Source organism: Garra rufa, chromosome 1, assembly GCF_049309525.1.
Source record: "Garra rufa chromosome 1, GarRuf1.0, whole genome shotgun sequence".
In the NCBI taxonomy this organism is placed as follows: Eukaryota; Metazoa; Chordata; class Actinopteri; order Cypriniformes; family Cyprinidae; genus Garra; species Garra rufa.
In genome coordinates, this window is record NC_133361.1 from 38546937 (window position 1) to 38619025 (window position 72089).

General features: G+C 36.8%; 2 protein-coding genes across 2 annotated transcripts; both read right to left on the reverse strand.

Annotated features, from left to right (window-relative positions):
* Nucleotides 1-1027: 1027 nt before the first annotated feature.
* mpp2a (MAGUK p55 scaffold protein 2a) lies at nt 1028-20391 on the reverse strand. Its single transcript, XM_073835474.1, has 13 exons — nt 20318-20391; nt 13667-13709; nt 11490-11590; nt 10708-10860; nt 10461-10616; nt 7554-7781; nt 6367-6498; nt 6066-6168; nt 5379-5447; nt 5117-5278; nt 4341-4543; nt 4100-4225; nt 1028-3170 (listed from the first exon to the last, which is right to left on the reverse strand). The coding sequence occupies exons 1-13, from the start codon at nt 20387-20389 to the stop codon at nt 2994-2996; spliced, it is 1725 nt and encodes a 574-aa protein (XP_073691575.1). The 5' UTR covers nt 20390-20391; the 3' UTR covers nt 1028-2993.
* A 624-nt stretch (nt 20392-21015) lies between these two features.
* pyya (peptide YYa) lies at nt 21016-24191 on the reverse strand. Its single transcript, XM_073835482.1, has 4 exons — nt 24062-24191; nt 23202-23389; nt 21850-21930; nt 21016-21355 (listed from the first exon to the last, which is right to left on the reverse strand). Exons 2-4 carry the CDS (start codon nt 23387-23389, stop codon nt 21331-21333), a joined length of 294 nt encoding a protein of 97 aa, XP_073691583.1. The 5' UTR covers nt 24062-24191; the 3' UTR covers nt 21016-21330.
* Between the last annotated feature and the right edge of the window lie 47898 nt (nt 24192-72089).

Consider the following 72089-nt stretch of genomic DNA (forward strand, 5'->3'; position numbering starts at 1 on the left):
AAAGTATCTTCAATATGGCTGTGCATCTGGGAACTGACCAAACCTTGAGGTAACTCCAAACACTCTATGGCTTAAATCAACTAGAAAATCAAGCAGTTCCATCCAAATAAACAAACATTTAATAAAGATTACTTTAGTCTCAACACAAAACACATTTATTGTGGTGTTGATGAAAATCAATACCGCAACTTGGTTGGTAGACACAATCATGATTTAACAAATACTCATGTACCTTGATGGTAGATGTTGTTGGTCGGATTTCTGATTTAGGTGAAGCGATGAACATCATCGTATTGCTACCACACACTCGATTTGCACACAGCCTCTGAAGTGATGTATTTTGTGGGACAAATTCTGCCCTCTGCTGGTAAAACTGGTTAAATAATCTGCTCAGGAGAAAAGTAGGGCTACGTGACTGTGAACAGTTTGTGATCTGACCTGAATTTAAGATGATAAATCAGTTTATATCTTTAGTATCTTGATTGTCTCGTTTTCAGAAAACACAGTATATCATAGGAAATATGTGACCCTGGACCACAAAACCAGCCATAAGGTTAAATTTTACAAAACTGAGATGTAAACATCACATGAAAGCTCAATAAATAAGCTTTCTATTGAGGTATGGTTTGTTAAGATAGGACGATATTTGGCCGAGATACATCTATTTGAAAATCTGGAATCTGAGGGTGCAAAAAAATCAAAATACTGAGAAAATCACCTTTAAAGTTGTCCAAATTGAGTTCTTAACAATGCATATTACTAATCAAAAATTACATTTTGATATTTTTATAGTAGGAATTTTACAAAAAATCTTCATGGAACATGATCTTTACTTAATTTCCTAATGATTTTTGGCATAAAAGAAAAATCGATAATTTTGACTTAAGACTGGTTTTGTGGTCCAGGGTCACATTTGAGTTAATTCCACATTTCCTTTCAGTATTTGTCAAGATACTTCTGAAACTTCTTTTTAAAAAAAGTTACAAATTTATATGGTTGTGTATGCTGTATTAGTAACATTCATAACTGAATTAGTGATTCGTTTATTGACACATTATTTCCCCAAACATTTTATTTCAGAAATCAGGCAATTTACAGATTGTTCTTCTAATCATACACTGATATTTTGCATGTGAAACATGACTACTTTACAGTATCTGTCTCTAGCTTATATCATTATCTGATATGTAGAAAATGTAATATCAATATCAAAACTTAAATCCTAACACCTTACACAAAAATACAAACAATAAAAAAACTAATAGATAAACAATAGCTGCCAGTATTCAAGCCAAATATCATTTGCATGAACGATAATTGGTGAATATAAATTAGCACTTGAAGAATGTTCATTCGTAATAAAAAAGTAGAGAGGGCTCGTCCGTAAGAAAAAGAGATATTTTCATCCAATAAGCATATACAGCATTAGAATAAATACGTCATGATGTTCAAGAGCAGAAACACAGATACATGCAGTGACGACATTTTACACCGACAGCATCTTCATAGATATTTATATAAAGGTCTTAATGTCATGCTCTAGCATTGTTCTTCTCTTCAGTTCACAAGTGTAAAAATGATGTTTGGTCCTTTTTCAAATAAATAAATAAATAATTATTCCCACATATTAGCAAGTAGGATATGTAAATACAGTTCACAATGCTTGATATGGTGATCTGCGAAAAGAACCATCTGAAATCAATATATGCTGCATTCAGTCACACCTTCTGCACAGTATATTGTGTGCAAAATATTATTTGCCTACTGTTTCTGTTATTCATGCCTCTTTCAGTGTGCTTTCAGTCTAAATATGATCACATTTCCATATAATACTGCGGTAATTTCCAAAAAAATACTGCTGTAATGTGGATGTACTGTATATGAAAAAAAAATATAACTATAAAAAGTCATGTGCCTGACACAACAACAGGAGCTGAGCAAAATAGAGCCTTGTCATAAAAATATAATTCAGAGATGAAACACTGTCCAATCATCTACCACTTATGCAAACAGAAATCATGTAGGCCTATACTAAACTGTGGATTATAAATCGAAACTGTTTTTAAAAGCATAACTTGTTCAATTTACTTGAGAAGCAAATACACAAAAGATCTTTTTTGGAAAATACATAACTATCGTTCAAAAGTTGGGGATCAATACAGATTTTTTAAAGTCTATTATACACATCAAGGCTGCATTTATTTGCTAAACAATACTGTAAAACAGTAACAGTTCTGAAATATTATTACATTTTAAATTGTTTTAAAAAATGTTATATTATAATGTAATTTATTCCTGTGATATTAAACTTGAATGTAACATGATCCTTCAGAAATCATTCAAATATTCTCATTCGCTGCTCAAGAAGCTTTTCTTATTTTTTTATTTTTGTGGATATTTTTTTCAGGATTTAGAAATTTCAAAAGCCCTTTTAAATGTATTTATTGTCACTTTTAATCAATGAATCAAGTGTTAATTTCTTAAAATATTACTGACCCCCAAACTTTTGAACAATCATGTATATATTGACTTTTAAGTTTGTTAAATAGTTTTTTGATTGTTTTTTTTTTTCCATAAATTTTGCACTTAAAAAAGCTTACATTTAAGTAAACAACAAAAATCTATTTACCAATATTAATTATTAATTCATTAGTTCAGATATTTTGCTTTGATATTCAAAAATAATCTCAAATTTCAACAAAGCATCTAAACTGAAACTTGAATGCTTACTATAAACAAAAAGATGAGTCTAGCTAAATTCTGACACAAGACTTAGCTTAAAGCTTATTTCTAAAGCTTGTATCAGGATGTAGCCATGTTTGTAAAGGGTAGATGGTGATTTCACACACTCTCTCTCACACACACACACACACACACACACTCATATAAGCTCTCTGATCAGTGTACACCCTTGGCACGAGGTTGATGATATAAACCAGTTAACACTGGTATAAAGTGTCACATGAAATATCCACTAGTTGCCGTACTGAGTTTTAAAACACCCACCCAACCGGAACCCACTGCTGAACTCCCTTCAACTGCTCTAAGGAGGATTTAAGGTTTCTGTACGCTTGTTCCAAATCGTCATTTACTATGGTGAGGTCGAAGTAGTGTTCGTACACTCTCTCGATCTTGGCGCTCTCATCCACCGTCCTCTTCATCTCTGCGTCCTGTTGAAAAGAGACAGACGCCGATTTTAAGGATGGTAAAAAACAGAGTTTCAAGAGAGCCATGTTTAGCATACAAGTACTGAGTGGGACGTAATGGGATAGTTCACCCAAAAATTCAAATTACCCAATGATTTACTTACCCCCAAGCCACCCTAGGCGTACAGTATATGAGTTTCTTCTCTCAGATGAATACAATCGGAGTTGTATTTAAAAATGTCCAGGCTCTTCCAAGCTTTATAATGGCAGTGAATGGGTGATGAGATTTTGAAGTCTCCAGGGGTTAATAAAGGCCTTCTCAACTGAATCAATGTGTTTGTGTAGGAAAAATATCCATATTTAAAACTGTATAAACCATAATGTCTAACATGTAGGATGTAGGCCTAACATAAGCTCTGGTGAGAATATTCTAGTCTTGTGAGAACCAAGTTTTGTTTACAGCAAAGGAAAACCAGTCTCCAATTGGCTTATATCGAATTCCTTTGACATTTTTCTGTACAAATCCTTGTGTTGTACTTCTGATTTGTGACCGGTGTTTTGTTTTGCTCTCTCCAGTGTGCTTCCGCATTTGTCACAGTGCTGTCTCGTGAACACTTGTACGACAGTTTGCTGAATCTAGAGGTAACAGTTTATAAAGTTTTAAATATGGATATTTTTCTCACAAAAACACATTGATTCACTTTAGAAGGCCTTTATTAACCCTCTGGAGCTGTGTGGAGTACTTTTTATGATGGATGGATGCACTTTCTTGGACTTCAAAATCTTAACAGCCATTCACTGCCATTATAAAGCTTGGAAGAGCCAGGACATTTTTTAATATAACTCTAATTTTATTCATTTGAAAGAAGAAAGTCATATACACCTTGAGGCTTGAGGGTGACTAAATCATGTGGTATTTTTTATTTTTGAGTGAACTATCCCTTTAAACTTACTGTTCGGCATTTGCTCACTCCTGCCTCTATCCCAGATCTGTTCATGGCTTTCAACACTTCTAACTCAGGGGCTTTGATGAACACCACATATGGTAAAAACTCCGATGTCCTGAGGATTTTTAGGGCCTGTGGCAAAAAAAGAGAATCAAAAAGTGGTTTTCATAAAATAATACAAAGCAGCATCTTGTGCTTATGAAATCTCATGGATCTTGAGCTTGTCCTTAGTTTGAGAGTACTTTACCTGTGGGTTGACGTCCAGGATGCAGATGCGTCCAGCCTCCACGACTTCATGGATGGAGTCAATCTTGGTGCCATAAAGGTTACCATCATATTCACCATGTTCAAGATAGCGGCCAGCTTTAATATCAGCGTCCATCTTACTCCGGGATGTAAAGGCATACATCATATTCTCCCTGTCTGCTGATTTCGGCTTCCTAGAGGTGTCTGTAGACAGTTATATAAGAACAGCCATTATTTTGTGTCTATTAACATATTAGCAGCACATCTGTGTCCCTGGACCACAAAACCAGTCTTAAGGAGCACGGGTATATTTGTAGAAATAGCCAACAATACATTGTTTGGGTCAAAATTATTGATTTTTCTTTTATGCCAAAATCATTAAGATATTAATTTATAAATTTTGTAAATTTCCTACCATAAATATAAATATAAAAAATTAAGTTGAACTTAATTTATACAGCTTTAAAGGTGATTTTCTCAGTATTTAGATTTTTTTGCACCCTCAGATTTCAGATTTTCAAATTGTTGTATCTCGGCCAAATATTGTCCTATCCTAACAAGCCATACATCAATGGAACACATATGTATAAATCACAAAAAAATTTAAAAAAAAATTTACCCTTATTTACCCATATTTGTGGTCCAGGGTTACATTTTTACTGTGTCCCAAAAAATTCTTACACTAAAGAAAAGAAACATTTACATCAAGTCATGATCATAAATTAGTCTGAACATCCATCAGAGTGAAAACTGTGCCTGATACACCTAGAGACTCACACGGGATGGTGGTGCCGTAGTGCTGAGGGTCTGACACTAGCAACTTATTCTTCAGACTTCGTCGGCCCACTCCAGGTGCACCAATCAGAACCAGCGTCTTCCTGCGAAAAGGTGGGACTTTTGCCACCTCCTCATAGATCAGTAACTCATGCCTGTCAAAATCTGAGAGAATGAAGACGGAAAAAAGACAAATGAAAAATTGAAAAACAGAAAAGACATACAGTTTCAAAAGACATGGATTTGAGGTAAAAGCAAACCAAACCTGCATTTTTTGTTGTTAGATACATCATTTTCTTCTTCTTCTTTCCAACCATCCCAGTGCAGAGATTGGCTGTAATCAAAGTGATCAAATATTTGAAGCATTACTGAACCTTTAACTAAGTTTACACCTTAACTCTTTGCATTGCTTTATGAACCTTTGATTTGAGGATTAGTAACATTGTAAATGTTCATATTAAATCCACCAGGGGGCAGTGTGCACAAATCAACCATTCAACAGGGTAGGGTTAAAAAAACTATTGAAGGAAATTGTAAATAAATAAATAAATAAATAACAATAAATAATACTTTTATTCAGCAAGGATGAATTAAATTGATCAATCGTGACAGTAAAGACAATTATAATGTTACAAAAAAAAAATATTTCAAATAAATGCTGTTTTTTTAAAACTTTCTATTCAAAGAATCCTGAAAAAAAAAATCAGTCACACCATTTCACAATAATATTAAGCAGCACAGCTGTCTTCATCATTGATAATTTCATTTCTTGAATTTTTTTTTTTTTTTTCTAAATCAGCATATTAGAATGATTTATGAAGGATCATATGACACTGAAGACTGGAGTAATGATGCTAAAAATTCAGCTTTGCCATCACAGGAATAAATTACATTTAGTTAAAAATAGACATTTTAAATTGTATTATTATTATAACTACTATTACTTAAGTACCTGCTGGTGAAAGGTCAACATCTTTCTTCACAAAAGCTTTCCTCTTCTCCTCCAGAAGTTGACTGGGAATCAGGCCAGCACTGCCTCCCTCTACACGACGTGCCTATGGAGACATCATGTACAAACATGTCACTGAGCATATTTTTAGATTCTTTTTTCATAATTTTAGACTGATCAACTTTTATAGAGAGAGCTTACATTTGAATTAAAAACCAGACATGACTTTAAGTCCTCAAAAAGGTAAATGCACATATCATTTTAGCGCAAAGACACTGCTGTGCTTCTAAGTTGACTGACTAACCTGCCACCAGTTCACATCTTCCTGGTTAACAATCTGCAAAATGTCTCCACTCGTGAACTGTAGTCCTGCTTCCTTGCAAGGGATGAGGTTATCATTGGCAGGGTCATAATCAAAATGGCACTTCACAAAAACCTGGAGAGACAAGAATAAGCAATTTATTCTGACTAAAATATGGTTTAAAGTTATTGATGTGAACTATTTCAAGTGCTGAGTAGACTACTTACAAATTGTAGTCTGTTACTGATTACAAATTACATGATAGAAATCGCTGGAGAGTGCAGTTTCATAAAAATAGATGACTTTTCAAATGTATATAAGCTGTACTTTAAATAAAACACAAGGACACAACCACCCGACAATGATAAAAGTTCATTTATTTTGTGTTTATTAACATATTAGCAGCACATTTATGGCCCTGGACCACAAAACCAGTCTTAAGTAGCACAGATATATTTCTAGCAATAGCCAAAAATACAATCTATGGGTCAAAATTATAGATTTTTCTTTAATGCCAAAAAGCATTAGGATATTAAGTAAAGATCATGTTTCATGAAGTTATTTTGTACATTTCCTACCGTAAATATATCCAAACTTAATTTTTGATTGGTAATATGCATTGCTAACAACGTCATTTGGACAATTTTTAAGGTGATTTTCTCACTATTTAGATTTTTCTTGCACCCTCAGATTCCAGATTTTCAAAAAGTTGTATCTCAGCTAAATATTGTCCTATCCTAATAACCTTACATCAGTGGAAAGCTTATTTATATATAAAAAAATATATATATATATATAAATATATAACTGGTTTTGTGGTCAAGATCACAAATGTAGTGTGAAATAGTAAAATGCTAATATTGTCTGCTGAAATTGTTTACATTTAAGCTCACAATCCTGTCTGCTCTCACAGTGAACACATCTGGCTTTAACTGAGAGTGGGACTGCTGCGCTCACTCCTTACTCTGGTCTCCATGACAACCATGAAAGAGCAGCAGAGAAAAACAAGAGGAAAGTAGGTAGCAGTGATGTGCATATGTGGAGCCACCAGCATGTCAAAACCACTGGTTGCCTGAGACATAATTCCAGGTGTAAACGGGGTCACACATAGACCTTGGCAATGAGACACTGAACATGTCCCTTAGCGTGCTTAGGGGTAAAACACACCACGTTGTGTATTTAAATGGTACCTGTCTCGGGGGATGTGGCTCCTGGTAGCTGGGAAGGATTTTGAGCACCACACCGCTGCTGGCCTCCTGCAGCATCTCCTGCAGCACACGAGGGTCGTCACCCACCTCTCGCCCGTTCACCTCTTTGATGATGTCACCCACGTGGAGCAGACCCTGCTGGTCGATCATCCCCCCGTGGAGAATGCGGGCGATTACCAGCTCTCCGTTCTCAATACGAAACGTCACACCCTGATGAAACAATAGGACAACAAGTCAGAAACTAGTAGTCAAAACACTCAAAGCACATTTTGAAACTGATCAATAAGTTTCCACGACTTTTCCATAACCTTTATATATTAATTTACTGATTGATATAAATTAATTCATATTAGTAAATTAATATTACCAATTTAATTGGTGTATACTAATACAAATTTTATATTCAATGTAGAATTTCATATAATGAATATTAATTAAATATTATAGAGCATATTTAATTTTATCCTATCATTTTGCTATGATCTAAAATACAATATTAGTATATTATAATATAATATCATTCAGTATAACATTACTATACACTATAGTAAAACTGTAATTAAGAATCAGATATAATAAGAGGGATCATTCAAAATGCATGTTATTTTTTATAGAAGACATTTACATATAATCCACAAGAGAAAATAATAGTTGAATTTATAAAAAATTACCCCGTTCAAAAGTTTACATACACTTGACTCTTAAAGGTCCCATATTGTACACATTTCTGGAGGTTTATTTTAGTTGTTGATGTCCTTAAGAATATATAGTTGCGGTATAAGTGCCAAAATCCATCTCAATATATTTTTACAGCTCCTTTTTTAGGAGCTCTGTCAAAAACAGGTCTATTTTGAGACATCTAATTAATATTCATGAGCCTCTCTTCTGATTGGCCTGTTGTTTTCTGAGTGATGCACAGCCAGGCCAACCACAGTTAACTACGGTCATGTATGCTATAGCCGAGCCCAGAGCCATAGAGAGAGCCTAGCCTGCTGATACTCAACAGGATATTTCAGAATGATCATTAATGTTTTTTCTTTTTCAAACACCGAATGCAGTAAGCTACATAACTGTTGCTTTAGTAAAGCCCCTTTCACAATGCGCGCTGATTCTGGAAAATTACGGGAACGAGCGCTGTGTGAACAAAAGCCAGAACCATAAAGGCAGTGTTGTAGTGATGATGCACGTTATCATGCGACTCTTCACGATGAAAAAATATGTGCAAAGTGGAATGAAGCGGCGATCGGGCAGAGCCAGCTCCTCACTATCAGCGCTGAAGCACAGTTTGTTCAGGTTAGTTTCAGTTTAGTGAAACGTACGCGTCGCATTACATCTCACATCCAAACGTCACATGTCTTTATGGGTTGTGTGTAAAGCACGCACAGATTCCGGAAAACAACTGTGAATGAACCAAATCAAACAACTCCGGAACAAATCATGGGAAACATTATCCGTGTATTTACCGGAATCGCTGTGTGAAAGAGGCTGAAGTTGACGTGCCACTGGTCTCTTATATTCACGTTGTTCTGAAGCCTGTGCAATGATGTAGTTTCCACATCTATAGACTGAACAGGGTTTTCTCGACTTGTTTTCATGTTGTTGTTGCTTAGCAATGTTATGGACACGATATTGTCTGGGGGTTTGACAAAAGGAGGGTGGGACGTGATTGGTGCTCGGGGTGGTGACTGAGTAGATCGGACGTCACATCTGTACGGAAGTCACAGAGTCTCGTGAAAATGAACAGCTACTTTAAGCAGGCTGTGTGCAGTTTACTGTGGATTAACTGTTTTGAAACTCATATGGTAGTTACATAGCCCCTAGACCTCAGTTATCATGAAAAAAGCCAGGAAATTTCGATTTTGACAATATGGGACCTTTAATACTGTGTTGTTACCTGAATGATCCACAGCTGTGTTTTTTTTGTTTAGTTGTTAATGAGTCCCTTGTTTGTCCTGAACAATTAAACTGCCCAGTGTTCTTCAGAAAAATCCTTCAGGGACCACATATTCTTTGGTTTTTCTGCATTTTTGTGTATTTGAACCCTTTTCAACAATGACTGTATGATTTCATTGAGATCCATCTTTTCACACTGAGGACAACTCATATGCAACTATTACAGAAAATTCAAACGCTCACTGATGCTTCAGAAGGAAAAACGATGCATTAAGAGCCAGGGGTTTAAACATTTGAACAAAATTAAGATGAGCATATTTTTCTTATTTTGCCTAAATTTCATATTTTTTTAAATATCATTTTTTCATTTAGTACTGCCCTTCAGAAGCTACACAAGATACCTACATGTTTCCCAGAAGACAAAATAAGTTAAATGTACCCTGATCTTTAAATTCTAAAATTTTCACCCCACACTTAATGCATAATTTTTCCTTCTGAAGCATCAGTGAGCATTTGAACCTTGTATAACAGTCCCTCAGTTGTCCTCACTGTAAAAAATGGATCTCATAGTCATACAGTCATTGCTGGAAAGGTTTAAAATACACAAAAATTCTGAAAAACCCAAGAAATTGTGGAAGGATTTTTCTGAAGAACAGCGGGCAGTTTAACTGTTCAGGACAAACAAAGTACTCATTAACAACTATCACTAAACAAAAAAATAAAAACAGCTGTGGATCATTCAAGTAACAACACAGTATTAAGAATCAAGCGTATGAAAACTTTTGAACGGGATAATTTTTATAAATTCAACTATTTTCTCTTGTAGACTATATGTAAATGTCTTTTATGTGAAATATTTTATTCAGGTCAGTACTAACTGAAAAAATAATTGTAATCTCATAACCATACTATTATTTAAAGCTATCATTATACTTTGCTCTAAAATATAATATTTCATCTGATCTGAACACAGAAACACTGTGAATGCAATCTTACCAAATGCTCTCCAGCCACTTTTCGGATGCCCACCATGCGGATGGCATCAGCTGGCACCGGTACACTGTTGACGGGTGGCTCCATGAACGCACAGGGGCTCGAGGGCGGAGTCTCACACGTCTGAGAGGCCACAGAGTCATGCGTCTCCAACAGTGACTGATGATCAAAAACAAAGCATGTTAGACACTAAACAGACTGTGTATTATTCCCATTTCATTTGTCAGATTGTTGATCTGCAGCTGAGTACCTGGAAGTGCGGCTGGTTGAGTATGCGGGACAGCTCTGCCGCGGTATTGCTGCGGTGTGTAAAGGGGCTCAGCTCTCTCAGGATGTCCTGCACCAGCTCCACATTATTGTCCCTCACAGCCTCTAGTCGTGTCTCCTCTAGACTCTCTGCACTCTAGAAAATCAGTCAGGTTTTAAACGCCATATTCGTCGTCATTATAATTCATCAGCAGTATTTCACAAAAGTACTGTTTTTACAGCATTAAAACGGCATTACAGTTTGTACTGTTTTACAGTATTATGGTTAAATAAATGCAGCCTTGGTGCAGCATAAGAGCCTCAAAAACATTAAAGGAGAAGTTTACTTCCAGAATAAAAATTTCCTGATAATTTAGATTCAAGATGTTCATGTCAAAAAGGTTACTAAGGAAAACATTCCAGGATTTGTCTCCATATAGTGGACTTCAGTGGGGATTTTTTTTTTTTTTTTTAGAATATGACAGATCGTTTTGCTAAATAACACCCTTATTCCTTGACTGGGATTGTGTAGAGACCTTTGAAGCATGGAAACTGCATTTTGGACTTTAAACCCATTGATCACACTGAAGTCCACTATATGGAGAAAAATCCTGGAATGTTTTACTCAAAAACTCTAATTGCTTTTCGACTGAAGAAAGAAAGACATGAATATCTTGGATGACGTGGGGGTGAGTAAACTATCAGGAAATGTTTATTCTGAACATGAACTAATCCTTTCATTTTTTGGCAATAATGGCTGAGGTACGTTTGGGGCTGTAAACTGACCACTGGGCTCTCCATGATGCCCTTGAGGAAGATGAGGTCCAGGTCATTGGCAGTGGTGGAGCTGGTGCTGTCACTCAGTGTATCCAGCACCTGCGGCACTGCTGGAAGAAAAAAGACAGAGACTTGATAATGCATCTGCTTATGTGATACTCTTGATGCTCTTGGATCAAACACACACGCACACACACGCACACAATCTGTTTTATACTTACATCCCAGCATATGGATGATATTAGGTCTTGTGCAGCTCAAATGTATATGAAATATAAACCTGAAATATGGCTAGGAGTGTATATGATAAGACTATAGGACTATAGGAAAACTAGGGTAGATCACAGCATCTTAAACTATGAGTTTAATCAGAATCACACAATATTTAATAGCAAACAGTGCAGGGCACTAAAATGTCAAGTGGATCTCCAAGGAATGATTTCATTGAAGCTGGGTATTCCTGTGTCTGTGCCAGCCATCTGTGGCACAAGGGTGTCCATGTTTTATAAGTACAGCGCCAGGAAAATCCTCACAGCAAACAGTCAAATTACCTTCAGTGACCTTCATTTCTCTGATTCATCTGTTGTGATCTGTACTGTTTTGGCTCGACTTCAAATTCTTAGAACGATTGAAACAACTATGTTGTGGCTGCTGTTTACGCCACAGGCACAAAGCAACGCTAGTTTGCTGAAATGATGCCAAGCCATTTGCATTAGGGTCCAAAGAGGTGCAAAGCAAAAAATATATATGGCGTAAATAAATGCTGTTATATTAGATGGAAGATCTATGTTAAAGGGTTAGTTCACCAAACAATTAAAATTCTGTCATTAATTATTCACCCTTATGTCGTTTCAAACCCCTAAGACCTTCAGCTTCAGAACACAAATTTTATAGATCTTTGATCCAATCCGAGAGCTTTCTGATCTTACATAGACAGCTATGTAACTACCACATTCAAGGCCTAGAAAGGTAGTAAGGACATTGCTAAAATAATCCATGTCAATCAGTGGTTCAACCTTAATTTTGAGAAACTGTGAGTATAGTTTGTGTGCACAAAGAAAATAAAAATAACAACTTTATTTAGAAATTATTTCTCCTCCCTGTCGGTCTTTAACTGTCTGTGTAGGGTAAGAAACATGTGTTGGGGGTAGTGTTGCAAAAGTAACGTAACACAATTTCCATAAAATGTAACTAAGTAATGTAATTATTTACTTTTTTAGGGAGTAACGCAATTATGTTATGAATTACTTTTAAAAGTAACTTTTCTCAACACTGGTCAGAAAGCTCTGGGATTAAATAAAAAAAAAATCTTAATTTGCGTTCCGATGATGTACAAAGGTCTTTGGAGGTTTGGAACAACATGAGGGTCAGTAATTTCATTTTCAGGTGAACAAACCCTTTTAAAAAAAAAACTGATTTAAACTTTTGTTGTTTGGCTAAACATCACAGTAAAGCACTCTTGGAAACATTTCACCATGCATTCATCCTTTATTTGTCCAACATCAAAAAGTGCAAAAAAATATTTAAATGAAGGGTATTTAGGATGGACTAACTATGACATTGAAATGAGCAGGACAAATGAGCTTTGTCATTAGATTGTTTAAAGCATCATTTTCACCACAGTTATTTCCATCACAGAAATACAACAATACATGATTTGAAATGTTATGAAAATGACACTGGTGGAAACATGCACAAAAGGTTCAGGAAAAAGTGAGAAAAGTAAAAGAAATCTCCTGTATGTTCACTGTTGGACTAGAGATGGGCGATATCTTATTGTTTGCGATATACTGGTAAAAATTCTCCCTACGATGAGAATTAGTCTTCCCAAGATTACCCAAGATTGCTTGAGGAACACAGACAAACCATATATTGTAGCAACTGTATGTTTATTGTCTTCAAGTTTCCTCAGTTAGAATGTCTCTATCTGCGTTTTATTCAGCTATAGAAAGACAATACTTTTCTCTAAAGAAACAGGATTCCCTGAATTATTGTCATTAATATTGTTATCGCAATAAATACCAAAAAGTATTGCGATAAATTTTTAAGCCCATATCGCCCATCCCTATGTTGGACACTGTTATTGGACACATTAAATAAACATTCAACAGTGAGAGTATAAAAAGTGTGTTTATTTGATAAAAGTCCACAGGGCCAAAAACACTCTTATATATGAAGATACTTACCATGCTCTGTGCCGGTGGCTGCCACAGGCATGATGTTTGAAATCTGCAACCAAAGCATCAGAGAGAGATATTTAACATTAATATTTAAGATCATCATTAGACTAGAGGATTGAGCAAAGTATACGCAAACAAAAGATGGAGAATAAAAATAAATGTAAAAGAGTGGGGGCATTAACTAAGCTGTCGTTGCTATGACAATACATACAATAAAGTGAGATATGCAGTCTTTGTGTGTGTGTGTGTGTGTGTGTGTGTGTGTGTGTGTGTGTGTGTGTGTGTGTGTGTGTGTGTGTGTGTGTGTGTGTGTGTGTGTGTGTGTGTTAAGGGGTGGGAGGGAGAGAATGAACGGTTTTAAGGGGGTTGCTTATATTCAGCCCTGTCCTCAAAATGAAACCATGACAGGGAGCAGGTGCACCAGAGACACGAGTCGCAGGAGGAGGAGAAAGAGGAGAGATGGAGGGTGGGAGTGACAGAAGTGCTGAAGACTGAAAGGTTTTTATTGTGTATTTATTATACAGAAGACTTTCTGGACTACTTGATACAGACTGGTCAATGGTTGCATTCGACTGTCAAATAATTCTGTATAAATGACCACGCAATAGATTTACCCATCACTCCACGGTCTCTTTCTTTCAGAATAATAAAATCATTTTTTGCAACTAAATCAGTTATTCATATTACTGAGTAATTAGCATGGTAATGTTCGGTCTGCTGGTCATTATGATGAAACAGAGCTGTTATAGTGTCCTGGTTGCTATGCTGGCCAATGACTGTACATACAGTGCCTTGCAAAAAAAATTCATACTCCTTCATTTTTTTTTTTCATGTTTTGTTATGTTGCTGCCTTATGTTTAACTGATTTAAATGACTTTTTTTCCACATCAGTCTACACTCCATACACCATAGTGGTAAAACAAAAACAGAATTGTCACAACTTCGTAAATTAATTAAAATAAAAAAATAAAGAAGTACATTGTATAAGTATTCATACACCTCTTAAGCTCTGTCAGCTTGGATGGGGGCAAACGCACATTTTCAGGTTTCTCCAGAAATGTTTGGCTGAGTTCAAAGCCCAGGCTGGGCCACTCAAGGGCATTCACAAAGTTGGCCACTCTGTGTGCTTAGGATCAATGTCATGTTGGAAGGTGAACCTTCTGCCCAGTCTGAGGGTCTGAATGCTCTGGATTGGGTTTTCTTTAAGGCTATCTCAATATTTTGGTGCATTAAGCTTTTGTTCTACTCTGACAAGTCCCTCAGTCCCTGCCATGGGTGGCTGCTACCAGCACACATTACTTTTGGCATGGCATTCTGCAGGTAATGAGCAGTGCCTGGTTTCCTTCAAACAAGATGTTTGGAATTGAGATTGATCAGACCAGAGAATCTTGTTTCTCACAGTCTAAGAGGCCTTTAGGCGCTTTTTTGAAAATTCCAAGTGTGTTTTTATGTGTCTTCACTGAGAAGAAGATTAAGTTTGGCCACACCGTCATAAAGGATTGGTGGAGTGTTACAGTGATATTTGTCTTTCTGTAGATTTCTCCTATCTCCACATATGATCATAGAGCTCAACTAGAGTGATCATCAGGTTCTTGGTCACCAAGCTAACCAAAGCCCTTCTCAAAAAATTGCTTAGTTTGGCCAGGAAGCCAGCTCTAGGAAGAGTCTTGGTTGTTTCAAACCTCTTTTATTATGGGTAATGGAGACGACATGCTACTGTGAACCTTCAATGCAGTAAAATTGTTTCTTGACTCTTCCTCAGATGCATGACTTGATGAAATCTTGTCTCTGAACCCTATAGGCAGTTTTTTTGACCTCATGGCTTGGTTTTTTCTTTGCTATGCATTTTAAGCTGTTAGACCTTTTATTAAGATGTGTGTGCTTTTACAAATCATACCCATTAATTTGCCACATGTTAACTCCACTCGAAGTGTAGTAACATCTAAAAGCAATATGACTGCTCCTGAGCTAAATTTCAACTGTCCCAGATAAGGGTATGAATACTTATGCAAAGGAATCATTCAAGTTTTTTATTTTTAATAAATTTGCAAAGATGTTAAAAACCTGTTTTTTGCTTTGCTATTATGGTGTATGGAGTGTAGATTGATGTGGGTAAAAGAGTAAATTAAAGCAGTTTAACATAAGGCAGCAACATAACAAAACATGAAAAAAAATAAGGGGTATGAATACTTTCACAAGGCACTGTATAACAGACTGGTGGATGAACTGACAGACATATTGTTGAATAATGTTGTTATTTTTGTTTTCTTTGTGCACAAAAAGTATTCTCGTAGCTTCATAACATTACGGTTGAACCACATATAGCACATGGATTATTTTAACGATGTCTTTACCACCTTTCTGGGCTTTGAACGTGTTAGTTGCATTGCTGTCTATGCAGTGTCAGAACGCTCTCGAATTTCATAAAAAAATTTCTTAATTTGTGTTCTGATTCTGAAGATGAACCAAGCTCTTACGGGTTTGGAACAACATGAGGCGTAATTAATGACAGAATTTAAATTTTTGGGTGAACTATCCCTTTAAGGTTTTCATTCCCATAAGTTCCTGCTCTGAACCTGTATAAACAGTGTCCCAGAAAGCAGTAATCCCTCAAAGACTTGAAGGATCAGAGGAGGTTAAGACCTGACACACCTTTTCTCTCTCTCATTTGTCACACACAAATGGCCAATCCAACTAGCAGGCAAACAATTATTTTCTCGTTCTGGACATCTGTTGTGTGTTTGCGACACCTTCTCACAAACAGGAGCTGCACTGTCAGTCATATTACAAAACAGGATGTATTACGTAACGTATACACTGATACAGCCCACGGTGGACAGTAAATTAGCAGTGTTAATGCTAGAGATGATTACACTGCCTTCATTACTTAAGCTCAAAGAGAGATCTCCCCATGGGAGCATTAACAACACTGCATTCAACTCAAATAGTGGGAAGTATTCTGAAAAATCCAATGCAACCATGAACCATTTTCACATACACTGTATGACGGAGGTGGTTACTATAGTGATTCTTTTTCTCCCACGTTACGTAGGTTATGAGCTGAGTGACTAGTAGCCTACTTCCCAAATAGGGGTAAGGAGCTGCCTTACATTCCAGCTTCCTAAATTCAAGGAAGCTGGAATGTCTTACTTAAGAATCTTGATTGCTTTTATACAGTTATAAAACAGAAAAATTCTATCAAAATGTAAAATTATGTCATCATTTACTCACCCTCATATCATTCCAAACCTGTATGACTTGCTTTCCTTTTTTCGAAAATATATTTTGAAAAATGTCCTCAGTGTTTTTTTTACTTATCCATACAATGGAAGTCAACGGACATCAAATCTGTTCCCAGCATTCTTCAAAATATCTTCTTTTGTGGTTTGTAATGACATGAGGGAACTTTGATGATGTGGTTTTGTGATGCTAGTGTGAATCTGTTGTTTTTGTAGCTGAGGTCAGTCCCAGTGGGATGGAGAGGTCTGACTTCACACACACCTCAGTTTCACACACTCTGGTTTATTCACAAGCATGACAGGGTTCAGAGTGATGCTGCTATACTGGGATGAAGTGTCGGTTCAGTTGAGGCAAACGCAGACACTCATTTAAATGGAGTCAAATGTCTCACCGAGCTCATTTCCTGCAGGTCTTTATTAATGGGTGTTGGCCGTGCTTTCTTTTAATATATATGTGTTGTGAACGCCTCGAGCACCTCTGATTTTTTTGTTGGTCCACTAGTTATTCCACCATCTTTAATCACAGACCCCCTCAGGGCTCTATCTTCTGTGCTTTTATTAACCCACACAAAACAAACAGGTTTATTGTTAACCTACAGGCACAGTAACCGGACATAAATTGCTTCTTTGGTCAAGGTGTTTGATTAAACCTTTAAATATCAAGCATCTCAGTTAGCACAATATTAGCATATTAATATTACCAATGTTGCAGAATAAACATTGTAAATGTAAAGCAAATTATAGTTTTATGCCAAATAAACAGTGGCACCAAAAAAGTATTTGAACCCATAAATCACGATTAAAATGTCCAATATAATCGGCAAACAAATAATGGTAGTTATTTTAAAGTGTCTAGGTCAGAGTTACTTTGGTATCACTTTTTTTGTCATTTTTATTAGTTTTGATATACACTACCAGTCAAAAGTTTTTGAACAGTAAGATTTTTTATGTTTTTTTTTTTAAGAAGTCTCTTCTGCTCACCAAGCCTGCATTTATTTGATGCAAAGTGCAGCAAAAACAGTCAAATCTTGAATTATTTTTACTATTTTAAAAAACTGCTATACTCTATTTGAATATATTTAAAAACGTAATTGATTCCTGTGATTTCAAAGCTGAATTTTTAGCATCATTATTCTTGACTCATTACTCAGTCACATGATCCTTCCGAAATCATTGTTATATTCTGATTTGCTGCTAAAAAAAACATTTATTATTATTATTATGTAGAAAACAGCTGAGTAGATTTTTATCAGATTTCTTTGATGACCAGAAAGTTCTGAAAAACAGCATTTATCTGAAATAGAAATCTTTTGTAACATTATAAATGTCTTTATCATCAGTTTTGATCAATTTAAAGCATCCTTGCTAAATAAAAGTATTATTTTCTATCATTTCTTTCCAAAAAAAATATACTGACTCCAAGCTTTTGAATAACATAGTGTATAGTGTTAAAAAAAAATTTATTTCAGATAAATGCTGATCTTTGGATCTTTCTATTTCTATATCTTTCATTCTATTTATCTGAAAAATGTACTCAACTGTTGTAAATATTATTGTAATAATAATAATACTATTAATAATAAATGTTTATTAAGCAGCAAATCAGCATATTACAATGATTTCTGAAGGATCATGAAAATGTAGCTTTTAAATTACATTTTTAAATATATTCAAATAGAAAAGAGTTATTTTAAATAGTAAAAATATTTTTAAAAAATTACTGTTTTGCTGTACTTTGGATCAAATAAATGCAGGCTTGGTGAGCAGAAGAGTCTTCTTTAAAAAACATTAAAAATCTTACTGTTCAAAAACCTTTGACTGGTAGTGCAAATTTATCAATTTATTACAATTTATATATTTAATATAAATGGTGTAATTTACAATTTAAAGTATATATTTAACACATATTATTAAATCATTTGTCAATATATCATTATTTTATTATACTGGTGGCAATAATATAAATGATCAAAAATTATTTCGTATTGCATCATATTCATCCCATTCTCACTAATATCAGTATCAAGTTCATTCAACCACTCAAAACTTTCTCAGACTAGCTCTCTACCTAAAGGGTTTCCTAATGCTTGATCTCAATTGACTTAGAAAGCTGTCAGCCAAACATGAGAGATGCTCAAACTCACAATCCAATCTCATTACCGACAGACTTGCTCCAGTGCTTTTTGGCCAGGTATGAATGCAAACTCAGCATCTGAGTGAGATCCCCTAAGGGAAAGTGTGAGGGGGTCTTCCTCCAGCCCTTTACAAAAGGGAGGGATGGCAAATTTATCATGGTTTGCTTGGCAACTCCTGAGCCCCCCACCTCCTTCCATTCCTATTCTTCCTGCAGACCCCGCTGAGCCCCCTGCGCTAATGACACCCTGGTCTGGCCCAGCCCACATCACAAGCAGCCATGCTCTCCATCTGCTCCCTCGAGCCAGAAAAAGGCATGGCCCATCTGTCTCCAACACACACAAATAGGTCCACGTCCCCTTTAAAGAAGCATAACGAGAAACTGAGACTATGCCAGATTATTCTTTGCTTTTAATCACCTGGTTTTGACAGCACATAAATATTCATATGTAGCCTATTAATGCTTAAATCTGCTACTGTAATTGTATCATGAATGTGTTTTAGTGCACTACACAAATCAACTGCCAGTTAATGTATTATTATTATTATTATTATTATTATTATTTCTTTGTGCTTTTTGTTGCTATGATTTTAAACACCATTACAAAATGCCCAACACCTGAAATAAGTAGATAGAGGTGATTTCAGCCAAAACTATTAAAGTGTCCCGTCCCAGAGCTGTTATAACAAATATCAGACCTCTTGCAACTGACCAATCAGATTAGAGGACCAGAACTAACTGCTGAATAACAATGTCTTATAATCTTCATATTCATATTTCAGCTAGTTTTGTACCTTTGTTGCATCCCAAATATAGAATAGCTCAATTATATAATAATATATAAAAAAAGTACTTATTTCTAAATTGTGATAACTGACTCTAACAATTAGAGATGAATAATTGTAAGCTTTATGAATATTACAATGATTCGATGATATCAGGACTAACCACTAACAATATGGACGAAAGCGATACCAAATATCTAACGCAGCAATAATTTAATCCAAAATTAGCCTTCACGTCTAAATATAAATATGATGAATGAAAGAAAACCATGCTGATGAAGAACAGCAATAACCTCCAAACGCGTTAAACAACGGATGAATTCATAATTACTTAATTCCTAACCGCATAACAACAAGACGACAACACTGTACTATATCACAGCAGATGAAACGATTATAATGGTTCGCATTCCTGAATAGAAAACACACGTTTAGCGGGATGGGTCAACACAAAATACATAACACTGAAAATATATGAGTAGTAAAAAGAAATACTAACCTTTCCTGTATCGAAGACGCTTCGTAGCGTTGTTTTGATTATGTGAGAGGTGTCTGAACCGCTACAAAGCATCAAATCAGAGTCTAGCCATTGCGTAGACTTAAAGGGGCAACGCTCAAACAGTCCAGTAGGTGGGGCCCACCAGCTTATGTTTGGCTATAGGGCCGTGTTAACGATAGAATGTTCTCGACAGACCGCTTTAAATGCCCTCCGCTCATTTACATAACAGTGCCAATCAGTTCAGTAACATGCAGGAGCAGGTTCAACTGCGTAGGTTAGTTTTGCTAACGTGTTTAACTTGCCATATAAATATATAGCGACCTTCACAGTATTAAATAATATAGGCTAGTTAATAATACAGCGACCTTAAGTGTTTATGTGTTAACTGTGTCAATATTCGCTGTTAAAAAATTAATGAGGACTTACTTGAATTGTTTTATTGTAGAATGAGACGTTAGCTCTGACTTGTTGTTAAAGAAATGAATCAAATTAAAGTATTAAGTACATGCTATTAACGTTTGGGACCTAACAGAGAGCTCTGTTTTGTATTACAGGGGAGACATCTGCTGGTCATTAAGAAAAACTATGAAGTATTATAAGTAAGTGTAGCCTACTACGAATGATCAAACTATATTGTTATATTGACATTTTTTTTTTCGTCATGGCATGTTCAAAAACCACCAGAGCCAAATAAATAGCCAGGTTCATCCAATAAACTTTTAATCACATAGAATAATTTACATGATACAAACACATCTCATCATTTCTGTATGACGCAATGAAGTATACACATATACATTTCCATTGATAGTTCCTATTATTATATATTATGTACAATCGTTAATGAGATCTGTTCTGTGCACATGAACGAAAAAGAGAGGATGTATTTAACAAAGAGGTGGATGAGGTTGTCTGATGGTTGAATGACTGGTTCTCATTAAGTTGTCTGGAGGTTTTCTGTGGGAGGCACAGGTAGGCTTAGCTCAGGACAGGCGATGCAGGATCTCTGAACCTCACCACATAAAAGAGTCATCATATCTGAAAGAGATAATTGTGGTTAATAAACAATCAACATTGCTATTTTTTCCCTGTTCAGTTTGATACTATTTACCTTTCAGTATTTTCATTGGGGCTACAATTTCTGTCAGGGATTTACAGTTTTCAATTAGTAAGCACAGTGCGATTTCTTCCTTTTTAAGGCCTAATGAGGGCTGTTAAATGTCAAGGCCTTTCAAATATTCAGTGTGCGTCATGTTCCCTAACTCACTCCCTTCCTGACGGACAGAGAGAAAAGAAGCCAGGGATCCCATCTGTCCCCTGATTCCTCAACAGGTGTGAAAAATTCATGAGTTGTTCCTCCTTCCTATTAACACACAACCCATCGCCCTTTGTGAGTGTGTTCCTCGAGGATTTAGAAAGCTGCATGAACCCTTTATATACCTTCAGAATACCTTTAAAATCAGGAAACTACTTTTGTCCATCTTATTTAACATAAGCATTTAATCAGCTAAAGTTAAAAGACAGAGTCCTACCTTGATCTCTGTTTGTGCTCTGTGTCATCTCCGAACAGCAACTCGGCCATCACATCCTCCGAAGTGGATCTTTTTCCATACCTAAACACAAGAAATATGACAATTTACTCCCTCATTACTTTATTTCAGCCATGTAGCTTGGCTGAGAACATTTTGGTACTGAAATAATGATCTCAAATTGCTCACACAGTGAGCTCATTGTGGTGTGCGAAAGTGTCGGGAAGTGAAAAGAACTAGTCAGCCCACTTTATCTGTCAGACACCAATCACTGATACAAATACAAACTGTCTTTTCACCCCAGACGTTATGAATCTAATTTAGCAGTTAAATGTTTTTTGGACCGCTTGACAGCTGAATGTGCTTGAGACACGTCGCCGAGAAGACTCTGACATTGATCACACAGATGAAAGGTACAAAGCCTCTATATCTTCAGACAAAACATGACTGTCAGTTCCAGAGAACATTTAGTGGAAATGAAAAAAAAAAGTTTTATTATTTAGCTGAGACAATAACACTTGACTAGTTCTTTTCTCTCAGAATGGCATCTTCAAGATGAATAGGCCTACAGTGAAAACAAGCTAAAGGGCAGCTCTTTGGCACTCGAATAAACAAAGCAATTTCATGCTCAGATTCCCCCTCAATAGATGCCTTCGAGCAACATCAATGAGTCTGGGACCAAACTAACATTATAGCTTTTTCTGAAACAGGAGCTCTATGGAATCTCACCTGCTCCCCATTATGGACGTCAGCAATATTTTGAGAAGAGGCCAACATTCATTTAATCCAGTCACGACTGTGACGTACACATGATTTAGCTGCTTGAACCATCATGTCTGTTGGTTTTATCTCAGAAATTCTTCATAGGTTTTCATTCTGACCCCAAACAGGCAAGGTTCTCTCTTGGAATAAGCTGGAATTAAAATATAGTGTGGGGAGAAATATAATTTACTCAAATTTTTTTATTGGAAAGTGTCGCTCATTGTCTGAGTCCTAAATGTCAAAGGCCTGTTAGAAGACCATAAATATGTAAATAAATGTAAAGCAGGGCTGAGAGAAACATCAATCTATGACAAATGAGTAGCCTAGTCAATCTCAGAGGCTTCTCTGAGGTGCATCTGTGGGTTTTATCACTCAGATTTGTTATACGAAGAGCCTTTGGCCACTGAAAAGTGGACCATAATGCAATTTCACAATCCTGCTGCAGAACTTGGTCATTTTTCCTGACATATTAATGGGAGATGGTGCAACCACACCAACGGGAAATATTTTTTTTTATCATGGTCACCTGGTCGATGTCGGAACGGGGGGGGGGGGGGGGGGGCATAATAACATTTTAAGCAAGTCGTTCTCACCGTTGTCTCGTGATGAGGTTGATGTAGTGTCTCAGCGCCGTGTAATATTTGGCGAGTTCCTCCGGAGCAGCGTCATCTCCGGGATTCTCTGGTTTAGGTGGATAGGCGTCCACAAATGTCCCGAGACACAGGAGCACGCAGAAGAGGAGAGTAGCGAACACGGTCCAGGGTTTCAACATGACAGCCATCTGAAAAATAAAACACGCGTTTTTTCTTTCCATATACGAATGCTGTAGTGGTTACTTTCAAAGAAACTGCGTTTAAGACGTCTGAATAGAACAGGAAAGTGGGAGAGCAAACAACAGGTGGAAAAGTAGCTTATAGCAGATGCGTAAAATAGAGTTTTAGTAGTTTTGCAAGTTAGTAGCTGTGCTCACTGCAGTCAACACAACGGCAAAAATAGGTCTGTGAAATTCGGAATGATTTGTCAGATTATTCAAATTAATCGAAAATCAAAACAAAAACAGAGGTCAAGCATTTCTACATTAAGAAACGAATAACTTAAATTGTGCATGTTTTAAATCAAATAATGAAAACATATTTCATGAAATGGAATAATTATGAATACATTTTCGTGTTAATCTAGACTATCGAACATTTTTAGCAGCTAATTCAAAGTAGTGTGAACTTGCTGAGCGTCAGTTCAAATGATTGCTGTCCATGGTGCTGAATGTGCTCGTACTAATAAAAAAGACACACAGAAAAAATCTTTTTCATCTGACATAAAAACTCAGTAATGAAAGCAATAATGCCTAGTTTTTCTACTTAAACCACATTTACCACACCATCTGTCAAATGTTAAACGCAAGTTTTGATTCGTCACCTCCACATGCAGAATGATAAACCCAATAGAAACTTACTTTTAGCAGCCAAAGAGTTCAGGTGCAGTTATTTCTCTAGAATGAAACTTTGAGGTTTCTTGTTCCAGTGCTATTTTCTTGCGTCTCCGGAGTCTTTGCGAGGTCTTTCAGAAATAAGAAGTTGTCCACTCACGGATCTGTTCTATCCTGCCTGCACCTCAAGCGCTTTATATACGGTGCTGCGCCTTGCGTAAACACGAGACGGGCGGTGGAAATGACAGGAGCTCTGCCCCCAGCACCACATCCAACGTCAATCACAAACACATTCGTAATACAGCTCACGAGACATTTTCATTAAGATCCATTGCTGATGTTCAGCTGCAGATCAATTATCTATAATAATAATACCTATGACATTCTTAAAGCGTATGTACATTAGTTTGTAATTAAAGTTGATTCCTATTAATAACCCATTCTTTATGAACAGATTGCAATTTTCATGAAGTTCAGAGTGTCTTGCGTTAGTACGAAGTTTTTGATGAAAGGAATCAAGTTCGAGTGGCCTTCAGTATACAACAAAAAACAGTAGATGACGCTCCTTTACCTTGATTGCAGCGTCTAATCAAAACTCAGACGCGACTAATCGAGCAATCAAATGTAATTCTTGCATCTCAAAGCTACTTGACCCTTTATCGGGATAACAACTCAGATTATCTTCTAGAATGGACTCTCTCTCTCTTTCTCTGAAGTTTCCAACTGTTAAACCTGTTCCAATGGTTGCACTCTGTGAGCTACTGGCGCTACCTGTTACTCTTTTTATGGTAACACAATTCAGAATACACAACTCTGAAAACAAAATACTGATATGATGACCACAGCTACTGAAAGAGCTTAAAGGTGGCAATGGATGTAAAGTGTAGACTTATACCAAATGTTGAACCATTGATTTACCCCAAAAGGAGTCTAAACACCCCCAGATATCGAGTGAAATCCACACCAAGAAACTCCTTTAGTGGCTGCAGTGTCATGACAAGCGTTGATATGTTTACATCCTTTCAGGATTGAATCTAGCATTTCCTGTCACTGCAGTTTGTAAGCTCTTTTAGTAGCTGTGGTCTACTAAAAGCCTCAAAGGCGTCAGGGCTAAAGTGGAGAGAACAAAGACACGGGTCTTTAGGAAGTTTTATTCATCCACAAGCATCTTCCTATTCTTTTTTCCTCATCGCTAGTAAAAGCAGTGAAGACTTACATTACTTCTCTTGTTGCCCTTTGACTGAAATTTATATCCAAAAGGCATACAATGTGGTATTGTATCTGTATTTGATCTTTCCACTTGTGTTGCTGTAAAAATAGCAACAGGCAGTGTTAGTAGCTCACAGAGTGCAACAATTTCACGTGATTGAAATAATGGTGCTCCTGGCATGTCAGAAATTAAACCCGTACTGACAGGAGATTAAAAGGAATCTGGAAGCTGTTTTTGAAATAGAGATCAATTTTACCTGTGAATCCTTATATTTTGGTAATATCACATTAGATGGGGTAAGGATAAAGATAAGGATAGAAAACTGTTGTTAATTCTTCTGGCAGCTAGTAAAAAAGTAATTACTAGAAAGTGGTTAAAACCAGAATCACCCACAATAGATGAGTGGATCGATACAGTGTATAATATATATGTGATGGAAAAATTATCATTTTTACTAAAAATTCAAATGGAAGATTTTTTTCAAATTTGGTGTAAATGGACAAACTACATTAAACCAATACGCCCAGATTTTTCCTGAATTTTAACAGTTTAATTGTAATTGCAATATTTCTGTGTGAGCGGTTATATGTTGCAAGAGCTCCCCTTGTTCGGTTGTATATAGTTGTTAAAAGGAAGAAAATACATCTGTTTTTGTTTTTGGTATATAGGTATGGGGGCATACATTACTCTGTATCTGTATTCATAATTGAAGAAATTATGTGTGTCCCAGTCTTTGAATGTATGCTCTTTCGAAAAAAAAAAAGAAAAAAAAAATGTTAAAAAAAGAAATAATGGTGCTCCACATAATTCAAAAATATATATAAAACATGTTTTTTTTTTTTTAAATAACATAAGTCTTTCATGGGTTTTCTGCTATATATTCAGTAAGAGACATTTACATTATATTAAGCCATACAAGTCTTAATAACCAGGGGTTAAATGTAAGTAAAGGCAATACTCAAGGCACAATCTAGAGGCTTGTCTCAATGCTATTTGCCATTTGGCCGTACAGTAGCTAAACATCAAATATTATGACTTGTAAAACAAAACATTAACGTTTTATATCCACCTTTTTCTTCCCTTTAAGCTTCCCTTAAGCCAATTGTACATTTTATGGGGCATGCTTCCGGTCTCATCTGCATCCAGTTATTTTTAGCTGTACTAACAGCTCGTTTTGTTGCTTGATATTGCAAATTGGCATCTTACCATGTTATTTTAATGTATTATCTTAATAAACACACTGGTTTGTAATGCAAACAGTTTTACCATTTACTGCTCGTTGTTATTCTTCTCGTTTTATTCCTTTTTTTTTTTTTTTGGCCATTGGCTTACCTCCGCAGGGAAGAAAAAAGGTGGATACAAACAGTGACACATAATGACTGTATTTATGATAGACTATCTATTATCATATCGACATAAACTGATCGCGATGGAAAGCCCTGGAGCGTCACACTGCTGCTACGGTATCCACCTCTGAGGAAGGCGACTTCTGGATGTTTGCGTCTATTTGACGGCAAGTGGAAATACGCGCTCTGACTAACTTCTAATCTTTTATCATTACGCAAACGTTTGAAAATCCAGTTGAAACATAAAGTTATTTGTATGAAAGTTATTGGGTGAGTTCAAGCCTGTTGTGTAACTGTCTCACTCCAAAACTCACTTAGTCATCCAGTTCAAAAAGATAGAAGATTCTTTGTAGTGTCTGGAAGCCTGGATAAATGAAAACTGACTTGTAAATGAAATGTGATCTTGCAGAATAGCATGCTCATTTCGCATAGGTGTCACTTTACGTCATATTTGGGTCTAGCTGTGTCTTAAATTCCTCTCAGACAAACGTAGTATGTATCCGTGTCGATATAGTTTGGAACAGGAAATGAAGAATCTGTTATTTTAGAGTTTCTGTGGCTCCTGGGTCTGTAATAATGCATCTGATTTCTATGCATTTGCAGGATCCCTTGAGGCATAAGTAATAAAACTTGTTCCCAACAGACTGATTATGTTGCATGTATAGTTAATACTCCCACGGAGATCTTTGTGATAATTCAGTTATGTCTTTACTTGATGCTTCAAACATTCTGTCTGAGTGGTTTAGTCACAAAAGAAAAACAAAAGAATGATTCATAAAAAGGAGACTTAAATGACTTTAAGAAATGCAGAACAACAGCCATTAATGACTTCAATCATATGGTTGTGGATATTACTGTGGTATACTGATTATAAATTGCACATGAAATTGTAATCAGCAACATAATTTTAGGTATTATACTTTTTAGCCAATTTAATGTAATTATTTCTGATTAACTGATAGAGCCTGTATCTTGTATAAAATAATTTATGTAATTATAAAACTAATAGGGCATTAAGTGCCAATAAAGTCTTGCTTTAAACAGAAATAGTTAAACTAATAAAATAGTAAAAGTTAATAGTTGGCGATGGTGAATATATCTTATAGTGCTCCATACAACATAGCTAATTCAACAAAATAACATAAAAAAAAAAAATTTGAAATGTGCTGAAACAGCCTGTACAAAGTCTGTAATAAAACAAACTCGTTTTATTGCATATTGATATGCAATAAAACTAATATCATCATCCAAATAGTTCAGCCCTGCTTGTGTCATCATCTTTATTGTTTATAAGTATTAAAAGGTCAGCTAATATTTGACTCATTGTCACAACAGGCACTGATGACTTCTTCCAGTCCTTTCAAGTTGTCGTTGGCTCATGTGCGCTACGTCACGATACTGGATTTAGTCTTGGGGCGGCTGACGTGGGCAGCTCTCTTGTACACGAGCCCTCACAGGAAGGCCCCCACCCCTAAGCATCTGAGTCGTCCTATCACAGCGCAGGAGACGTCAATGGGTCTTGCTCATGCTAACTGGTCTTCCTCAGCTAGGTGATGCTGTTCATAAGCTTCACATCAATCGCCGTTTGAAGGCTTGTTCAACCCCCTCGAGGTGCGATCTAGTCACTCGAACTGATGCACCAACTCCGAGACCCCCCCAAAACTCACACTGACTCAAGAGGTGTCACCCACACAAAAGCCTGAGTCTATGCTGAAAAGCAAAGGTTGTGTGTCATGAGGACAAGTTCTTGTAGATTCTTCGTAAACTTTTGACCTTAACTATATATATATATATATACTGTACACACACACACACACACACACACACAATAAATAACTATAAAGTTTTCAGAGATAGTATAATTAACAAGTGTGGTCATATTTCCCTCCATTACCTTTAAAATTCAGAATTAGTATCTTAACAGTCTAACATTTAAAAATGTCACACACATTTTAATGAATGTAAGCGACATTATTACATTTGCAAGTGACAAACGAATTGCTAACCTATTTCTTGCCTTGTGAGGAGAAAAATGTCATCCTTCAACATTTTAAACCTTGTAGTTGTTAATCAAAAGATACTGCCAAACCTGCAATATCAAACAATCTGACTGAAACATCCAAGTACAAATTGTATTTAATAGCATTCGTATGTTGTGATGCCAGGATGTCACGTATTCCATCTGGCTCTGAATTAGTTATATAGTAAATACTGTATTTCAAAGCTGGATGACATATTTATTATTGTCTGAAAGTAATTAAAAATGATATGAAGGTTTGAGTTTTTTATTTATCCAAATATCTTATTTACATTTAAAAAATAATTTGATAGGCTGATAGGGCAATACAATTCAATTCACTTTATTATTAAATGTATTATTCTTTATTTGTGTTTCCAGAAGAAGATTTTTCTAAACATGACTAAAGATGCATGAATGAAAAATCGCAGACCAGTGTTTCTCCTGGTTAAGGTTAATGCCACTCTCATGAAGTAGAAAATCTTCTATGGCAGCTCTTCTACCATAAAAACTGTCCTTAATTTAGTAACATGTCATTTAATTTATTTCATTTAAATAAGTCATGTTAACATCACTGAATCAAACCAAATACATTAGGTTATAAATGTACATTTGCATTCCTTACAATTAAGAGCTCCACTTTTTAAAGTGTAAGTGGCTTTGAAAATGAATAACATTTTGGAAAATTCTTGGAAAAGCCTATTTGGAAAGATACACACAAGCACGTCATAAATTTCTTTGACATGATAATATAAGGTTAAGCTAACCGGCATGAGAGACAGACTTAGATAAACCCACGGCTCATCCGTCAAAAAGAAAAATCACTCTACACATGATGTATGATGTATTTTCCATTGCATGACACTGGAAAAATCTTAACATCATTAAAGGAGGAGGAAATATAACAGCATTAGTAATATACCTCATTATAGATTTGCATGATTCGCACATGATTTGCACAATAGCACATGACTCATATGACAGATATGACTATGTATTGTTAAATAAATCCTGTCTTGCCAAATACAACAAAACAGGGCACCGTGACATCCCATGTATTACTGTATCATCTGCCTTTATTATCAAGCTGTGGCTTATACAACTTCCTGGACATTAACACAAGTCATTACAACTTGAAAAAGCGTGATTTCCCTCCTTGAGGAGACTCATCAGTTTATGATCCAAAAGCAATCAGCGCTCAGACTAAATGCCACATGCAAATATAATTGTATGTTAAACTGTCAAAAGTGTTACAGAAAGGGCTTCGGTGACTCAGTCTGTGCCTGTTGGAATATTGGCTGTTTATTTCACTGGCCGCCTCTCAGGTTTGTGTCATGTAATCGACTAGCCTTTTATTAGCACAACAAAAACCATGACAAACTGCCTACTTGCCATCTACACAAATCCCAAATGTCTTTTTGATTTATTGAGGAATTGTCAGTAGGATTCAAACACCTAAACTGCAGGTAAAAAATCCTCTCAGACAGGTTACACTCTTAAAAAGGTTCTTTATTGACATCGATGTTTCCATAAAGAACCATCAACATTCATGCACTCTTAAAAATAAACATTCTTTATAGCATCAATGGTTCCATGAAGAACCTTTAACATCTATGGAACCTTGTAGTTGCACAAAAGGTTCTTTATAGTGGAAGATGGTTCTCTAGATCAGTGTTTCTCAACTCCAGTCCTCGGGACCCACTGCTCTGCACATTTTGTATGTTTCTGAGTCTGACACACTCAGTTCAGTTCATGAATCTTTCTACTAATGAGCTGATGATCAAAATCAGGTGCCTTAAATGAGGAAGACATACAAAATGTGCAGAGCAGTGGGTCCCGAGGACTGGAGTTGAGAAACACTGCTCTAGATCATTAAAAAGTTCTTTGCACTGGAAAAAAACGGCTCTTTTTAAGGATTAGTTCACTCCAGAATAAAGATTTCCTGATAATTAACTTACCCCTATGTCATCCAAGCTGTTCATGTCTTTTTTTTCAAGTGAAAAGAAATTAAGGTTTGCAGTGGGGATCAACAGGTTGAAGGTCCAAAATGCAGTTTCAGTGCAGCTTCAAAGGGCTCGACACAATCCCAGCGAAACTTATCTAGCGAAATGATCTTGGAATGGTCATTTTCATCAAGATCTCATGATGAAAGAAACTCAAACACCCTTTACAAAAAAGTTTTTTTGAAGATTTTGAAGTTGGAGGAGAAAATGAGATTTTTCGATCTACCTTTATGAACCAGAGCAAACATACAAAGAACTAACCACACCTAACTTTCCAAGACGATTACGTAATGGGTAAAGTCGTAGATGCGCATCGCAAAGCTTTTGTGGTTGGAAAGTATATTTCTCGGCTGGGATCGTGTAGAGCCCTTTGAATCTGCATTGAAACTGCAATTTGGACCGTCAATCCATTGATCCCCATTGAAGTCCACTATATGGAGAAAAATCCTGGAATGTTTTCTTCAAAAACTTTAATTTCTTTCCATCACTATGAAAGCATCCCTTTGAATAGGTATGATGGGTGAATTTGTTCTCTTATTTCTCAACAGCGTTTATCACAGTAAAGGCCATAAATATTGCTTAAGATTTATTCTGGTTCACGTGAATTGACAAATAAAATCATTACTACTTGCTTATTATATTAACGTGCTAAAGAATCTTTCAAAATCCAGCAGCTGCACACAGTGAAAATGGATAGCATTTTGTTACACAAAACAATAAAAGATTCATACGCAGCAGTCGAGCCTCTTTGAAGAAGAAAAGGAGAAGAACTTGGAAAAGGCTCCTTTTCTGTGCTGGATCGAGCCGTCACACCTGCGGTTGAGGGAGTAGGAGAACATGTGTAGGGGGTTAGCAGGCTCTGCGTCATAACACACCCTGCAGACGCACACTGTCAGTCACGCAGCCTTCTGTCTTGGCAACTGTGGCTTTCCTGCAAAGATCTCAGGTGAACAAAAATGCATAAACATCTGGTTTGAAGAAAAGAATAATCAATTCTAATCTAATCCGTCGAAATGGCAAAAATGCAAATACTGAGGCCTTCGGTGTCTGGAAATAGCCTGTGAACTCACTTTTACAGGAAATGAAAGTGTTTGTTTTTCCTGCATTACTTTCTGTTCCAGTTCTTGTTCAACTCTTTGACTCATATTAGTCATAATAGGAGCCAGTTTGAATCTGTGAAGTCTCTTATTCTCATTCTTCATGAAATCTTCTGATAAAATTTGTCATGTGGCAGCAAGTGGTGGGAAGAGTGAAGACAGTGAAATACCACTGTGCCCCAGTTCAAATATTTCTGAGAAATCCTTATGTGTCAATGGAATTGACGTATACAGACCTGAAAATACTTTTCTCTGATAATATTTCAGCAATGTAGACGTGTGTTTTCTATCAGCTGTTTGCATATGGATCACTTTCACTCTTTTAAACTAATTGGTCAAACAGGTTTGCAAAATGGTCTGAAATTGTTTGCGATTCAGACTGATTCATTCAGACAGTTCATTCACACACAGAATCATTTACAGTGGTTTCTTACAGTGCAATAGTAACGGGATATTCCATAAGACAGAAAAATTAAAGTCAAGTCAAGTCACCTTTATTTATATAGCGCTTTTAACAATACAGATTGTGTCAAAGCAACTGCACAGTATTTAAACAGCACCATAGTGTGTAAGTAACGCATTATTGTAAATAATCAGTTTTCAGTTAAAGGCAGTTCATCAATGAATTCAGTGATATCATCATCCAGTTCAGTTCAAATAGTATACGATATCGCTGGAAAGTGTCCCCAACTAAGCAAGCCAGAGGCGACAGCGGCAAGGAACCAAAACTCCACAGGTGACAGAAACCTTGGGAGAAACCAGGCTCAGTCGGGCAGTGGTGTCAAAAGTATTCACATTCATTACTCAAGTTGAAGTATCAACTCAAGCTTTTTACTCAAGTAAAAGTATAAAAGTACTGGTTTCAAAACTACTTAAAGTAAAAAAGTAAAAGTAATGTAAGGAAAAAAATGCCATTAAGGACAAAAGCTTAGGCCGCGCCACAGGGGCATATTGTGCACTACCCCACCTCCCCAAAAAACATTTCTAAAGGCCTTAGTGACTATGTTATATTAAAATGTTAATGTTGAAAAATTTGGAATGCACTAGGCTACCTGTTTTAGCTGCATATTTGCCCATTGAAAATAAACGCATTTTATTACAATGCAAATGCATTAAAGAACCATAAATGTGTACTACTGAGCATTAACGTGTTTCTTGGAGCGGAAGATATGATGATTAGTTGCTGCCTATAAGTATTGTTATCGCAACATTGTCAATCGCGTTGTCAATCGCAAACGTTTATTTATTCAAACGTCTTTCTATCAAACTACCTACTAGCTTAATTTGCAGAGGATGAAGAGAAAGCACCCGTTTGATAAATAAGCAAGTAGTAGAGAAATAATAACTTGTAAGAAATAATCTTTTTTGAGTATTGACCCGAACACTGGCTATATCCTTGCTGGAGTGCAGGGCTGGACTGGGGTTAAAATTTGGCCATGGACAAATTCAGCCCATCCAGCCCACAAGTTCCCCCATGAGTTTTAGGGCTTTGGATTATAGGGCCTTTAATTAAAGTAAATAAATTAATTAATAAAACAGGACAGAATCAAATAATATTAGATACTGAATTCAAATGCAACTTTTATTAATAATTTATAAAATTAATAATGCATTTTTGTCACATAGAAATGCATGCAGTAAAGCATTGATTTTGAGCTAGAATGCGGGACTTTTATTGCTAATAAATTCTGTAAAAATTACTTACTTTTGTAGAACACAAAAGATATTTTGTAGAATGTAAACAAACATATTTGTTTACCCTTGATTTCTACTCTATAGACACAATTTTTGAATTTCTCAAAGTATCTTCCTTTATGTTCCACAGAAGAAAGAAGTTCATACAGGATTGAAATTAGATGATGTTGACTAAATAATGACAATTTTTATTTTTGGGTGAACTGTCCCTTTAAGAACTTTAATATGTGTAGTAAACACCTCATTTATATAAGGCACTGACATTTATCTTTAATCAGGCTCTTACTAAATTAACATTTTACTGAATTAACATTATACTGTAAATGAATTACAACAACTGTCGTAACAAGAATAAAATTACAATGGTTATGTTTTTTTTAATAATTCATAATAATAAACTATGAAATTTTTAATAAAAAAAATGACAGTAATTATGTATTGACGTTTATCACTTTACCTCCTCATGCAGCTGTTTTCAGCAGTCCAGCAGATACAGAACTTTTAATGTTCTCATATCACACAACTGCCTAACACAATTCTGTGTTAAATCTGAATGCATCAAGCAACTTCAACTTGCGCCATTTATCACTTTGCATCGCGCTGTGCAGGTGACTGATTCCGCCACTTCACACTTTTGGGCTTTTTGCAGATTCAAATGTCATTTAAAATAGCGCATAATATGCGGGAGATCTGCCTCTCTTCGGCGATCGGCCCACTACTCCACCGGCCCTCCGGGTATGTCCCGGTTCTCCCCGATGGCAGGAGTGTGACGTGATTTGTGTCACGTGCAGGTGTGATGGATCGCGTACAAAACCAATAGGGTGTCGGAATGGTATATGTTTATACTTCTCATCCAACCACAACCAAATTCACTCTGTGTGGATGGCGCGATTTATTTGGATAGGTTTTTTTTGAACGATGACATGAACGAAAACTAGCCGAAAAGAAATAGGAGTAACGAGTTTATTTTTAAAATGTAAGGAGTAGAAAGTACAGATAATTGCGTGAAAATGTAAGGAGTAGAAGTAAAAAGTCGTCTGAAAAATAATTACTCCAGTAAAGTATAGATACCCAAAATTTCTACTTAAGTAAGGTAACGAAGTATTTGTACTTCGTTACTTGACACCTCTGCAGTCGGGGGACCAGTTCTCCTCTGGCCAGACGAAACCAGCAGTTTGTAACAATGTCTGATTGTAGAGAACTCGTCAGGATGAGGTGAATATTTACCTACAAAACCATTAGAGGAAACAAAACTTCCTCAAAAAATGCCTTCTATCCTTTGTCAAAGATGAAGCAGCTTTTTATTGCACGTGCAGTTTGTAAATGACTCTGTGCTGCAGGTTAATATCCATTTATATCTAAAACAGTAGCCTATTAAAAAGTGTTTTTAATAGGGGATCTTGTTTCCTGATACTGATGAAAGACTAGAAATACCCCTGGTCAACGACAGTAGCTGCATTTCCATTACCATTTAAATTGTGCTAATTTAAAGTACACCTAATGGAAATGCGTCAATTGCGCAAAAACTCCCATATATCGCAAACAAGTTTTTACGCTTGCAGGTGGTTTTTCAGGTAATTCGAAAAAGGAGTATTTCACAAAACAGCAATGGAAACGTTTTTGTTCACATTTACAGGTCACATTCGATTGAATATAGCCGAAAACCCACAAAAATACGTAGCCATGACTTGTCGCGAGAGGAAAAAATTAAGTTTCAGTCGCATAACGTCAGCTAATGCAAACGTCATAATTTCGCAATACTTTTTAATCGACATGTATAAAACACAAACGCAAATCTGTAATGGAAACACAACTAGGTTTTGTTGTTAAATGCCTATGGTTTACTCCAAAGGCAACGGGTAGTGTGTTTCTATGAGAACAATTATCTGGCAGCAGACCACCGGTGAAATCTAAGCAATGGCAGGATGAGTGAACAGTCACTACGAACGCCGATGGCAGAACATGTTATAAAGAGGAAGTGAGACCTCAATAACACTGACTGACCCCATATGAACAGCAATTCGTCATCATTCACCTGCAGCCTATGTGACTCAAACTGTATGATAATATAGAAATGCTCTGTAGATACAAAGCAGGAAATGTCCATATGATGTGTTTTGATTTGTGGCACCGTTTTCCTCAGGCTTGCTTTATTGTGTTAGATTGTATTGGTATTGTTGCACTTGCGGTCACTTGAAAAAATGCTAGCAACACTGACCGACGAGTCATAGGAATCAATATAGCTGTGGTATAATGGGTCTGTGAAGCAAATGCAGATCAGTGAACTGAAGGATGTAAGGACACCGATGGCTTCTGAACTCTCTGTTGAGGTGACCACAACTGAGGTAACTTCAGTTTTTATTTCAGCCCCCTGGTGTGGCGGTTGTAGCATTACATCTCGATAAGAGAACTTGATTGGAACTGACAGCTCCAACTGAAGCCCTGAAGGCCTCATGCAACCTTAACACCTGTGGCCTGTTCAATAGCACACTCATGAGTTCATAAGCATCCCAAGCCTCAAAGAACCCGCCCTGCAAACGGTGCACTGAACCGTGAACTCAAGTTCAGCACTTCACTCACTGGCCATTACAACACTACTGAGATTTTAAGTGTGTCAGTGAGTTCCAGAGTATCTAAATGTAGCTTTAGGAAAAAAAAACATCACGAATAAAACAAATACTGTGACACACTGGAGAGATATATGGTGACCCTTAACAATATTTGGACAACTAAAAGGATAGTTTACACAAAAAATTTAAATTCTGTCTTTAATTACTCACCCTCATGTTGTTTCAAACCCATAACACCTTTGTTAATCTTTGGAACACAAATTAAGATATTTTTATACTATGGGCCGTTAATTACTTGAATCTGATTGGCTGATGAACGTTACAGGCAGCACTTGACCGCATTACATGTCTATATCACTTCGTCACACGATTTCAGTTATTTCAAAGGTCCTTACAGCCTAAAACAACAAAATAACCAAAACCCACAATGACACTGGCCAAACTAATAAATGCAACAACAATAGGATAAAAACCACAGATTATTTCCATGTTTTGTCGCAAAAAAACACATACTCAATTTCTCCCACTCTCTCTCCCTTACAGACGCACATACAGTTTGCACACACGTTAGCAGACGCGTTAAGGTTGTTAGTGCTGTTGTGGCGATTAACAACTTAAAAACTACATGAGATTTCAACAACAGCGTGGACTTGAAGAAAATGAATTTAAAATTGCACTATTAGTAGAGACTATGCTGCCAATCACTTCTGAGAGATGCACAGACTCAGGTAATTCACAAGCTTTATATATCTCTCCCTGTGTCTTGCTGTCTTTCTGCTTGTCTGTTGGTCTGTCTAAACTTCATTAATCATTATTAACTGCATTACAGATCTGGCCATTAAAAATGCGTCTATTTTCACGCGGCAGCCTGCAATTCGGCACGCGTGGGCACGCGTCCTGCCGCAGCGGCTTTTTTAGATTTTTTTACAACGTTGTTGCACTTCATATAATATCCACCAGGTGGCGCAAGGAACAACATTCTGTAACCAAACACCAAGGCCAGCTCTAGGGGGCGTTGGTCACAAATACCAGTACAATAGTTCAATGATTCCTCTTTCCTGAAATTATGGTTCAAACCAATAGCAAAAAGATAGCCTATTCATAAGCAGGTGCAGTTGTATTGTTATTTTGTTTTCTTTCTTTGTTTTCCTGACGAACATTTATTAGACTGCATCGGAAACAGAAATGTTAATTTCGGTTATTTTATTTCTCCAACCGACAACTGACGTAAACCGCTAAATTCGTTTTCAGGGATTAATTATACACAAGCAAGAAGCAGCATAAACATCAGAACCTCACGTGCAGAGCTTATGCACAGAGAAAAACCCAATAAACCTATATATAATAATAAATAAAATAGGCCCATAAGAAATATATGTTTTTCTTTTCTGAATGAATAATAATTTAACAAATTAATAAGTAGCAAGCCTATATGCAGAATTTTAGGCAATTTCTGTGATGCGCCCTTAAACCAGCATCTTGTTTCCATTTTTTTTTTTTTTTTTACAAATAGCCTACGCGTTTTTTTTTCGTTTATTTTTATTTTTATTGTGATTGTACACAAATAACAGAAATATGTAAAATATCATAGTTTTAAGCAATGCCGTACTCTTGAACGAGTATTGTAAGCTGTATCCACTTTATTAAGGGGAAAAAAATCAAGTGATCCTGACGGCGCCGCGGGCAGTTAAATTACTCGACCTCTTTCACCTTCAGAATAAAATACATTATATATTTCAGCGTTTTAAAGCAACATCAAATTAAGATATGCATGTTTAAGAGGTAGTTCGTCTTTTTCTTTTTCTAAGATACACAATTTTAGATACACTGACAATTAATTTGAGTAGAGACAGATAGAACTGGGAAGGATAAATATAAACTACAGTATTTTTGCGATTTTGGTGCTTAGAAATTTATTCTAAGCGGGCCGCGGGCGAATAATATAGTTAATATAGCGCGGAGCGGGTGGATGCGGAATAAAACCTCGTGGAAGCGGGACTGGAAAAGCACTTTGTTATATCCTATAGACTATTTAGATACTTCATCATCAAGCAAAAATTTATTCATAAGCAGGAGCAGTTTTATTATTATTTTCTTTTATTTTTTTCCTGTTGAACTTTTATTAGACTGCATTGAAAATAGAAATGTTAATTTCTGTTTTTTTTTTCCAAACGACAACCGACGCGTTTAGTTATTATTTACGACAAGATTGTGTTAAATTACATTTAAATTGAAACGTGGCTGTGACACATTAATAACAGTTAAATTCGTTTTGAGGGGTTAATTGTACACAAGCAAAACGCAGCATAAACATCAGAACATCACACGCAGATCTTATGCACAGAGAAAACCCAAAAAAGCTGTATGTAAAATAAATAAAAATGCCCATATGCGAAATATAAATTTCTTAATGCATAATAATTTAACAAAACGAAATAAAATAAAATTAATAAGTAGCAAGCCTATATGCAGAATTGTAGGCAATTTCTGTGACGCGCCCTTGAACCAGCATCTTGTTTACATTTTTTTTTTTTTTACAAATAGCATACACATCTGTTTTTTCGTTGTGATTGTACACAAATAACAGAAATATGTAAAATAGCATAGTTTTGAGCAATCCCTTACTCTTGAACGAGTATTGTAAGCTGTATCCACTTAATTAAAAGGGGAAAAAAACGTGATCCTGACGGCGCCGCATGCAGTTAAATAACTGGACCACTTTCACCTTCAGAATAAAATACATTATATATTTCAGCGTTTTAAAGCAACATCAAATTAAGATATGCATGTTTAAGAGGTAGTTCCTCTTTTTCTTTTTAGATACACAATTTTAGATACACTGACAATTAATTTGAGTAGAGAGGAATAGAAATGGAGAGGATAAATATAAACTACAGTTTTTATAGAGTTAAAAATTAATTTATTTATTTATTAGTATTATTACTATTATTTTGATTTGTTTTTGCGATTTTGGTGCTTAGAAATTTATTCTAAGCGGGCAGCGGGCGAATAATATAGTTAATATAGCGGGAGCGGGTGGATGCGGAATAAAACCTTGTGGAATCGGGACTGGAAAAGCACTTCATTGTTATATCCTGTAGACTATACTTCATCATCAAGCATGGGCGTCGGAAGCAAAATAAATGTGGGTGGGTCCTCCCCCAGAAAAATAAATTCTTTAGTATATGCCATTTTCTGTAGTCTGGTGCCTTTTATTTAATGTTTTTACATAATGCAAATACTCCATATTTACAAATATTACAAAAGACGGCTACACTGCAACGTTTTCAGTGGCGTAAGTGATAATACGAGTAACATATCGTTTTTGACGCGGGAGATGCGAGTTCGCATCCGCCTTTTGGTGAAATCATTTTCGAAATCGTCTCCCTCTTCATATCATATCGGAAAGGCATTTGTTTATTAGTTAATTAATGAAATAATTGAAAAGTTGAAACAAAGTATCAACTAGGGTTAGGTCACCTACCGTAAGTGTATCTGAGCACTATACTGTACTTTTAGGAGTGTTAATAATTAATTTTATTATTATTATTATTATTATTATTATTATTATTATTATTATTATTATTGTCTTTAGATTTGTTCTTACATTTTGATGCCGTACATTATTATGACGCACTGCCCATGCAGTTTTTTTTTCTTTTTTCTTAAAAACTAATTGAAGTGAAAGGGAAGAAACCCATGTAGATTTGGCCTAATGTCCATAAATACTATAGCCTAGTATTATATCCTAATATAGACAATAATTTAGACAAATAAACAGAAGGCTCACTTTTCAAAACAATAAAGCTTAGCCTATATGACTGACAACGAATACAACAATTGTTAAGTATCAAATCGACCAGACACCGAAACAGCTTCTTTCCTCAGGCAATCCATCTCATGAACACTTGATCGTGCAACATACAACACTATACATTCTTTATTCATTTTTCCGTTATTTATTTAAAGCACATACTTACTTCTATTCAAATGTCTTTGCTATTTTTGCACATTGTCTGTCTTGTATACCTCTATATTGTTATTTTTATAATATGTATCGTCTTGTCACTGTCATTCTGTAGCACTGTGGAGCTCTGTCACAAAAACAAATTCCTAGTATGTGCAAACATACCTGGCAATAAAGCTCATTCTGATTCTGATTGTGATTCTGATTCTGAAAAGTGCTCCAGTGAGTTATGCAATTTTTTTCCACCTTTTTTTCTTTTTCTTTTTTTTTAAGTGGAAAAGTAGTTCTTCTATTTCGGAGAAGTTCATTAAGTCTGTCTCTTAACAGCTTCCAGTCACGAACTGCGGGTTGAATCTCCGACCAACGATCAGTAAAAGTTTTTTTCGATTTACATCATTTTAGCCTGGAACTAGGCTTAAGTCTGTTCTGGGAAACCAAAGGGAAGTGTATTTTTTTTTTTTTTTTTTTTTTTTTTTTCAGTTTTCTGAAAAGTAGCCGTTAATGAGGCATCAGAGTTAAGTGGCATGCAGTATAAAGAGCGAAATGTTTATGAATGGCAGAGTGGGGGTGGGGTGGGGTGTTGAATGCTGTCTGTTGCCTTGTTGTAATCAACATTTGGAGACTTGGGGGTGCTGGGGGCGGATTCCGACTGCATTCAGTTGCATTTCGAATTCAGCATTCAAATGCATGCCAGGGAGCTTTCCTCACACGCTCCACTTTTTTCAAAACATTAGTGTCCAACCTGACACGCGGGTCAGTGGATAAACAACCCGAACCCGACCGTTTTCAAATAACCCACCCGCAACTCGGACCGCAGAATAAAAAAAAAAAATATTGTACCCGACCCGCCTCCTGACCCGTATGTTTAATACTAAAGTGATTAAGCTGTGGAGATGCAGTCTGAAATATCCCGACATCAGAAATCCATTGGTGTACAAGCTAAAAAATAAAATTAAAATAAAACAATGTGTCCTGTTGTAAAGTCGTTGCCGTATTGTTGTGTATGAAGTTCAGATGTTATTATTTTAAGAAATATATATGTTTTAGGATTCTCCTTATTTTTGTTTTAGACATCCATCAATTACGGTGAATAAAAATAATTCCGCGCTGGTGGAAACAAGACTTTCGCTTCTACTTTTGAGACCTGTGTTCTGACGTTTTCCTAAAAAAAAAAAAAATAAGAATTCAAAATTCAAAATTTATTGTCATAAAAACAGGTGAATATAATTCAAAAATGTTAAGTATTTGCTGATTAAAGAAAACATGAAGGATGCCGCTTAATATTTGGCTTTTACGTGAACTTTAAAGCATATCCCTCATTCCATTTGTTTTCTTTGTTTTGTAATCTTTATATTATTTTCGTGAAATGTATTTTTGCTCAACATGCATTTCTCGTGGCCACGAGTTTAATGAATAAACCAACCTGCGTGACATTAGTAACACATAATTATTTGAGTTATTTCGTTTTGAGTTAAGAAATTGTTTGCCTATATTAATTGTTATAGAAATTAATACAATATTAAATAATTATACCGGCGATGCTGTATATGCTAATGCTGTCTGTGCGCAATGTAGACAGCTTTCACAAGTGTTTACATGTATTACATGTTGGCCTACTTCAAATTAAATAGCCCTGCAAGAAACATTTCATGCATCTCACAATCTTGTCCATTGACTGACCTTCTTTTTTTCCCATTATATTTGTATTATTCGTTTGTATTCGTTATTTTTTCCTTCATTTTGATCTCGTTACATAACATTCTGAATGTAAATGATACTGTAAAGGTGCTATGACTGGGGTTTTTACTGGAATGCAGTTTAAAGGTTAAATTTAACATATATTGTATTTTATTAAGTCTAACTAATAGACAAATAACTGAAGAGTGAATCATTCACGTAGTTTCATTTGGAAATAATTTATCGTCACACAGTAAAATAGGCCTACATTCCTTCTCTTAACTAAAGAATTGAACATATAAAATATGAATTGAACATATTTTATTTTGTTTAGTCTAATTAACAGACTAGACTATATAAATATTAAACTGTTTTACTGAGAAATGAATCATTCACGTAGTTTCATTTGTAAATGAAAACATCATGTATCGTCACACACGGGGATAAATACAATCAAAAAGTCAAAACGAAATTGGCATAATTGTCAGGCGTTAAAAATAAATAGCCCTAACCAGGTATTGAAATAATAATAACCTATAATAAGAATAAATAATAAGTGATTTAGAGCTATCTACTTTTTTCTTTATTGTGAATCGCTTAACCTAAATAACTTTATATATGCTATTTGGCATATATTTAGCAAATATTGTGAACTACAATTATGCCAATAAAGTTTTGACTTTATGATTGTATTAATGCCCGTGTGTGACCATACGATTTACAAATGGAACGTGAATGATTCACTCGACAATGAAACACTATATAGGTTATAATTAGACTAAAAATGAATATATGCCATATAGTATAATCAAAGCTTTCATGGCATGTCAGCATTTATCATTTAGATTCGGAATGTTAAGAGATCGAAATTAAGGGGGACATACTGAATATAAACGAATAATACATTTATTACAGAAAAAAAGGATCAATTAATGGATAAGACTTAAGGATGCATAAAATGTTTCTTGCAGGGCTATTTAATTTGAAGTACTTATATGTAATAAATTCTTGATAAACTTTTGAATGCTGTCTACATCGCGCACAGACATTCGCATATACAGCATTGCGTATTGTTAATAAATAACTTAATATTGCATTAATTTCTATAACAATTAATAAAAACATTTCTTAACTCAAAATAAAAAATATTAATAAACCTATCTCTGATAATCCTGGGTTATGGTTACGCAGGTTTGTTTATGCATTAAACATAAGGATGTCGTTACCTCGACAAAATAATCTTGTGGCCATGACATAATATGACATTCCCAGGAATTAATATCTCGTGGCAATGACAAAAAGTAATATGACGTTCCTAGGAATTCATTTGTGTGGCCACGACAAACATAAGTGAACCGAAGGTGTCCCCTCCAGGTTACCGTACCTTTTAGTTTGCAGCAATGTTTTCAGCCTGCTCCAGTCCAGTGCGTTACATGACTGCCCCCTACTGATCATGTCTTTCCTATGTCATTGTATTTTCCGTGTTCCTTTGGAATACACCGGCGTCACGCGAGACCACTTTACTTCCCGCGCGCATTTTAAATGGCCAGATCTGTAGTTTGCCATCAACGGCTCAAGTGTCATTACTAGATCTAAAATGGCATTTTAGAATTAGCAAAGAAGCTGTTGGATGAGCTGCTATGGAGCTATGGAGAAATCCTCCATAGACAGCGAAGGGACTTCCACGTTCAAGGTCCAGGAAGGTACCAAGAACATTGACAAAATAGTCCATATGACATTAGTGGTTCAACCGTAATTTTATGAAGCTACGAGAATACCTTTTGTTGTGCAAAAAAATGGTAACACATTATTTTAAGGTGTCCTTGTTATACATTCACTACTATAATAATTATTAAATGCATAATTACATGCAAGTAACCCAAAGCCAAACCCTAACCATACAGTAAGTACGTGTAGTTAATTAATATTACTCAGTACTTAAATGTATAATTACACAGTAACAATAACACCTTAAAATAAAGCGTAACCCCAAAAAAACTAAAATATGTCTCCTTACTTTTCTGGACCTTGAACGTGGTAAGACCCTTGCTCTCCATAAAGGGTCAGAGGATTTCATTAAGAATATCTTAATTTGTATTCCGAAGACGAACGAAGGTCTTACAGGTTTGGAACGACATAAGGGTGAGTACTGACAGAATTGTCATTTTTGGGCGAACTATTCATTTAAGCCACACATATGAAAGAAAGTCTTGAAATTTTATAATAAAATATAAAACTACAGGATAATTCTTAGAAAGAAACCACACTTTAAAGACATTTGACAAAAAGATACTTCAAATTATAAAACATATATTGTTTGAATATTAGTGGTATTATATACCAAGGCAGCTCAATATGTTTTTAAAAGTTCAAACAAACAGCATTTGTTTGAAACTTAAATATTTGGTAACATTAAAATGTTTTACTGTCAATTTGATTCATCTTTGTTTAATAAGTGTATTAATATAAATAAATAAATAAATAAATAAACAAACAAACAAACTACAGATCCCAAACTGGTGGTAGTTCATATATTTAAAAAAATATATATATCGAATCGGTAAGTATGCTTAGCTGAATAGTCCTTTGTTTCGTTGTGTTGCAGATTCCAGGAGAATAGGCAGAGGCGCAGTGGTCCAGGGAACAAAGCATTGGTCTGAGAGAACACAGGGATGTGAACTGTAGATCAGACAAGGTGAGAAAGGTGAGTCCAGGTATAGAGGGCTGGTGATTGGGATCATGTGAGTGTAATCACAACTCCGGTGAGGCTGAACGAGTGGGTTTCAGAGGGAATGGTTTGAGTAGGTCGCTGAGGTGAATGCCTGACATATCATTGGTGTGCAGAAGGCATTTGACATTTTTAAGTGTGATTTAATGGTTCAAAAGTGTCCAAATATTTTAGTAAATTAACTTTTCTGAGTACATAAATTGATAAATAATGAAAAAAAAAAAAAAAAATTGGCTCTAAACGTTCATGTTCAAAATTATTCAACCCCCAAAAGTAAAATTTGGTGCAGAATCTTTTATTATTTAAAACCACCTATAAACGCTGTTTGAAAGTTTTTAGAAGCGTTGATCACCTCTCTACCGCAATCTTGGACCATTCCTCGGCTGAAAAAGCTTTTAGATCATGGATAATCTTTGGTTTTCACTTTGCCACTGCTTTCTTCAAATTCGACCAAATATTTTCAATGAGAATTAAATCTGGAGACTGAACAGGCCACTCAAGAACATTCTGTGACTGATCCCTGAACAAAGCATAAATAGATTTGGATGTTTACTTTGGGATGATTGTCCTGCAGGAAAGTCCATTGATCATCATCTTCGGTCTTTGCACCAAAGGCATCACAATTCTTGGCAAAATGGCCTGATACTTCAAAGAATCCATGGTTTCCTTCATACGCTCATGTTTTCCACTTCATGCTACAGTAAAACAACCCCATAATTGGATCAGCCCACCTCCATGTTTGACCATGGAGATTTGTTTTTCTGCTTATTAGTTTTCCTTTTCTTGCACCAGACATACCGCTAATACGTTCAAAAAGTTCTAGTTTGGCCACATCACTCCATTAAACATTCTTCCAGAACTTCACAGGTCTATCCAAATTAATTTTAGCATATTCAAGCTGACCTTTTTGTTCTTCTTGATCAAGAATGGTATTCGCCAAGATGCCCCAACATGAAGGCCATGCTTGTCTTATGTTCATCTTCTACTCTGGAATTAAATATTTTTCCTCCTTTCGTCTGGTCATCTTGCAAGTCTTTGGCTGTACATTGCAGGTTTTTCTCAGTTGCTCTGATAGAACATTTTATGAAATTGTGCATTTTTGGTTCAACACTCTCAAAGGTTTTCTGGTACAACACACTTTAAACTAAGGAATAAGGCTTTTAATGTCTTAGAAATCTTCACATAGTCTTAGACTTTCTAATACAATAAAACCTTTTCTTCTCTATAGCTTTTGTGAAAGCTCTGTTGACTTTACCATATTTGCTACTCAACTTCAGCGCATGCATAGGATAAATGTACAGATGTGTAACATCTCAAGCTGATTCAGTTTTTTTAATAGTTTATAAAGCCTTTGTGTTGTGTTTTAGGATAATTTTGTTCCCTACCACAAAAATAAATGACTTAAAATGGCAATGTTGAATAGGGGTTGAATAATTCTGACATAGCTGTGTTATTAGAAAATCCTATAACTCAAACACCTTACATTATATATTGACATTGTCACTTTTAATATGCCAGTAAACTGTTGTAGATGCATTTTTTTATAAAGTCCTGAAACTTCCGACAAGCTTTTATTTGTAAAGTACTGCAGTCTCTGGGGGGTTGAATAATTTTGATTCCAACTGTATATATATATTTATTTATTTTTGCTGTTATTACAATAGGACGTGTGTAGACCTGGCAGAAAGCAAAGTGGGAGAGAGAGGGGGGGCGGAATCAAAAAAGGTTCGGGACACCTGTAGCAAAACAGTAGCACTTCGCACAAGGCTATTGTCACCGACAAATTAAGTAAATCAACTTAAAAATTAAACTATCTTTTTTATTATTCCCAGTTTCCCACTTCAAACTTGAACTCTGTTTAGTATAAACATTATCCATCTGAACACAACAGCAGATCAAAATAAGAGCATGATAAGCTTTACATAAAGGCAACATGTCTTTAGGTAATGTGAAACTAGTGATGCTTAAGGAGCAGTGTTGAGAAGGTTACTTTGGAAATGTAATGGGTTACATATTGCAAGTTACCCTATTTAAAATGCAGTGTAACTATTTCAATTACACTAGCAATGTAACTGATTACATTTTATTACATTTTGATTATTTTTCTAAATTTAAATTTCTTTTTTTTTTTCTTCTAAATTTTCCTAAACTGTTAATCATTTTGAAACATTTAAAGCAGGCAGGGTTAACCAGTAGTACTCAACATTGATTATAGCAAGACTTTGAAAATCCTTCATCACTTGCATTAAAATGATAATAATTACATTTTAAAGCCACCAGAAAATCAGACTTTAGCACCTCTTTTTACTCTGAGATTGTTCTTAGGTTAACTACAGATTTAAAATCATAAGATACAGTTTGATAGCTATGATACTGTTTTTGAAATCAAATCTTTGCATAGTTATGACAGGAAACACCGCATCTAACAATGCCTTAGAAAAACAAAACTGATCATTTAAAAAATAAAGCAGATATATAAACCCAAATATGAAATAAAACAGTTATCGAATAAGAATGTGTCCTATTTTGTGTCTTAAACTCCTGAAACATTGGTGTGTCATATTTAAGAGCAGTCAATCCAATTGTGGAAAGAAATCAATCAAATCTATATGTGTGTGAAATATTCAGATGTAACCCCCCTTTGTAATCGCTAACATTTTCTTAAGTAACTGTAATTTTATTTAAAGCATTTTCTTCTCAGTAGCTGCACAGTGTATAAGAAACAACCACTCAAAAGAAAAATCAGCAAAGGATCAGCAGTGAAGCCGGCATCATCTGTTAGATCGTTGCTAAAGAGGTATTATAGTTAAGGTCACTGCAGAAGCAGGAATTATTGGGAATATAATGAGAGGATGACATGAAAAAAGGGCAGAAAAGCTGAACCCATTTCATACAGCCGGGTTTGATTAAATAACCTTAATCCAAATGCTTTTATAACGTAATCATCTTTTCTGCATCTCTGCTTGCCCTCACAGCAGCAGCAAATCTTACATCAACAGCAAATCATAACAGAGAAAATTCTGACTCATTTTTCATTGTTGTAGTGTGCCGTTGATACATGCAAGGGAAAAAGGTTAACACAGAAGATTGACAGTGATCTTTCCCGCATATGCGAATAAAATAAATATCTGTCATGTCTTAATTTTCCAATCTGTTATCTCTGATGAGGAGGAGAAGATAAGCATATGGAAATGTTTGTCAAGCCATGTGTTCCGAAGATTCAAATGTGATCAAAAAAATATAAATCAAGATTAAATCTGAATATAAAGCTGGATGAGAGTACGAACAAAATAGAGGAGTCTTAATTTCATGCATAATTAAGAAACATCTGTCGAGCACAAGTAATCACAAAAGTACATCAAGAAATTAAACAACATTTTAATTGTTAACTTTGTACTTTGGTTAATGCCTGGTGTGAAGAAAAAGATTCCCATATGTCACCTGAATAGGTAAGAAGGCACATGCCAACAAAAAAATTGTCCGATATTATATTGTAAAATATATAAAGTTATAATTATGAGAGATAATAATCACAAAATTTTATAACTATTTGAAATCAACAAGTCTTTGTGTCTTGTGTCTTTGAGTCTATGGAGACTGCACTGAAATTAGGTTCTTGTCACAATAAATTGGCAAAACACAGGAGAAGACTCAAACCATCTCTAGATTTGATGGATGATGAGCTTGCAGGCCTACCACACAGCTGCCGTGTCTGTCCATGGAAGAAAACATATGGCTTGAGTCTACTGCCAAGATATGAAGGCTTGGTCCTATACCCAACAGAAAAAAAAAACACATGTAACAACATTCAGACACTCATTTTCACACAAATGCAAGTGCTCAGTTTCGTGCTTTTATAAGATCTAATAAGCACAATAAGCAACATGAGTCCCTTTGTGTCTTTGAAATGTCTTAGTGTGACTGATTGTACAGCGTTACAGCAAATGTAGAAGACAGATGCAGCATCCAAGCCTCAACTTGACAGATCAAACTGCATAACTTTCATAGTCAAACAGTTTTTCTCAAAGACAAAAGATAAGTTCTGTGAGACTTGTTCGTACATGGGGCTTCATCGCCATTACAGAGATACAGAATTGAGGCATTTGCCACAGCCAGACTAAACACTAAACTCTCTTGATACTAGACTGTCAATTTTTATTGCCTTGTTTGTTGTTCAGGTGAGAGGGAATTAGACGGTTTCCATATTAGGGGCCATTTTGAAAGGATTCCTGCCTGGTCTGCCAATAAATCGCTAAGTGTTGACCTCAGACAAGCATATTATGACTACTAAAAACAGTGGATGCAGGACGAGGGTAAGCTGTTGTTCAAGAACTGGTAGTGCAAATATGGTTTATGGTAGATTTCCTAAATTAAGGGGACTTTTGATGCCTTGGTTGTATGTTTCAACTATGTTAAAATAAAAGATCTAGGCCTGTATATATAAAACTTCTCATAAATTCTCTTAATAACATTTCTTAAAGGGGTGCTATTATGCTCTTTTACAAAGTCTTTATTTTGTTTTGGGGGTACACTAGAACATGCTCTCATGCTTGGTGGTTCGAAAAATGCCTTATTTTTCACAAAATTTATATTATTACAATAGATTTCTCCCCAGGCTGGCACAAATGGCTCAATTAGTACCGGGTTTGAAAAACAAAATGTGATGTGATTGGTTAGCAGTCCCACTGCGTTGCAATTAGCGAACAGCTTAGACATGTAAGACACTTTTTCTTATGGATCGACTTGTTTTGGACTGATGGAGAGAAACACTTGTCTATGCTGTTCTAAAGCTTGGGAGTGCCAGGATTATTTTTTATATAACTCTGATTGCATTCGTCTGAAAGAAGGAAGTCATATACACCTAGGATGCATAGAGGGTGAGTAAATAATACGCTACAGTAGTGTTGGTCCTATCATCAGCCTGCGAGATCACCGATACATGATACTATCATTATTGTGCTAATTTATTGAATTATTTACATGCATGAAACCAGCTCCAGCATAAGACTAGTGAAGCTGTCTATACTGTATGATGAATAAATCTCTTACCATACTGCACACGTCTACAGCGCGGCTCCGACACGGCAACCGATGATTGTCACTCTAGTCAAGGCTTATGTTTCGACCCTCCACGTGTGTTTCGGACACGTCTACGGTGCGGCTCCAGCACGGCTACCGGAGCAGTTTGTGGACACTTTAGACAATGCTAAAGCATGCTATAGCATCCCAGAATCCCCCACCTCGTCCCTCCCCACCCGCCAACGATTTTAATTTCCGTAGGCGGGATTTACGTTGTGACCTCATAGCATGCAGAAAACAAACGCTGTAGTCCAAACAAGCCTTTTGTTGTAGTTCTTGAAAAGGGATTTTTTAAAAACTAAATATCTCCCTTTGGAGTGGACTTTGAGATTTGTAACTCTGTAGTTATTTTTTATGCCCATACACACCACACACTGACTAAAATTCAAAAAGTGAAAAAGCACCCTTTAAGAACAAGTCTTAAGCTTTGACTTAAGCGTCAAAAAAGTCTTAGTAAAAAGTAGGGCTTTTCTAAGAGTAAATGAGACTTTAAAGAAGCTAAAAGCAACTTTCAATCTAAGACTGATTCTTAAGAGTTGACTAAGTTTATTTTTTTTATAAATGTTTTACATTGTGCAAATGTATCACAAATTATTACGGATGCTTTGAAATCCTATTATATTGGTATGTCTCTGTTATGAAGCAGACGGGACAACAAGGTAAGTATAATACAGGTGATGTTTTATTTATTCAAAGCAGCAGTGCCGGAGGTGAATGGGGTTCTCGTGATGGTGAGTATGACTTGTACTGATGAATTCGGAGCCGGGTGGACACGTGGAGTGAATAACAGGTCCTTCCTTTTGCAGGTGGCGAGACTGGAGGATTCCAAGAACGATAGACGGAGGGATACTGAGAGTTCGTGAATCCGCCACCCTCCGCTGACGCGGAAGTCAGCTTACGGCCACACACCACTGACGACTGGAAACTGAGAAGACACAGAAGACTGGAACTGGGAAGACTGGAACGAGACAGAGATCAGGTAAGTACAATAAGGTAAGTATTTCAGATAGTGAGACTCGTAGAGAGACACTAGCAGTCCGCTTTCGCTAGAACGAGCCCGGACCATGAGTGGTGTGTGGAGAGTGGCTTTTGTAGTGAGGAGGATGATTGAGGACAGGTGCGCGGGTAATTGGATCCAGGTGACGGTGATCTGTGATGAGCTGAGTGAGGACCGACTGATACGTGACATATGGCCCCCCTGCCGGAACGGCGCGTCTTCGCGCCGAAATGGATACACCAGCGGAGGGAGGGTGGGGGTTCAGGAGGCGGGTGTGGAGCAGGTGACGAACGGGAGCTGGACATGTGATCTGGAACGTGAGACCAGGGTGGAGTGGAGGGAGGAAGGAGCCAGAGTGCAGTCAGGAGTAGGAGGAGCCGGATGGTGGTCCAGAGCCCAGCCAGGATGACACCCCAGGGCGGAGTCGAGGGAGGGAGGAGCCATGGTGGAGAACTGGTCCACGACACCCTGGGGACGAGCGACGGAGACGAAGCCTCTGGGGAAGATGAGCCAGGAGCAGCCGAGCAGACGGAGAGCCAGGGTGACACCGCAGGTCTGGAGGGCCAAGGTGACGCAGCAGGCTCAGGGGACCGAGGCAGAGCTGGGGCTCCGGAAGACCGCAGTGACACCGGAGCGACAGCGGACATAGGCGGAGCTGGAGGGAAGGAGGAGCCTGACGGAGCCGGAGGGACGGAATGACGAGGTGAAGCCGGAGGAGTGGAGTCCTGAGGCGACGGATGGTCAACGACTGACCAAGGCGGAGCCGGAGAGACGAGGGAGCCCGGTGGAGCTGGTGGGATGACGGGCCACGGTGGAGATGAGGGAGCCAGGAGCCAAGGCGGAGCCGAAGGGTCAGAGGACCGAGGTGGAGTCCAGGACTCGGAGGATGTAGGCAGGGACTGGGGAATGATCCGCCTTGGCGCAGCTGGAGCCTGGATGTCCCACGATGGAACCACACTCCTAGGTGGCGCTGCCTGAGGGTGAGCTGTGGGACAGACGGGCGGCAGCGGAGACAGGGCTGGAGGACTGGCTGGCTTGCGTGGAGGCGGGAGAGGGAGGCTGGGTGGGAACTTCGGAGATCTTGGAGCATTTGACGGAACCAGCGGAGATTCTGGAGAACTGGACGTAACCAGTGAAGGTTCTGGACAGCTGGACGGGACCAGCGAAGGCTCTGGAAGGCTGGACGGGACCAGCTGAGACTCTGGAGGACTGGACGTAACCAGTGAAGGTTCTGGACAGCTGGACGGGACCAGCGAAGGTTCTGGAAGGCTGGATTGCACCAGCGGAGACTCTGGACGGCGCTCTTGAGGAGCGGGCTCTGGGCGGCGCTCTTGAGGAGCGGGCTCTGGGCGGCGCTCTTGAGGAGCGGGCTCTGGACGGCGCTCTTGAGGAGCGGGCTCTGGACGGCTGGACGACCCCAGCGGAGATTCAGGAGTGCTGGGCGTCTCCAGCGGAGACACTGAAGGAGCTAGCTCTGGGCGAGTGGTCACTGGAGGACGCTCTGGCGGCGCAGTCACTGGAGGGCGCTCTGGCGGCGCAGTCACTGGAGGGTGCTCTGGCGGCGCAGTCACTGGGGGGCGCTCTGGCGGCGCAGTCACTGGAGGGCTGGGCGGAACCAGCTGAGACTCTGGAGGACTGGATGAGACTGGCGGAGATTCTGGACGGCTGGGCGGAACCAGCGGGGATTCAGGACGGCTGGGCGGAACCAGCGGGGACTCAGGACGGCTGGGCGGAACCAGCGGGGAATCAGGACGGCTGGGCGGAACCAGCGGGGAATCAGGACGGTAGGAAATTATTTCTCCAAACCAATCAATCAAATCTGCTTCAAATATCTCCAGTAATTCCTCAAAGTAACCTCCACAGCACAGTTTCAGCTCACCCTCAGGGTTAGGAGTGTGGGCGGGGCTTTCCTCCAAGCCCTCGATCTCCACGAGTATCCCCACGGTGACGCTAGCCGGCTCACACACCTGGTCAGTCGCGACGTCCTCTGTCCCTTTAAATGCGATGGATCTTGGCGCTGCGGCTGCGGCGGGCTCTGGCCGGCGCTCCGTGCTGAAGGTTGATAGCTGCTGACTGGGCTCTGGATCGTGGTTGCACATGCTGCTGACTGTACTTAGGTCCGGGCTTCTGTTATGAAGCAGACGGGACAACAAGGTAAGTATAATACAGGTGATGTTTTATTTATTCAAAGCAGCAGTGCCGGAGGTGAATGGGGTTCTCGTGATGGTGAGTATGACTTGTACTGATGAATTCGGAGCCGGGTGGACACGTGGAGTGAATAACAGGTCCTTCCTTTTGCAGGTGGCGAGACTGGAGGATTCCAAGAACGATAGACGGAGGGATACTGAGAGTTTGTGAATCCGCCACCCTCCGCTGACGCGGAAGTCAGCTTACGGCCACACACCACTGACGACTGGAAACTGAGAAGACACAGAAGACTGGAACTGGGAAGACTGGAACGAGACAGAGATCAGGTAAGTACAATAAGGTAAGTATTTCAGATAGTGAGACTCGTAGAGAGACACTAGCAGTCCGCTTTCGCTAGAACAAGCCCGGACCATGAGTGGTGTGTGGAGAGTGGCTTTTGTAGTGAGGAGGATGATTGAGGACAGGTGCGCGGGTAATTGGATCCAGGTGACGGTGATCTGTGATGAGCTGAGTGAGGACCGACTGATACGTGACAGTCTCCTTGTTTACAGTTGGAGCAATTATGTGAACATGAATATCATCAGCAGCTCCAATAACTCCAAGAAAGCTCACAATCCTCATATGAACAGTCAGTTGGGAAATCAATGAACTGCAATATATTAGTGGCCAAAGAAAAAAGAATGTGTTAATTATTTTGTAAGCATATTGCATTGTTGCTTAGAGTCTATTTTTTTATTTATGATAATAATCCAATGAAACATGCCAAATTGTGCGGCCATCATTTTTGGCCATGCTGTCATGCAAAGAAATTATGAACACATGCAAAAAACAAGAGAGGACCAACAAAATATTAATAACTGATTATGTTGTTGTCAATGTTGCCAATTTAGTGATTATATCACTCGATTTAGTGACTTCCTCACCCCTTTTGAGATTTTTTTCAAAGGCCAAGCAACAAAATCAATTTAGCTCCATACATCACTTTTGGCCACAGTTGTATTGGGTGGGGTAAGTGACACAATATTTAAGACCCTGCTTACTGTGTCATTACTGGTGCATTGCTGCATTTTTCCAACCGTCCAACCTTTTCAACCTCCACCTTCTTAAATAATTTAGAAGCTGAGACAAAGTCGTTACACTTAGGATCCTTTATAAATTACTCTTATTCTTAAGTCTAGGAATAATAGTAAAATTTGAATTTTGACACACTTAAGACAATTTTTGGTAATAAAAATGTCCTCAAAATAGATGGATGGATGGATGGATGGATGGATGGATGGATGGATGGATGGATAGATAGATAGATAGATAGATAGATAGATAGATAGATAGATAGATAGATAGATAGATAGATAGATAGATAGATAGATAGATAGATAGATAGATAGATAGATAGATAGATAGATAGATAGATAGATATCACATAGATATCTTGTAATATGAAAAATAGAGATATTTATCAAAGAAGACACAAGATACAAGAAATATTGCACAAAGGACAATGACGCCTCAGTCCCCTTCAAATGTGATTTTAGTTTTGGGAAAAGCCAGTAGTCGCAGGGTGCCAAATCTGGGCTGCAGGGGGGCTGAGTCACCTGGATGATTTGATGTTTTGCCAAAAAATCTCTGCAAGAGACGTGATGCATGGGCAGGCGCTTTGTCGTGATAAAGCTGCCAATCACCAGTTGCCCATAGTCGTGTCATATTGCTATTGTTCATCATTTTGCATCTCTCATGTATTTTATATACTACATTTCATATTACATGGCTGTATGTTTTCTGGACAGCCCTTGTATATATAGTACAGTGCAAAAGTCTTATGCCATTAGTACTTTCGCCAACAAAAAGTCAGTTATTTCTATCTTTTGCTGTAGCGTGTCAGTAAAAAATATTAGTTTATATTTCCAAACATTCCTTTTGCCATGAATTGTAATAATCCAGTGAGATTTTTGTTTGCACAAGGAGTCTGACAACAGCCAGTGCTCCACACAGAGATCTGATCTCATCATCATCTATTCTGTCTGGAATGACACGAAGAAACTATAGAAACTGAGACAGAATAAACCCAGAAGAACTGTGGCAGCGTCTCCAAGATGCTTGAAGAAACTTATCTGCAAAGCAACCTGAAAAACTATGCCCAAGTTAGTCTCAGACATCACACCCACAGACCATTGGCTAAATGTGTGATGCATATGTCACACAAAATAGGAAACACTTTGGGAGTTTCAAAGTTATCTTCGGATTGGTTAAAATATACTGGATTTTTGGAAGACTTACAGTACGTGTCACATTCTTTAACATCCTATTTGAAAACATAGATGTCGTGATGCCAAACCCTCTTATGGAAGAAGAAAGCTGTCCTGTTTACAACTGACAATGAGCTCTTATCAGGATGAACTAAAACGTTGGATTTTCAAAAGTATGTGAAACGTGTAGTTTGCGGCAAAGACTCTTTAAAATACGTCCAAGAGTTTTAAATAATGGTCTGTTATTGTGAGGACATTTCCATGCCCTAAACATCACGCAACACAAAACAAAACATTATTGGTCACTTATATGGATTCTTGGGCGGTCATTGGTCATTCAAAGTGGCCAAGTTTCCAAGGTTGCCATCAATCTGATGGTCTGTCTACGCGAGACTATGCCCATGTGTACCTAAGACAAAAGCTGTTATAAATGCAAAGGGAGGTCATACCAAATATTGATTTGATTTAGTTAATAGAAGTTAAATAATAAATAAATCTATTCATGACATTATTTTGAAAGCTTCCTCACTTCACAGCATTTTTACACAACTGCCCAAAACTTCTCACAGTACTGTACAGCAGACAGGTTTCTTCAAGCATCTTGGATACGTTGCCGCAGTTTTTCTGGATTTAGTCTGTCTCAGTTTGTTCTGTTTCTTCATGTCATTCCAGACAGACTGGATAAGCCTAAGTTGATTTGCTCCATTGGTTTCAATGCTTACAATGTTTTTGGGAAACACAGCCCAGATCTCTGTGTGGAGCACTAGCTGTTGTCAGACTTCTTTTGCATACAAAAATCTAACTGGATTAATAAAATTAATGGCAAAAGGAATGTTTTGTTTGTTTGTTGCTGAAAATACTATTGCACAGTATATGAAAACCCCATACATTTTTTAGTTTTTGATACCAGCTGTGTTCAAGTCCTTTCCAAAATTTTATTTTGTCCTTGTCCAACCTAACAAAATGTATGGCTATTGTAAGTCGGCTAATAGCTATGATTTTCAGGAATGGAATTTTGAGAAAAACGGGTTTAAAGTGAGACGCGCTTTACTTTCACTTCAAGGGTTTAACAAGAAATGTCTGTCAAGTCAGGAGCGTTATACTGCATCATTACACAAACAGACTAATGTCTGTTTACCATTTTTTATCATGGGCATATAGTCTCTGAACTTTTATCACATATAGTCCCACCCACCACCACCAAAGGAATAACAACCATTCAGAATTTCTTATAGGTTCTTTTTGGTTACCTACGGATGACGTCACGGACACTACATCCATATTTTTTACAGTCTATGACTTTAACTCACTAAAATAAAATAATAATTGAAGAGCGCGGTTCAAACGGCTTTGCCTTACTTTTCAAAATATAAAATCGCCTGGATTTTGTAAAAAACGATAGAGTTTGGAGAGGAAAAGGTAAAAAGCAATACAAAACAAACAATTTACAGGTTATGTTGTCATTCCTTTGCTCTCAAACTGAATGCAACGTAATAAGAGGCCTTATTTTGTAATAACATTAACAGTGAAGCATGCATCTAACTCTGGGTGAAAAGATTTTAATAAAATCGCCAAAAGTCGTCTACGTGTTAACAATGAATAGTATAACACATTTACAAGCTGTAAAAGGTTATTTAAAAATAAAGCATTCATTATAAACAGTTTACTGTCTTAAGTGCACCAATTTATTTAGTCTACAAATTAAAATAATAATTATAATAATTACAATTAGCATTGCTGTCACACACATAAGAGCTCTGCACTATTGGTTCAGCTATTAAAATAGTCCAGTTTTGTATGTAACGCAATGTGATTATATTTCGTTTCGTTTTTATTAAGTTAATTTAGAAAAAACGTTTGGAGCATTTTTTTGTTCGTTAAATATAAGTTTTTGATTATTAAAGTAACGACCAAGCGGCCAACAGCAGAGAATGAGTTGATCATATTGTGTTTGATCAATTTTGCCTTCTCAGATAATCACGACTTGCCTAAAATAAATATAGATCTAGGCCTAAAAGTATAAAACAATGTTCATTTCAACGTTAAAATAATATAAATGTGCGGTATTAGGCACAAATGCAATTGTTTGTACAGGGAGCCGCTTTGCAGGACATGGAGGCACCAGCGCAATGCATTTTTGCAGTGGAAACAATTTAAAATATTCCGTCATTTTTGCTCATAAAGGTACAAGTAATACATTATTCGGAACTGTAAAGGGTCTACTTTTATTTGTGTGCACTCATAATATCAACAAAACGTTGCAAATGGTGCTTGAAATGTTGAAAACAAACATGATCCCCTCATGTCATCTCAACAGGAGTTCTTCTCAGCAAAACTCAGAAAATACATAACTCACAGACAAGATACATGTATTTATAGAAAGCTTTAAATTATTACTTAACGAAATAGAACAAATCAGAAACAAAAACTATTTCATTATGTAGTATGTAAAGATTCATTTCCCTCTAAAGGCGCGTCCAAAGAGGAAATGGTGATCGGCAACTTCATCCTTGCTATACACTGACTCATAATTACCAATAGGATAAAACACAGGCGGTGAATATAAACACTTTTATATTAGTTTAATGTTGAAATTAACATTGTTTTATACCTGAACTTGCTTTTGTATATCAACATGCTTTAGACATATTTTATATATATAGACATACTTTATTTATACTAGTAGCCTGTTGTGCTGATTTTTCAGGACCCAGATTTTTTGGTGCCCCCCCAGGCACTTGATGCCCTACGCTCAGTGCGTGGTGTGCGTGTGCGGAGCGCCGGCGCCGTTTACATTTAACAGATCGGACTCTTCTTCAGTAACTTCATTATCCGATCCTTCATCTCTGGATGTGAAATCATCCATTATAACATAGTTTAGGCAGGGCTTGACATTAAGCTTTGACATGTGCTTGCCCTTCGGACAAGTAAATCAGACATTCACTTGTCCGAGTAAAAAATTTACTTGTCTGGGCCAAAAAAAAAAATGCCTTTTTTTGCTGTAAATTAAGTCTCATCACTACTTTATAAAGTCTTACTTTAATCAGGATATTTGTGATATTTGCCTTAATTTAATTTCTAGGACACTTTTTAAATTTATTTTCCTAACCTTACTAAATGTATGTCATCATTTACGTCAAATTCTTAAATTTTATCAATACGTTCAATTAGAATAATTTGACTCGTTATCGCTACCATTCAAATTAAATCAGTCTCAACAAACTCCATCTTTCCACAAGTTTTAAGATCTGGGGAGTTTCCAGGCCATGGACCCAAAATGTCAACGTTTTGGTCCCCGAGCCACTTAGTTATCACTTTTGCCTTATGGCACGGTGCTCCATCGTGCTGGAAAATGCATTGTTCTTCACCAAACTGTTGTTGGATTGTTGGAAGAAGTTGCTGTCGGAGGGTGTTTTGGTGCCATTCTTTATTCACGGCTGTGATTTTGGGCAAAATTGTGAGTGAGCCCACTCCCTTGGATGAGAAGCAACCCCACACATGAATGGTCTCAGGATGCTTTACTGTTGGCATGACACAGGACTGATGGTAGCGCTCACCTTTTCTTCTCCGGACAAGCCTTTTTCCAGATGCCCCAAACAATCGGAAAGAGGCTTCATCGGCGAATATGACTTTGCCCCAGTCCTCAGCAGTCCATTCGCCATACTTTTTGCAGAAGATCAATCTGTCTCTGATGTTTTTTTTGGAGAGAAGTGGCTTCTTTGCTGCCCTTCTTGACACCAGGCCATCTTCCAAAAGTCTTGGCCTCACTGTGCGTGCAGATGCGCTCACACCTGCCTGCTGCCATTCCTGAGCAAGCTCTGCACTGGTGGCACTCCGATCCCGCAGCTGAATCCTCTTTAGGAGACCATCCTGGCGCTTGCTGGACTTTCTTGGACGCCCTGAAGCCTTCTTAACAGTGCAGTGGAAAGTTTTTTTTCATGGCAAAGAAGGACTATGCAATTCATCTGATCACTCTTCATAACATTCTGGAGTATATGCAAATTGCTATTATAAAAACTTAAGCAGCAACTTATCCAATTTCCAATATTTATGTAATTCTCAAAACTTTTGGCCACAACTTGGCGTTATAAACGTGATCGATCGTCCTGAACTTCCGGGTGGGGTCGTCACATGAAGGGTCATCATGAGGGTCATTCTATTTAAAACATTATTAATTAATTTTACTAATAGCTCGATTGGGCAGGCTGTCGCGAATTCGTTATTTTTTATTTTTTATTATTACAAAACTTTGATCACTAGGGGCCAAAAGGGCAAAAGGGCAAAAGGGCACCACCCCCCCCCCCCCCCCCCCTCAATTGATACTTGATACTGTCCGTTTTCAGCATGGTTTTCAGTCACCGTTTACACTGTAAGTAATACAATCGGAATCATTCTCACCAAAGTTTCGGTGCTGCGCTAGTTATTGTTTGTTATTGATGTTTTAATCAGGTTACTTGTCCGATTGGGCAAGTAAAATTTTCTTTCACTTGCCCTTTCACAAAATCCACTTGTCCCAAACAAGCGGACAAGCGTTAATGTCGAGCCCTGGTTTAGGGCACTGACATCACAAAGATTGAGCAGATTGAGACGAACAAGATAGTTGAGGTGAGCAGCAGTATTTTAGACTGTGTTGTTGCGCTCCACCATATTACAATATTAAAAATAAATAGCCTAAATACAACTTTGCATGCAGTAGTTTACGCAGGACTGGCGGGAAATGTGCATTGATACACCTTTATTAAATATGTTACGTGGTTTATTTCGATTTTTATTTTGATATTTTTGGTTTTGTCAGAGAAAACACCTCTGCAGCGCGTTCTTGACATAAGAGAAAGACAGTCATTTCTGCTTGCTGCAATAAATTTCTATTTTTTGCATTTAAAGGAGTAGGTCACTTTCAGAGCAAAAAACATCTAAGATGTTCATGTCTTTCTTTCTTCAGTCATAAAGAAATTATGTTTTTTGAGGAAAACATTTCAGGATTTCTCTCCATATACTGGACTTTTATGGTGCCCTCAAGTTTGAACTTCCAAAATGCAGTTTAAATGCAGCTTCGAAGGGCTCTAAACGATCCCAGCTGAGGAAGAAGGGTCTTATCTAGCAAAACGATTGGTTATTTTCTTAAAACATTTACACTTTATATACTTTTTAAATTTCTACACAGAGTACACACAGAGTAGACAAGATGAGCATTTGAGGTTAAAAAGTATATGAATTGTAATGTTTATTTTTTATTTTTTTAGAAAATAACCAATCGTTTTGCTAGATAAGACCCTTCTTTCCTCGGCTGTGTTCGTTTAGAGCCCTTTGAAGCTGCATTTTAGAAGTTCAACCTCGGGGGCACCATTGAAGTCCATTATATGGAGAGAAATCCTGAAACGTTTTCCTCAAAAAACATAATTTCCTTATGACAGGAAAGAAAGACATGAACATCTTGGATGAGAAGGGGGTGAGTACATTATGTGTACATTTTTGTTCTGAAAGTGAACTAATCCTTTAACAAGTGAATTTTGCCAATATATTTTCAGAGATGTTATTTAATAATAATTGAATGAAAACCTAATTTTGACTTTCAACCAATTTTTGGAATTTCCTGAAAACATCCCAGCGCGACATGGTTTTCCCAGATTGCATCACATTTATATATTTTAAATGGTCAAACATTGTATTGCATGTAATTTAACTGCAATAATTTTATAATTAGATTTCATTTAAATAGTTTTGTTTCTTCTCACTTTTGCTATAAGTAATGTTTACATTATGTTATTTAGTTAATATATGTTGCATTATTTTAGTGTCACGTGTATACCCCGATGATGTATTGTGTTTGTGTGTATGACCTTGTACACATCTATACGCAAGAACTGGCAATATTTTATGGATAGCCCACTTGCGATGCATTCTGATCCATTGTCTGGCTTTCTGTAGCACCACCTGTATTGTTATAACAGTTATCAGTATATTTTATGGTAAAAAGCAGAATTCTATACTTTAACAGAATATTTACAAAGTATATTCTCATGTTTGATAAAGGACTCCAACATACCCAAGCCAGCTGTGTATGAGAGGTTTTATTTATCTTTTCTTATTCAATACATGTGGTGGTCTTCATGTAATAATAAAAACGCCCTTTGGCATCTTTAGAGAATGATCGCATATAGTTTACTCGAGCTGTTAAACTGTTTAAATGCTGCTTCGATGCACATTATGGTAGGTGTCATTTACACTAAACATGCCATCCTTCTTTAAATTACAATTCTCTTCGATTCTTACAAGGCAGAGCGGATGCTTAATAGTAAAACAATACTGCTTCAGTCTAATATCAATAGTAGTTTTTGCTCTTTTTTGATATATTGATACAATTGTGCCAGTATTCCCTGAAGGAAGGAGTAAATGATGACACCTGCAACAACAACTTACATTTAACTTCTATTGAGCCAAAACTATCCTGCCCCGGGCATAAACAGGCCTGCAGCAACATTTTAATTACAGCTATTTATCTTGGCAAGATGACAAGGCCAGGCCTTAAGTTAGACGAAACACATTACTTTGTGTAAGCCAACTAAAAAAATCATTATTCAGTCCAGGGATATTACTTTGATCTACTACACAATGCTTGAAAAGAGACACAGACGTTCTTGGAGGAAAATATTTTCTTCAGCCGCACAGAACAGACATAACAGCTTGCTGCTTAAAGACTGGATGCTTTTGACATACTCAGTGAAAGTGCGATGTTGCACGTCAACCGTGGTTATCTAGTCACGAATCATCTACCACCTGCTTCAGATTCCATGTGATCTACCATTATTGTTGAGTTAATTTTTTTCTGTCCTCTCAATGTTTTTATTCTTTTAGAACAGATGCTGTCAGAAATGTGAAGCAAAATAGATAAATCCAGACTGGTGTGGTTTTGTGTTGTTTAGAGCTGTTGTTGTATATAGTTTTCAGAAGCCCTCATCCAGATTAAAGTTCGATGTTTTGGTCCTTTGAGGCTCGGTCCTCAAGGGATGAAGTTCTTGTTTCTTTAAAAGCCTTTTTATGTGTCTTCAACATGTTTTGTTGTGAATTCATTTAGTCTTTTACAGGGTTTAGTGCCTGGAAAGAGCCAGAAAGTGGATGTAGCTATATTTAAAAATTTTCTCCCGCTTAACCTCTGGAAGGGCAGACATCCTATTACCTATCTTTCTCTTGTTCATCTTAGATTAGGTGGTGTTGTTTGATTGCTTCTGAGTACACGGATGTCTTTTGCTGAAGAGTGTTTTTCTGGGGTCCTTGATTGCTCTCAACATTGCAGAGGAACATCAATTATGTCAACTAGTAAATATAATAAATAATGGACAAAACACACATCAACATTAACTAGGTAAACTGCATTGTGTTGATCTCACTGAGGAGGAGATCGATTCCAATTTTTCTTTTTTTGTAGAGATACAGGGCTAGTTTTCAGACTTCAGTCCAATTATACAAATGTTTGTTTTCAGTTTAAAACTAGGTTTCAAATACCTAGTAAATTTTTTTGTAATTCATTACAATATTTATTTATTATTTTACGACTGATTATACACTACTGTTCAAAAAGTTTGGGATCAGTATGTTTTTTTTAGTTTTTTTTTTTAGTTTCTTATGCTCAGCAAGGCTGCATTTATTGATCAGAAATACAGAGAAAAACTGTGATGTGAAATGTTATTGCAATTTAAAATTTCAATCTACTTTAATTTTATTTTAATTAAATATACTTTAAAATACTATTTATTCCTGTGATGCAAAGCTGACTTTTTAGAAGCCATTACTCCAGTCTTCAGTGTCACATGATCCTTCAGAAATCATTCTAATATGCTGAATTATTATCAGTGTTGGAAAAAGTTGTGCTAAAATATTTTAATATAAAATATTTTAATATAAAAAAAGAAGGGAAACGGAACATTTATTTAAAATAGAAGTAACAATATCTACTGATCACAATTAAGTTTGGGGTCAGTAAATTCGTTTTTTTTTTTTTTTGTGAAAGAAAATGTAAATATTAATATTCAATTTTATTCTGTAATGTGATGAATTGATAAAAAAGTGATAGTAAAGACTATTGCATTTTTTATAAATGCTGTTCTTTTGAACTTTTTTATTAATCAAAGAATTCTGAAAAAAGCATTAGAGGTTGCAAAAGCATTTTAAGCAACACAATTTATAATAATAAATCATAGTCAAATAATTTCTATGTGACACTAAAGAGAGGAGTAATGGTTTATTAAAATCCAGCTTGCATCAGAGGAATAAATTATATTTTAAAGTATATTCAAATAGAAAACAGTTATTTTAAATTGTAATAATATTTCACAATATTACTGTTTTTTTACTGTATTTTTGATCAAATAAATGCACTTTTAATGAGAATCAGAGGCTTCTTTTAAAAACATTAAAAACCTTACTGATCCCAAACTTTTTAACGGCAGTGTACTGTTCAAACATTTGGGGTCATTTTTTTTTATAAAAATTAATAATTTTATACAGCAGGGAAGCATTAAATTTATTTAAAAAAATTCTTTATTCTGTTATTTAACTAAATAACATTTTACTACATTTACAGTTGAAACCAGAAGTTTACATACACCTTGCAGAATCTGGTAAATGTTTACTATTTTACCAAAATAAAAGGGATCATGCAAAATGCAAGTTATTTTTTTATTTAGTACAGATCTAAATAAAATATTTAATGTAGTCCACAAGAGGAAATAATAGTTGAATTTATAAAAATTACCCGGTTAAAAAGTTTACATACACTTGATTCTTAATACTGTGTTGTTATATCTAAATGATCTACAGCTGTTTTTTTGTTGTTGTTGTTGTTGTTGTTGTTGTTGTTGTTGTTTTGTGATAGTTGTTCATGAGTACCTTGTTTGTCCTGAACAGTTAAACTGCCCGCTGTTCTTCAGAAAAATCCTTCAGGTCACAAGATATTTTTTTTTGTGTGTGTGTCCAGAAGGAAACATGATGCATAAAGAGCCAGGGGGTTGAAAACATTTGGAATTTGAAGACCAGGGTAAATGTAATATCATATATATATAGCTAATTAGTTTTGTGACAACTTAGCCCATATAGTGTAAGAATATGCCCAACCATTGTGGCATACTGTCACAAAATGAAATCTGCAAGAAAGGATTAGAACTAGTTAAAACTGTCAAAATAAAGCCATTAAAGATGATTACTTATGTCATAACTTGATAAAAAAAAAAAAAAAAAACATCTAATTTTTGCACCAGACTTGGGGGATGTGAAGCAAATATTAAAAAAAAAAAGAAAAACGTATCCCTTCCTTCTGTTTATATCATTTCAGCTTGGACATCTGATGCCTAATCTATAAAGTTAATATAATTGAGGTGGCGTATTAAGTAGCATCTATCAGGTAATACCAGAGCACAATATCATCCGGGTTGAAGTAAATGTTTGCTATTCATCAGAAGCACACTCAAGCAGGGTAATGCGAGCGCTCAGAGCAGTGGGCGTCCTTGTGTTGAGATATCATAATCATCACAGATATGCCGTGAGGGGCAGGTAGAGTCAAGACCTGGACAGACGCTTCACTGAACCGCTGGACAAATCAAATCAGTGCACCCACCGCCAGGGGAATACATCTTTATTACCAGTTCATATATGTTGCTGTGGAGACCTTTCGGCTTTGGATACAACAGACCACATTTTATACTGTCGCCCCGTGACACCGATTGCTTCAGACTGTCACGGACCCTCATAAAGGCGAAACTGCAAAACGATCTAATTCAAACCTACGCGACTCTTCACCACAGCTGATTGCCCCAATTATGTTTTTCCCCCTTCCAAAATGTGAAACACTCTAGGGGGGATCTGAACAATTTACTAACCTACTACTGATGTCGCCATTACTTTTTGATGGTTAAGTCAACAATCAATCAAAACAACAAAGCACATTTTCTTAACTTCATCCTCTTAGTTGTCCAAGCTGGTGGCAGTTCAACATCTAATATGTTTAGAGTCATTAATATCATAATTATTAGGATTAAAGGGTTCACCCAAAAAGTAAAATTCTGTCATTAATTACTCACCCTCATGTCGTTCCAAACCCGGAAGACCTTTGTTAATCTTCAAAACACAAATTAAAATATTTTTGATGAAATCCAAGAGCTCTCTGATCCTCCATAGACATCAATGGTCCTTTGACGTTCAAGGTCCAGAAAGGTACCAAATACATCAACAAAATAGTCCATGTACGCAATAGAAAGTATTCTCATAGCTTTATAAAATTACAGTTGAACCACTGATGTCCCATGGACTATTTTAACAATGTCCTTACTACCTTTCTGGGCCTTGAACGTGGTTGTTGAAAAAAATTAACGAAGGTCTTATGGGTTTGGAAAGACATGAAGGTGAGTAATTAATGACAGAATGCTCATTTATAGATGAACTATGCCTTTAGGTCTTTCTGTTGCTCTCTGATAAAATAAGTTAACTGCCCAGTGTACTGAACATTACCCTGCTGAAAGAAGAAGAAAAAAAAAAATATATATATATACATATATATATATATATATATATATATATATATATATATATATATACATACATATATATTGCTGGTCTTATTTGGTGTCTGATGACTATATTACTCAAGCTAAAATCTTATATTAAAGAGTTAATATAAATATAATCATCTCCTTTCTGTTTTGTTTTTTTAGCAAGCTACTGTAACAAGGTTTGCCTGAAACAAAAAATCTTGTTTTTTCTTCACTATTGTGACATACATCCAAGTGAAATGGCTTTGTGCATCTGGAATCAGATTGATTTCATTTGCTAATTGCTACTGTCTCATATGATTGACTAGTTGCTGAAGGGGAGAGGTTATTGTACCATCAGTGCAAACGTCATTGGTGTCGCTGCGAGGGAGGGGAAGTTAATGTTTTTGCTTAAAGATTACAAGGGGCACATACGTTTGAAAAAATGCATAGGAAAAAAAAAGGATTGGCTATTTTGATTTCATGTCGTCAGAACACTGGCTTCTGCGTCAGCAGCTCCACATGCACATACTCTCATGAACGTGCATTGAAGACTGACAAGGAAGAGAAAAAAATTGTTAAATAAAGCCATTATTTCATTTTGTTTGTGCACAAAAAGTATTCTCATAGATTTATAAAATTACGGTTTAACCACTGATGTCACATGGACTATTTTAATAATGTCCTTACTGCACCATTTAAAAAAAGGTGCTTAAAAGTTCTTCAAAGCGATGCCATAGAAGAACCATTTTTGGTTCCGTAAAGAACCATTTAGTCAGGTTCTTTAAAGAACCACCTCTTTCTTACCTTAATTTGAGGAACCTTCTTTCACCACAAAGAACCTTTTGTGAAACAGAAAGGTTCTTCAGATGTTAAAGGTTCTTTATGGAACCATTCAGACAAAAAAGGTTCTTCTATGGCATTCTGAAGCATTTTTATTTTTAAGAATGTACTTTCCTGGGCCTTGAACATGTCACTTGCGTTGCTGTCTATGCAGGGTCAGAAAGCTCTTAAATATCATCAAAAATATCTTAATTTGTGTTCTCAAGATGAATAAAGTCTTACAGGTTTGGAACGACATGAGTAATTAATGACAGAATTTTAATTTCTGAGTAACTAACCCTTTAAAACCAGGATCTTTTCCATTAATCCCATCAGATGTCTATCAGATTTCAATCTGATGAGAATTAACACACAGCAATCTTCCTGTTACTATTAATCGGTTTCTATTACTTCTGCCAGCCAAGATTGCTTGGCAAATCCATGCTACATTCAGTATAAAGATCAGTCTACCAGAGAAATCATAAAAGACAGCGATCCGAAAAGAACAAAGACGCGTCCTAAAGATGACAGTATGATGGGAGAAAATTAACCTCCCTGAAGCGGTTCAGTCGTTATGATGTGCCAAAACAAATTCTCTAGCTGAGCACCCTCGATGCCAGAGCCTCCGGTCTGGCCTGTAGTATAACCTAACTGAGTGCATCAAAAAAATGGCTAACTGCCACTGGAGACAGTTTAGCAAATCACAAACTACCTCAAATTGTGTACGTCACAGCAATTTATTAGGATAGTTACCAAAAAAATGACTCATCCTTATGTCATTTCAAACCTGTATGGTTTTCTTTCTTCTGCAGAACACAAAATATGCTTTTTGTCCATTCAGTGAAAGTCAGTGGGAGCCACTGTTGTTTTGGACCCTATTGACTTTCATTGTACAGAAATTTAATTATTCAAAATATATTTGGTGTTCCGCAGAAAGAAATAAAATTATACAGGTTTGGAATGATATGAGGGTGAGTAAATTGTAATTTTTGTATATAGCTAAATCAATATTATCAATAATCCAATCCAATCCAACTTTATTTACAGAGCACTTTAAAAAACGACAAGGTCAGCCAAAGTGCTGTACACAGCCTAACAAAAGTAGGTAACATCACAAATAAAATAAATATCAATTTGATAAACATAGGAATATAAAAAAGTACAGTAAAAACCCCAGTCAAGAATAAGACCAATAAAACAATAAAAGTCGACAACTCAGACTGAGTTAAAGGCAAAAGTAAAAAGATATGTTTTAAGCGATGACTTAAAAACCATAAAAGAATCAATCTGTCTAAGATGCAACGGCAAATCATTCCATAGTTTCATAATAACTCATTTTAATACGTTGCATGCTAATTCAGCTATGGTTGAAGTACACTGTAAAAGAAAAATCCGTGAAATTTACGGTAAAAAACTGGCAGCTGTGGTTGCCAGAATTTTACCGCAAAAAATACGGTAGCAATTTTTTACATTTTAAAGTTTTCACTTAAATTTACAGGTAAATACCGTAATTTCATACTAAAAACCGTAACTCATATAATGGTAATGTACCAACTTTTTGAAGCACTGAAATCTGTTTTGTACCTTTGTAATACAATGATAACCACCAAAAGCAGATGACAACATCACATGATGAACCAAAGTTCATCGCACGGAGGTTTTAAATAATAACATATATAGAAGGTGCACAGTGTCATTCACACAAACACTAAACACCATCATGGTAACACACATAAAACTGAAATAATGCAAAAAAAAACATTAATTTAACAACATTAGATGTAACATACAACCCTAATGTACAAAACTGCCAAGAAAAAAAATTAAGATGAAGTTATTTCAACAACAAAAAAAAACATCAAATAAAAAAATTTAATTCAGGGAATTCTGGGAATGTCAATTTACGGTTATTCACTGTAAATTTTACGGTCTTTTTCACTTCCAAAAACGGTATACTACCGTAAAATTAAATGCAATGTCCAACACAGTTTTTCACCGTATATAGAAGGGGAACTTACCGTTAACCATTTCACAGGTTTTTACCGTAGCATTTTTACAGTTTTTTACCGTTAAATTCACTGTCATTTTTTACAGTGTATGTTTACTAGGAATCTTGTTCACAGGTGGTCCTGAACATGCTTTCAAGAAACAAAAGACTCAAATCACAAATCACCTGCACCCTTTTTTTCCTGAGCAACTCATCTTCCCCCTCAAAGCGTTAGCCATGGATCACAAGAACCCGGTTTCAACAGCTGGTGTACCAATGCTCACAGAGGTTAAACAGTCTGGGATGACATGTCAGATCTTTAGACCATCAAGAAGAAATGACTGAGAGGGGGAAAGAAAGCATGTTTTGAAAAAGATTGATGCCTAGGCACAGGGGAGCAGCTATTGGCGCACTGGTGCAGATGACACAGGCTGTCTAGGGAACAGGTCTCCTCTCCCAGTGGCACTGAACTGCTTGGGAAGACAGTGGACTATCATTAGTGCTGGGTGGAAACGGGATCAATATTTACCCACTGGTGTGGGTCTCCTTATCCAAGTGATTGCCCACAAGGATTGCTTGTCACTGTTTGAGTCATCTAATGTGCTGGAGGCCACAACAAGACCATTAAAGTTTGTGAAGAGGATTGGACAGAGATGTGCCCCAGCTGAAAGCACCCATTAAAAAGTTTTATTTAACTGTGCAGTGCATGTAGACACCCCCAGTCGATGATATCAGTGATATTGTTGACATGGTCATAGCCAAAATAATGTGTCATAAACACGTTATTTTGGTGAATAATGTTTAGGGCCATGTACAAAAATATTTTCTAAATAAATCTACATATTCAGCCATTTATATATATTTTTTTAAATAAAAAAATACTTAAAATTATATAAATATTTAATATTCTAAATGACCATTTACCAAACTTATTAAGCCTGACAAGGTACCATAGTTTCTTTATTTTTTTAGTGCACGATACACTATACTAGTTGTTAGTGAAGATGGCAAATCCAGTTCCACTTAACCCTTAATACCACTTTTGCCCGCTCAAAGACAATTTTGTGCTATTTCATCCTCTTGCCAAAAATCCGGTAAATGCAGTGATCAGTGTCAGGTAATGGCAGGTGTTGAGAGATGACTTGAGCAATTGCCTTTATTTTGTAACTCTCTTTCTCTCTCAGCCCGAGACATTATTTCTCGTTAATGGGAAGCAGATCAAAAATCTCTATGCCGCTGACATTTAAATTAGTCAGGAGACATTTGTGGTTTCCCTTGTGCGCTTCCTCCATCTTGTTGCCTGAGGTTGCACACATCAAATATTAACCGCTGTGTTTTGTACCTGTGCTGAAGCCACAACAAATGGTCTCCCTTAGGCTGAAAATGTCAGAGAAACCTTTACAGGCTCTTATTTAGCTCCTCCTGGGAATTGAATGTAATGGCAGCATTTGGCCTCTTCATCTCCTGATTTTCTGGTGTCAAATTCCCCTGCTGTCCATTTCAAGAATACCTTTTATAGCTAGCTGACTGTTTCATCCGGAAGCCTTTCATCTCTTGAACTTTTGCTCTCCGCCGACTTGGTGGGATTTAGGGATGGTCAATAGATCTTGGATGTCCTGAATTCTTCATTTCAAAGAAAAGATTCCTGTGTCAGGTATAATGAGAAGAAATAAATTACAAACTGTAATGTCATGTTATGATTAGGTTACTATGGCTGGTGGTCATTATGGTGGTCAACTGATGATTAAGTTACTTTTTAACCACCAGCCACCATAATAACCTTCCATAATATGATCACCCTGCTGAAAAAAACAATAGAAACCATCACAGAGTTTGTAATGGTTTTACTGGTTTTAATGGAAACTGTAATAAAATTGGTGGCTTGTTAGAACCACTCAGTCCTAATGGAATATGTCCCAAAACACATACAGGAAACTATTTTAATTGGTTTTAATTGTTAAACGTTGATGGTTTGTAATGGTATTCATAGTGGAAACTAGCCTGGCTAACGCCAAACCGCGTCATGACAACGTCATGATTCGTGGTCTGGGAACCACATGTTCATTTTCTCGTATTTGAGGCGTGGTTTACGAATGCCCAGAGCCGTTTATTGGGCGCTACGAATGTCTATCAAATGTGGTTTAACGCCAAAAGTTGCTCTTTTTTCAAAATAAACTTGCATTCTAAACTACTTAGAACACTATCTAAAGCTGCATCGAAAGATAACTTCACGTCTGCTGCCATGTTGGATCCATAGTTATAAACAAACTGCTTCGGTGAGTCGCATAGAAGGCGTCATCGTCTTGCTGCTCCCTCCCCGTTCTGTGATTGGTTCCCTATCTGAGGTGAAAATTTGGTCCATGGACTCCAGGCTGCCTAGCAGCGTGAATAAAATCGCGCTGAGCGCAAGGCAGCATGGGAAGACCCAGGCTAAGTGGAAACCAGAATTTCTGTGGCGGTTTTTTTTTTTTTTCAGCAGGGCAGACATTAAAGGATAACTATTGCCAAAATGCAACCTGGTTTTTTTTTTTTTTTACTGTAAACGAGACAAACATATATCTAAAAGCATAATTACGACAAACGAGCCATTTTTGAGATTGACCGTGATTTCGTTTTGTGGTTAATGGCCGGTGAATGGGAATACTAGGGGCATAAATTTGAGCGCATCAAAATCGATATTTTTACAACACTAAGAAGGCTCGACACACCATGAAACTTTGCTCGAAGTATCGCCTGGGTCTCTACACATGAACTCGAGCATTGAGAACATTGTTTGTGTACACGGAGTTTACTAAAAAGAAAGGTTTTGAACAACTCACTTACACTGTTTGGGTTTCCGCTCGCAGCCATCTTGCCAGTCAAGAAGTGTCGATCTCCGAATGCGAATGAATGTACTCCATAGGACGAAATATTAGGCTTATATGAGGCTCTTTTTACAACTAGAAGGTTAATATTGTTTTTCACTAGCGACAAAACAACGAATTAGCTGTGCATTTATATGGAAATATGCTTAAGGATCTATCCATCCTCGCATTCGGAGATCGACACCTCTTGACTGGCAAGACGGCCGCGAGCGAAAACTCAGACAGTAAAAGTGAGTTGTTCAAAAACTTTCATTTTAGTAAACTCTGCATACACAAACAATGTTCTCAATGCTCGAGTTTATGTGTAGAGACCAAGCGGCAACCTCCCGCTCTCTCTATTGAAACCAACACGGAAGTGACTTAAACTGCAATTCATCGACTGGCCGCTAGAGACTGGCTGCAAAAGGGAGTCAGTCCCATTGACTCCCCATGTTAAAATGCCCAACTTTACAGCAGAAAAAAGTATGTTTACAACCTGGTTCAAAAAAATTGTTTTTAGTCTATATAGCTAGTTTTGCCCTTCATGTCAACTGTGAGGGGGGTGATTTTTTTTATAACTCATCCGTTTAAGTTATATTAAGCCTTAAAGTTCAGCATAATTAAGGGCGTAGCCACTTGAGTGACGGGGGATTGCCGCTGCAGTCACCACTGTCGCGCTAGGCGGGCGTGGTTTCAGCAACCAGCTCCACCCACGTCCCGCCTTTTTGCCCATTTTTGATTCTCCGGGAGGGACGCGAGGTGACGCGATTCCAAGATGGCGACGGCCGACTCCCGTCCACTATCCATAGGGACCATGTGACGACACTGTGCTTTATCGCCGCCATTTTTGTGTCCGCGCTACCTATTTCAGTCTATGGTCACAGCAGCCAAAACTACCAGAGGAAGATCAACAAAACTCCTAGAATGTTCAGAACAAGGATACAATATGCCCGGGATCTGTTATTCCGTTAGCTGTAACAACAATCATCAGAAAAAAACCTAACTACAGTTTTATTCGATCTCAGCAGTGCTTGAAGTGGGTCGGTGTGCATATAGCCTTTAGCGTACCAGTGTCATTCACGCAGGTGCTTTTCACAGCAAGG

Bases quoted from the DNA above. Each gene is read 5' to 3' on its own strand.
- mpp2a (XM_073835474.1), bottom strand. From the start codon at position 20,389: ATGCTTTGTAGCGGTTCAGACACCTCTCACATAATCAAAACAACGCTA. The intron at 10,617-10,707 runs GTACTCAGCTGC...TTTGATCATCAG, and splicing joins TCAACCAGCCGCACTTCCAG to TCACTGTTGGAGACGCATGA. The intron at 4,226-4,340 runs GTAAAGTACTCT...TTTTTGCCACAG, and splicing joins TCCTGGACGTCAACCCACAG to GCCCTAAAAATCCTCAGGAC.
- pyya (XM_073835482.1), bottom strand. From the start codon at position 23,389: ATGGCTGTCATGTTGAAACCCTGGACCGTGTTCGCTACTCTCCTCTTC. The intron at 21,931-23,201 runs GTGAGAACGACT...TCTTGTGTTTAG, and splicing joins AACCTCATCACGAGACAACG to GTATGGAAAAAGATCCACTT. The intron at 21,356-21,849 runs GTAGGACTCTGT...TATCTCTTTCAG, and splicing joins GAGCACAAACAGAGATCAAG to ATATGATGACTCTTTTATGT.